A 71,888-nucleotide genomic window follows, 5' to 3' on the forward strand; every position below is an offset into this window, starting at 1 on the left:
TGCAAGGGCCATGGCTGCCCTGTGGCCATCTGATGCTGAGCCCTCAGGGAAGAAAGGCCAGGGGCTCGCAGAGGCTGGGCAGCCGGAGTGCACAGACACCGCCGGAGTTCAGTCCGGTGCTGCTCTGTCCTTCCCGCCACCTGGGGGCTTCCCTTGCGTCGAGCCCCGCCCCTCACTCCAGCCCCGCGTCTACCTCCTCCCCTCTGCACTTGTGTCCCATCCAAGCGGAAGCAGATCCCAGCTCCTTAGTTCTGCTCAGCTCCTTGTATCGGAGACAGAGTGAGGCGCCTGCGGGAGCAGCCAGAGTGGAGCTGGGTGCCCCTGGGAGACGGCGTGAGTCCCCGTCTGTCTTGCCCAGAGGGACCTGAGCAGGAGTCCAGGGCTCTCTGACTCCTGACTGAGAGGAGCATCGCGAGGAAGGGTACTTGTCTGGGATGGACCCGCAGTGCGAACAGTAAGCACGGGAATGGACTTAGTTGATCTGTCCTTGACTGGGAGTGGAAATGGCAGTGGTCCCTGAGAAACAAGTCTTCATTCAGCTGTCAATATAAATCCTCAGCTTAACAAAGTGAAGTGAGTTTGCTTGTAGAATTTTTTAAGAGAATCTGTTTCCCTAAGCAGCGAGCACCGTGTCTCCTCGATGCTGGCTGGCGTGCACCGTGCCCTGCCGCTCTCTGGGGTTAGCACGCTGATGCAGGCAGGGGCAGAGGGAGTCCCACGGGCCACGCTGGAGCAGGGAAGGCAGAGGAATGTCCAGACCTCGGTCTTCAGGTGGAAGGGCTGAGCCCCTGGGCTCCTGGGATTCGTGCACTGGCTGACGGTGAGAGCTTCAGGCAGATGGAGAAGGGAACATCAGGAGGAATTCTAGGAGTTTGGGGAAACCATGAAATTGGAGTCAAACCGTCATGGATTGAATCCCATGCAAACTGTGTGACCTTGACAAGGGCTCATCTTTATTTCCAAAAAGTTAGGCGATAGCAACTCCTTCTACAAGAGTGGATTTGCCCTTAAAAACTAACAGATGAGGAGAAAGTCAGCATGGTGCCTAGATTTGCATGTGACATAAGTAGGCAACAGCGCAGGTCAGCAGGCGGGGGGAGGGCGGGAGGGCCAGGCTGGCCATGAGTTACGTGGGCATGGGTGGATGCTCCGCACCAGTGGACTGAACTATGGAGAAGGGTCAAGGCTCCGAGTAAGAGAAAGGAAGAAAAAGCCAAGCCAAGCCGTTGTGTGCAACCATTCTGTTATTTTATGTGAATTCTCAAGGGAACACCAGAAATTGGAATTTTGTCTCATTTTATAATAGCTATAGTTGAGAAATTGAGGGTCCTACAAGCTTTCTGAAGCACACGGAGTTTGTTAGGCAGAAAGTGAGGGAAACCCAAGAGAATTCGACACCAAGTCACAGCACTGCCCGCTGCACTTGCCTGCTCCACTGCACGTGAACTGGAGGGCTTGAGTTCTTGGTGAGCTGCAGCAGGCTCACTGTTCGCTCTCTGCCTGACATGGACATTTGGACATTGAACCTTGTAGGAGAAGAATGCAAGGCCTCAACCAAATTGGGTTTCCACTCCAAGAAAATAGGCCTAAAGAGCAAAAAACGGAATGCAGTAGCCAGAGGGAAACATAATAAAGGAGCAAGAACCAAAGAAATGAGAACCAGGAGAGCAATAGAGGAAATCAAGGATGTCAAAAGCTTGTCCATTGAGGCCGGCGCCGTGGCTCACTAGGCTAATCCTCCGCCTGTGGCACTGGCACACCGGGTTCTAGTCCCGGTCGGGGCGCCGGATTCTGTCCCGGTTGCCCCTCTTCCAGGCCAGCTCTCTGCTGTGGCCAGGGAGTGCAGTGGAGGATGGCCCAAGTCCTTGGGCCCTGCACCCCATGGGAGACCAGGAGAAGCACCTGGCTCCTGCCTTCGGATCAGCGCGGTGCGCCGGCCGCGGCGGCCATTGGAGGGTGAACCAACGGCAAAAAGGAAGACCTTTCTCTCTGTCTCTCTCACTCTCCACTCTGCCTGTAAAAAAAAAAAAAAAAAAAAAAAATAAAAAAAATAAAAAAAAAGCTTGTCCATTGAATAGGCCAACGAGCCAGATGGACCTCTAGCAATACAGGTAAGGAAACAGGAAGGGGCGGAGCCTACCTGTGTCAGGAACAGCAGGGAACTGTCAACCACCTCTGCAGTCAGGAATAAGCAAATCCCATGAACAGCCGTGGGGATCTCGGGACAATGGCTGAGCCTTAGACCTTACAGCTATAAAATGTCAACACCAAACCATCCCAAGAAGACAGCTGTAAGAAATAAGTGGACATAAATGCATGACTGATTGCATAGGAAATGCACAGAGATGGGTAGATAGATTCACAGCAGGTGGATGGACAGATGGATGGACAGATGGATGGACAGGTAGAGGGATTAACTTAATGAGGTGTCTGGTGCTTTCCGCATTTGGTAACTGCCCAGTGTTTGGTGCTAACCAAGCCAAGGGGACAGAGGAAGCCAGGGAGCTCCAGGTTCCAAGGTAAGGAAAGGAAAATTAATAAAGGAAAGGAAAATTAATAAAGAATAAATTAATAAGAATAAATGAGATTTCAAACAAGGCTCAAGAGAGCCTGACTGTGAACTTGTAAGTAGGAAGTGAAAGAGGAGGGGGAACAGACACCATGACCCAGAAAGTCAGAGACTCCCCTGCCCAGGGAGCTCCCGGCACCCCTCACTGGCAGAGACCCCTGCCCAGGGAGCTCCCGGCACCCCTCACTGTCAGAGACCCCTGCCCAGGGAGCTCCCGGCACCCCTCACTGGCAGAGACCCCTGCCCAGCGAGCTCCCGGCACCCCTCACTGGCAGAGACCCCTGCCCAGCGAGCTCCCGGCACCCCTCGCTGGCAGAGACCCCTGCCCAGGGAGCTCCCGGCACCCCTAAGCAGTGAAGCCTGGGGGTCCGTTGGTGAGGAATTTCTTGGTGGGAAACGCACAGTGGGAAACACAGTGTTGGCTGGAGGAGAAGGCCCAGACACGGTGCTGCCACCTGGAACCACTCCACAGGGAGCTGGATCCCCGGATAAGGCGTCTGGGCTGCACCTTAGGAGGACACGGACACTGTAAAGTTGATGCTTGAATTTCTTTCTAGAAAGACTACTCGGGGATGCAGACTACATAACAGGCAGGAGACAGGGACACTGGTGGAAAATGCAGAGGTTCAGGTGCTGGGGTGTTTCTGTGTTGGTCGGGGTGTTGGGGTCCTTTCTGTCATGGTGCTTGGGGTGTAATGGCACCCTAGGGACAGGGCACGAGTGCTGAGCCAGTTTCTGGGCATGCAGAGAGCTGTGAGGCTGCCTGGCCTTGACCATATCAGTGCTGCTAATGCTGTTACTGAGTGATGCGAACAGGACACCCCGCGCTGATGACATTTGCCAGTGGTGGCGAGCCGGCTCATGTCCTCAGAACTCGCGACCCTGAACCTCAAAGCAACAGGGTTTATAAAGGCAAAACCACCAGGAGAGGAGGGAAATACACGGTTGCTAGGATTGGGTGGGGGGATACTTACTAGGGTCAAGCTGACCTCAGGCCTATTGGAAACTAATACCAATTACAGTCTTGACAATAGACAAATTACCGTGTCAGCTAATCCAGGTGCAGCCTATCTGCTTCAAGCTTGAGCAACCACTCGGGAATTTCCATTCTCTGCCAAGTGGGAGGCAGCGGCAGTTATTGTCCGAGTTTTAGGCCGCAGTTTCAGACCAGAGCCTCCCGCTGGAGGGTGCTTTCTCAGGATGGAGCCCTGGGTGCTCTACAATGGCGTCCCTGCTGTCAGGGGTCACTTCAGCAGAGCTCTTTAGTTTTGTGATAATGCTTCTGAGCCATTTTCCCTAGTGCACTGACGACACATGTGAAGTGCGTACGTTCAAGCTTGTGAATGCGGCCTGCCTGCCTCACTGATTTCCCTGGTGCACGTTAGCTGGGCTCCAGGCTGAAATTCAGGATTAGACCCAAGCTTCACTCTTCCAAATTAATTAACTTCAGAGGTTGAGAGACACAGAGAGATCAAGAGACAGCTAGAAAGTGATGGAGAGAAGTCCCAGCAGTGGTCTGGATTAGGCCAGGCCAAACCCAGGAGCCAAACTCAAATTCAGTTTTCCCAAACTGGTGGCAGGGATCCAACCATCTGAGACATCGCCTGCTGTCTCTCAGGATCTCCATTAGCAGGAAGCTGGAGCCAGGTGTGAAACTCGGGTACTGTGGAATGGAATAATGGAATGAGAGTGTTTTTTTTTTTTTTTAAAGATTTTTATTTATGGCCGGCGCCGCGGCTCAATAGGCTAATCCTCCGCCTTGCAGCGCCTGCACACCGGGTTCTAGTCCTGGTCGGGGCGCTGGATTCTGTCCCGGTTGCCCCCCTTCCAGGCCAGCTCTCTGCTGTGGCCAGGGAGTGCAGTGGAGGATGGCCCAAGTGCTTGGGCCCTGCACCCCATGGGAGACCAGGAGAAGCACCTGGCTCCTGGCTTCGGATCAGCGCGGTGCACCGGCCACAGTGCACCGGCCACGGCGGCCATTGGAGGGTGAACCAACGGCAAAGGAAGACCTTTCTCTCTGTCTCTCTCTCACTGTCCACTCTGCCTGTCAAAAAAAAAGATTTTTATTTATTTTACTTGAAGAGAGAGAGAGAGACAAGGAGAGACAGAGATCATCCATCCACTGGTTCACTCCTCAAATAGCCACAATGATCAAGGCTGGGCCAGGCTGAAACCAGGAGCTTCTCCCGTCTCCCAGGGGGTGCAGGGGCCCCGAGACTTGGGCCGTCTTCTGCTGCTTCCCCAGACGCGTGACCAAGGAGCTCTGTTGGAAGTGGAACAGTCCCATGTGGGCCTCGACTCAGCAGGTGACGGCTTAACCTGCTGTGCCACAGCCCTGGTTCAGCTGGCGTCTTAACCAGCATCACCAGCTAAGCACCCGCCACAGACTTCTTTTTTTAATATTTCATTTATTTGTTTGAGAGGTAGAGTTGCAGACAGTGAGAGGTAGAGACAGAGAGAAAGGTCTTCCTTTCGTCGGTTTACTCCCCAGATGGCTACAACGGCTGTAACTGTGCCAATCCGAAGCCAGGAGCCAAGTGCTTCCTCCCTGTCTCCCATGTGGGTGCAGGGACCCAAGGACTTGGGCCATCTTCTACTGCTTTCCCAGGCCATAGCAGAGAGCTGGATTGGAAGAGGAGCAGCCGGGACTAGAACCAGCACCCATATGGGATGCTGGCGCTGCAGGTGGAGGATTAACCTACTGCGCCACGGGGCCAGCCCCTACCACAGACTTCTTTCTTTGTGAACGATTAGAGCTCCCTTCCACAGAGGTGAGGTTCACAGGCCGGGGAAGCGTCTCTCAGCACTGTCTCCGTCTTGGTGCACAGGAGCCCTGGGCAACGACTTCCCATTGCCCCCACCTGCGTCTGCACTGGGTGTTCAGGGCTGCAAGTTACAGCAAGGCCCACCCGGGACCGTCCCGATCGACTTAGGTTTCTGCTCCATCTTACCTGATTGTCCTTCTTGCCATCTTCTCATTGTTAAGAAGCCTTGGCGACTGAATCTCGGTCTGCGGCATGGCTGCTTCTGCATCACAGCTGGACCAAGTGGTCAGCCCCTGGACCTGAGGCTGCAGAAAGCACAGCCACGCGGCCTTCCCCGGCCCACGCGGAACCTCTGCTCCCTGGGGCTGGAGCCGCATCCTGCAGCGCTGCGTCTTCAAGATCCTACCGTGCTTGCGTCTCCCCCACACTTCACAGATACCCTTCCTTTTTTGTTGGTGGATAAATACCTGCAGGCTTTCACACCTGTTTTCCTTTCAGGAGAATGAGAATCTAAAAAAAAATAATCGGTTTCTTTACTGACAGGTGGGTGTTTAGTAAAGTTTCATGGTAATTAAAACCATATTCTAAATATTTAAATAAGCAGCATAAAATATGAAAATAAGTTTATATTCAATAATTTGCTGCACATTATTCAAAAATATCAAATGTTTCTTTAAAGCCTTTTGTTTGATTAGAGAGTGCATGAGCTTGTGATGAGCTGACTTTGGCATTGATGAGTTTAAACGATATTGGTTTTCTATGAGACTTAGAAAAATCATAGCTAGAAGTATAAATGTTAGAATAATGTCAACCACCAACAAGGAATAGGGGTGTATAATTTTTAGATACTTATTTAAGTTTAACAATTTATTATTTTAATGTTTTTGAACTTTTATTTGACACAGAAAAATTGTGCATATTGATGGGGTATTGTTTGATGTTTTGTTGCATAGGCACTGAGCAGTGTCCACTCAGAGGAAACACACCTCCTTCCTCGAACCTGGAACCGTTCTTTTTCATGCAAACATTCCCGGGGTTTTGGAGAACTAGAGAGCACATTACCTTTCTGTATAGTCGTTTCCTGTGACCCAGAACACCGGAACTTATTCCCATCTCTCCAGAACTCAGTACCCAATAATCGACCCATAATTCATCATTTTTCACTTTCATTTCAAAATCAAGTACTTCTTTGAAAGTGTTTCTGTGGCCTTTCTACTCCAGAGAAAATTAGAAGACAAATGGGAGGGGCGTGTGTGGGGTGAGGGGACATGCACGCTTCCTGGGTGGTCACCATCACTCCGACCAAACCTGGACTTTGCAATGAGGTCAGTGCACCCACAGAGTGGCCTTGTGCTTGCTGCCCAGGTGCTGATGCGCAGAGCTGGGCAGAGTCTTCCTGGCCCGAGGCCATGGGCAGGTGCAGGCGTTCACACTGTGTGGAGTGTTTGCCTCCTTCTCTCGTGGACACATGTGACCTGGTTGTCATCTATTTTTGAAAGGCAGTAAGTGCAGATTCGATGCCTTCTCCAGGACTTCATCAGTGAGAACCCAGAGTAAAGTTTCTCTTTCTCCTATTGGCAATGTACATCAGTGCCCGTTAATTTTTAAAGCTTTTTTTTTTAAAGATTCATTTATTTATTTGAAAGTCAGAGTTACACAGAGAGAGGACAGGCAGAGAGAGAGAGAGAGAGAGAGAGAGAGGTCTTCTATCCACTGGTTCACTCCCCAATTGGCCGCAATGGCCGGAGCTGTACTGATCCAAAGCCAGGAGTCAGGTGCTTCTTCCTGGTCTCCCACATGGGTGCAGGGGCCCAAGGACTTGAACCACCTTCTGTTGCTTTCCCAGGCCACAGCAGAGAGCTGGATAGGAAGTGGAGCGGCCCGGTCTCAACCCAGCGCCCATATGGGATGCCGGCGCTTCAGGCCAGGGCGTTAACCCACTGCGTCACAGCTCCGGCCCCATCAGTGCCCGTTAAAACTGTCTTTCTCTTCACCTCTCCCTTTTGGCTCTTCCCTCAATTAATATTGCCAATCAGAGCCATTTATAGATGATGTAAACCAGAGAAACATCACCAGAAGAGACGTGTGTCATCTCACAGGGACGCTGGCAGTAATCCTTGCTGACAGTCTTGGCCACACCAGACTTGACACTGGGAACATTAGCAGGGCCAGGAGCACCTCAAAAGGAGAAGCAGGTGTGAAACCGCCTTCCCGCCTCCCGGGGTGAACGTGCCGTGCGCAGAAGGGCAGTGCACCTGCACCATTGTTCCCGAGGGAAAATAGCTTTGGAGCAAAGACTCTTGGCTTGGACAGGGACAAGAGACGCCCGCGTAATCTGAGCATAAATGGGTCCCTTTTCCTTTTATGAGGGTTTACGTGGTGTTAACTCTTTGAGGAAATGACTTTCAAGCCCTGTGGGAACATTTCACTGCTGCTGGCTTTAGGGAGCAGGGGGCAGGAGGCTGCAGCGGGTTGCCATGTTCTGGGAGCATCTAGGGGCAGGAGCCTACACACAGGGCAGACAGCACAGCCCTGGGGCTGGGGCCCTGCCCTGCTTTCCCGTGGCCGAGATCAGGCAGGGATGGTCGGCTTGGTTCTCCACCCCTTGTCCTCTTCGCTGCCCTGGCACCACCTTTGTCCATCCCAGACCCTGTCTGCCCCTCCGAGGGCCCAGTCCTGACAGCATGAAGGTGGCCCTTCCCCAAGGAGGGACCATCCCAGCACTGGCAGGAAGTCCCCGCTCCCTCTTCCTCCCTCTGCTGACGGCTGACTGCTCTGATTCCCTGTTAAGTCCTAAACAGCCAAGGGCAGTGTCTCTTGGGCAATCCAGGGCTGCCCTCATCCTCAGATCCACCTCACCCTGAGCACTCCCCAGTGAATGCCCCTGAGAGCCCCCACTGTCCCAGTCCTCTGCCAGCCCTGCCTCTTGTCCACTTCCCTTTGCTGTGGCCGGCCCAGAGCTGAGTTGGGGGAGGGGACGTGGATGGAACAACTCAGACTTGAGTTTATTCAGCCGAGCTCACTCTGCAAGGCTAACAGTGAAGTGGTAAAGGCCAGAGATGGTCTCTGTCCTGCTTCCTTAGCTGGACCTCAGCCCCTGCCTGCAGGGGAGTCTACTTGTTCCCTGGCTTCTTCGTGGATCAGGGTCCTGCCATTCCCTGGTCACACCGTGATCCAGACACGAGAGCTTTGCTCCTACAGACTCCGCACTTCCCAAGACAAACGAAAGGTGCTTCGGCTGGTCTCCCCTTGCCCCTGTGTGCTTCCTCTGGGATTTGCTTTTTGAAGGGACTTCTGTATCCCCTGGCCAATTCCTTTTATGAAACATTCATTTCCTGTATTTGAAAGTTAGAGTTACAGAGAGGAGAGAGAGAGAGAGAGAGAGAGAGAGAGAAGCAATCTTCCATCCTTTGGTTCACTCCCCAAATGGCTGCAATGACCAGGGTTAGGCCAGGCCAAACCAGGAGCCAGGAACTTCTTCCAGGTCTCCCACATCGGTGCAGAGGCCCAAGCACTTGAACCATCTTCCATTGCTTTCCCAGGTGGATTAGCAGGCATCTGGATCAGAAGTGGAACAGCCAGAACTCGAACTGGTGCCCACAGAGGATGCTGGTGCTACCGACCATGACTCAACCCGCTGCACCACAGAGCCGCCCCCATGTTCGACTCCTTGCCAGCACTTCCACTCCTCTTCGCAAGTTCTTTGAACGAGGACCTTGAGTTTCAAAAGAACTCTCCGTTGGTTGGGAGAGGTACCCTCAACACCTGCTCTGATGGACACATCTTGCACCTGTGCGCAGCGGGCCTGTGTCTGCTCAGATCAGATCAAGCTGGGCAGTGACCAGGGATACTCTGGGCTGTCTCGGCCGCTGCTGACCTAGACAGTGATAGCTAAAATGATAAATAATAAAGAATATCAGGAATTTAGGGCATCACTGTGCAGTAATATTTTCTGTGGTATTGGAAATGTATCCATGCTTTTGTATGGTAGCCACTGGCCATGTGCAGCTATGGAGTCCATGACATGGTTTAGTGAGACTAAAAAGTCCAGTTTTTAGCTATCGGATTTTAACATTATTTATTTGAAGGGCAGAGAGAGACAGACAATGACACAGTCAGAAAGTGAACTTCGACTTACTGGATCTCACCCCAAATACCTCAACAACTGGGTTGGGCCAGGCCAAAGCCAGGAGCTGGGGAATGAGTCTGTGCCTCCCACATGGGTGGCAGGGACCCAAGTACCTGAGTCGTCTCCTGTTACCTTCCAGGGTGCGTAAGGGCAGGAAGCTACAACCAGAGCCGAGACTTGATATGGGACACAGGCGTCTCAAGTGGTGTCCTCACCACTGTGCGAATTGCCTGGCCCAATTCTAGGGATTTTAGTAAGTTTATGGACCAAACTCTTCATCCCTAGAATCTGACATGCTTTTCTTAAGTGCTATTCACATACATTTTTCCATTTCCTTTTATTACAAAAATGGATTTATTTATTTGGAAGGCAGAGAGAGATTGAGAGATAGAGAGAGAGAGAGAGAGAGAGAGAGAGAGAGACCTCCTCCCTACAAGCCTGCAGCAGCCAGGGCCAAACCATGATGAAGCCTGGAGCCAGGAACTCAACCGAGGTCTCCCACATGGGTAGCAGGGAACCAAGGACCAGAGCCATCACCTACGGCCTCCTAGGGTGTGAATTAACAGGAAGCTGGAAACAGAAGCAGAGGCAGCTGGAACCCAGACCCTGACACATCGCAGCCAGGCTCTTGAGCCAATGTTTGTGATCTGTTCCATTTTCAGGCAGGTATCTGAGCTTCAGAGACATATGTTTACAGTAGTTTAGGTTTAATCCTCTCGCTGGGGAAGCAGGAGAGCAATACCAAAGTCCCATGATGCCTTGGAATGACCATTTGTCAGGAGGCGAATGCTCTAACTCGTTTCCCTGGGGAGTACCGCTGCCTTGGGTTTAGCATGTGTGCACCTGTGTGTGCAACTCTGTGTGTGTGTGTGTGTGTGTGAGAGAGAGAGAGAGAGAGAGAGAGAGAGAGATACAGAGAAAGGCAGAGAGAAAGAGAGAGACAGAGAAAGAGAGAGACAGAGGCAGAGAGAGAGAGAGAGATACAGAGAGAGCGAGGGAGATTACGGCAGCGGGAGCCTGGGGTGAGGAGCAGGCTCATTTTCTTCTCCCACGTGAGAGCCCGAGTGGAGCAGAAGGGCCTGCGCATCTTTCCCTCTGATGCTCTTGCCTTCAGAAGTCAGAAGGACACCCTCAGCTAGAAACGCTCACGACTCTTTATTCATGCTGCTCGGAAACGAGCGAAAATTGAATAAAGACACACAGGGCAGTTTCCATACTTCTGTAATTTCTCCTGAATGGCTCACAAAGTGACTATTATTCTCCTGCCATTAAACACAGGGCCATCTGGGGCATAGATATGCAAGCGAGATGAAAATGCGACTGCTCAGAACCCATTCTTCAGCTTGCACCCGCGCTGCTGTGCTGTGCAGAGGACAGAGGGATTCTGTGAACTTCACGGGCGCATCCCCGAGTCACTGTGGCTCCCACATCTGCACTGCGTGCAACCGAGGGTAATCGTGGTTATTATGTGGTGTCTTCCTCCTGAAAACACGGCCATCTGGGCTCTGTGTGGCAGGGAACCGATTAGCATTTTTGTTCAAGTGCTCCTCTCCTTTGGTAAATATATTTCACGGAAATTATTTCAGAGAAAAGATGATGATAATAACGATGATAATGCTAATAACAGGGTGATTGTGTGGGATTGCCTTGACAAAAAGGCCCCAGCAAGCACAATCCCCAGCAGGCAAGGCCAGGAGCTGAGCACCTGGGCTGGCCTCTGGAAGCTGCCCGCGCAGTGCTCTGCCCCGCAGGCTGCCTCTACGAGACAGAAGCAGGCAGCACGGGTCAGGGAAGGACCGCGGGCGCCGGGTCCAGGGGCTGGTCCAGACTCCAGCTCCATCAGCTCTTCACTGCGCATCTTTGGGAAAGCTTAAAGTGATCTTTGTAAAGAAAAAAGCGATCAAGTGTTGCCTGCGACAACTCCAGCAGCTGCTGTGTGTGCCAGCATGCGGTGCAGCCCTGGCTGCGGAGTCCCAACAAATGCTTAAGTAGCAGAAAAGAGAGACTGCGTCTAACTCTCAGCTTCAGGATTTCCAGTTTCCTTTCTTTTTTTCCTTTCCTTCAAATCAGCATCAAAAAGTGGAGGTATTTAATCATATTCAGCCATACTAGAACAAATGGGTGGATAGAATAAAAATTCATGGGTTAGCAAGGTCAAGGAACAGCAATAAGTAAAGTCGGTTGAAGGAAGGCAGAGGAACTTTGTCTGGGATGAATCAGGACGGAGGCTCTTTAATCATCTGGGGTCTCTGCCATGCTGTTTTGAGTTGGAAATGGAGTGGACAGTGAGACAGAGAGACAGAGAGAAAGGTCTTCCTTTGCCATTGGCGCATCACGTTGATCTGAAGCCAGGAGCCAGGTGCTTCTCCTGGTCTCCCATGTGGGTGCAGGGCCCAAGCACTTGGGCCATCCTCCACTGCACTCCCTGGCCACAGCAGAGAGCTGTCCTGGAAGAGGGGCAACCGGGACAGAATCCAGCCCCCTGACCGGGACTAGAACCTGGTGTGCCAGCGCCGCAGGGGGAGGATTAGCCTATTGAGCTGCGGCGCTGGCCTCACAATAGCGTTCTGGATTGCCCCCTTCAGGTCCTGGTCACCGGCGGCCCCACTGTAACCCGTGTGCTGAGTTACCCTCTTTCCTGTGGTCTGCATAGGTCCCTTTGTGTGTGCGTGGCAACAGCTCAGGTCTTGGATCCTTGGCAATCCTTGGCGACCCCTGATATTTCTGCCCCAATTTCTCTGTTTCTGCTGATACACAATCTATCACACAGAGGACACACTGGCATAGAGACAGTCCTTAACCAACTCTCCCAAGTCCAGTTGGCTTTAGCGGACATGGTGATCAAGCTGACATCAACCAGAATGTGGTAGGGTGGTCCCAGCTGTGTAGTGCACAGGAGTGATAAAGCAGGGAGGGGCTGGGGCACTTCTCTTTCCTCCAGGACACTGGGATCTTTCTTTGCCTTCTCAGAAGGTCTTCGTCCATCCCTTCCTTTAAGCCTCTGATCGCTTAGACTCAGCGTTTGCTCCAGGGAAGCACACCTCCTCGCTTCTTTTGCTTTCTCATGTCTATGTTGCCCTCTGTCTCTTCCGGTTCCCTTCATTTTTGAGTGGTCAGCACATTTGAAGGATGTCATAGCACTTGTATCTCAGGGTTCAACTATCAGCTTCAGCCACTGCTCCATGTCAGGAGGCTGAGCGAACAGGGAACCTTATTTGAATTCATATTAATCTGTGCCTTTAAGATGGTGACGCATAATGAGAAGAACAGGATGTGGAGTCACAGGAAACTGGCTTTGAGGGGCAGGCGGCATGGCACAGCCAGCTAACCCGGTGCTCAGGGCATCTGCATCTCTTACCAGAGTCTGGTTTGAGTCCTGGCTGCTCTGCACTTTCAATCCCGCTTCCTGCTAATTTGCGGGGGAGGGAGCAGAGGAAGCTCACACATTTGGATTTCGGCCACCACATGGGAGACTCAGATGGGGAGTTCCTGGCTCCTGGTCTTAGACTGGCCCAGCCACAGCTGCTGCAGGCATTGGAGAGTGGACCATTAAATAGAAGGTCCTCTCTCTGACTCTGTGTTTCAAATAAATGAATGACTAAAAGTCTCCTTTTAAATTACGGGCTTTGAATTGCTTATTGCCTGCTCTTTGAGAGCTGAGTCTGCCGTATCTGAGAGTCCTTATTCATGGTGCCTCCACGAGGAAGGTGCATCCCTGTGTGTACAGGGACTGTTCCAGTTGAATGACTCACCTGACGTGAAGGCATTTCACAGTAGGCGCTGACAATGCAGGTTTTGACGTATGCTTGTATTGGTTGAACAGTTTATAGAGTGCCGTGTGTATATGGTATAGACTGCCATGTGTATACGGTCTAGAGTGCTGTGTGTATACGGTATAGAGTGCCGTGTGTATATGGTATAGAGTGCCGTGTGTATATGGTATAGAGTGCCATGTGTATACAGTATAGAGTGCCGTGTGTATATGGTATAGAGTACCGTGTGTATATGGTACAGAGTGCCGTGTGTATATGGTACAGAGTGCCGTGTGTATACGGTATGGAGTTCTATAGTGTACGGGTGCTTCTCCATTGCACTGTGCTCAGTTCAGTGTCGTCTTCTCTCCTGTTCTCACAGGAAGTGGTTCCGCAGCTGCTGTTCCCTCTCTGGACTTGACGTCATCTGCGCTCTGTAGTGTTGCGTTGGGCTCTAGCGTCCCCTCAGTGTGCACTCTGGCGCTTGAGACGCTTGTCTGATCTCTTCTTCCTGAGACCCTGCCTCACTCTCCCGTGCCGTCATCGACTTAGACTGGTTTGTGCACATGAGAAACAGACTTTGTTTGCAGGACATGAAGTAAACAAAGGCATATTGTTTCCTAATAATATATGTGAGCCTATACTTTTACTTAATGAGAACATTTCCTTTAGAGACTATACGCCTGAATCTGTCTATTTACATAAATATTTATTTTCTTCATTGTGTAGGCACATGTCTCGGCTATTACACACTGTCTAGGATAGTATATTTTCATCTGTTTAGCAAACTAGAAAAGTAAGACTGGAATCATACATTCTTGGCACCTGTGCCAGGAAGAAGGCAATTCTTTTACTGAAGCCATGAGCTGCACTCTGGATCCCAGATCTGAGGACTGCCCGATCAGAGGCTTCCGGGAGGCTAGACCTGGGAGCGTAATGTGCACCGAGCGGGTCTCAGGACTGTCTGCCTGAAGACCAGTTTCTTGCTCTTGCCTGGAGTTGCTCTGCTGCCTGGCTCTGCCTTGTCAGGCTCTGATCAGCTGGTGGGGAGTGGGAGGTGGGGAGTGGGAGGGAGGGAGAAGCCAGACTCTGCGGCGGGGCTCCTGTGGCTGCCTCCCTTGGCAGAGTGCCTCTGTGACCCGGTTTTCACCTGATGACCTAGAGCCCCATGCTGCCTGTCCTCAGCTCTTCTGCTCCGCTGGTCTGTCACAGGCAGGCTCTTCCTGTTTCTGAGTCCTTGGTACCCCCGTCATGCTCTGTTGGGGTTCTCCTATTGCCCATGCAATCACGTTCCTGCGTTGCTGTCCTCAGCTTGCTTAGGTGAACCTTGACCAATGCAAGCGTCCTGCTTTCGAGAGGTTTGCAAGCTCTTCTCCGCGCTGTTCACAGGGCAGCAGTGCTGGGCCCCTCGCAGCAGTGGAGATCTGGTGGCCATTAGGAACTGCTTCTGTAGGCAGGATGCTCACTGCCCAGCAGGGCTAATGCCATTTGTGTGTCTGACTTCTCTACAGGACTGAAGTGGGATCTTGGTCTCATCGTCTGGTGAGGCATCTTCCTTGCTAAAGACGTCAATACATCCATGAATCAGTCAACCAGTGGGAAAAGAACACTCCATCAATGGCCAGGGATTTTGCCTATACTTCAATAGGGATGGAAAAGAACACGGCATGAGCCAATGGAGAGACAGACGAGGAAAGGACACTGGATCAGCAGCCAAGAGTTCCTGCCTGCACGTGCTGTTGATGTGTGCATGACTTTGGGAAAGTCCTTCTTGGACCTGTGACCTCGCCTGTGTGGCACAGCACTTCTAGCAGGCGAGAGCATGTCCAGTTGGTAGTGGTTTCATGTCTCCTATGATGGGAAGGAGCTGAATGAGGGCCTCGAGCATCAGTGGACAGAATGCCTTGGTTTGTTAGTGCTGCCTGCTGTGGGCACATGAGGAGCATGTCTACACATCTTCCTGTGTGGGCATGAAGGGCAGCCCTAGGTCTGATGCTGTGTCTCTGTTTCATGCCAATATTTTCAAACAGTTTCCATAAATTGCTTCACACAAAGACCCTGGAAGTCACTGACACTCCCGATTAAAGAATATGATTTTTGCTGAATTGTACAAAACGGATTTCTTTCCATTGCAATTGTCCATTTGTCCCCTGGGTCTTCCACACTAAAGAGGCAGCTTCTATGGGGAAGGGTGCTGCATCAACACTTTTAGATCTTCAGTATCCAATGCTGGTGCAACACAAGCTAAATAAGAGAATTTCTGGTTAGATGTTCTGTACATGACTCGCACAAACCAGGCTACAAGCCTAAGCATCAAAGGTAGTGATCAGTATTGAGTGGCCTTCCTGTATCAGCCAGTGGACTCCAAAGACCTGAACTGAAGAGAGTCGCTTTTGGAAAGTGGGTTGAGGATGAGTGAAACAAAAAGCAGGTGGAGCTCCACAAGAGATGCTATTAACAGCTCCTGGGGTGGCGGGGGCCTGCACTGTGCAAGGGTGGGCCGGGGTGTGTTTATGAAGAACCTTCCGTGCTCCTGTGTGTAGGGGTTGCTCCGCGGGGAGGAACCTCCCTCAGACTTCCACATTAGTGCAGGCCTCAGAAGAGGGGAGCTCTTGCTTCAGACTCCAGCTTGGCAGGGACAGAGAAGCCCTGTCGCTCCCCGTCTTTGCGGGGGAATGACACAGGACCCTGCGTTGTTCTTTTGTCTGCTCAGCCCTCCCCGGGTTTGCTGCTGGTTCTTCCCGGGTTGGCTACCGACCCTTCCACCTCCGTGGAAGGGCGGTTCCCCCTAGCCACTTTCCCCACTTCCGCGGGGGAGCGGCACACCGCCGGCAGGCTCTCTCCGGGGCTGCACAGGTGTTCCTCTTAGATGTTCCTCTTAGATGTTCCTGGTGCATGTTGTCTCTCTCCTCCTTTATAGTCCTCTTCCACCAATCCCAACTCTGCTACCCACACGCCGAGTACGCTGCTCTCCTCCAATCAGGAGCAGGTCCTACAGTTTATTGGTTGAACTGGAGGCAGCTGTGTAGAAGCTGTTTCCTCCTCTCCCAGCGCCATATTGTGGGAGAGCAGATGCATAGAATAAGTCTTAATTCCAGTAACTTAGTCTAGTCCGAGTTGCTCCCCACAAAGCCCAAGGCTAGAAAGTGGAAGGAGCTAAGTTGTACCTAAATGCGCGTCGACTCAGCACACATGGGTGATGTGACAAGGTGGGCAGAGGGCAGGAGTGGAGTCGCTGGACAGGGCTGAGCATTGGCTCAGGGCATCTCCTTTGTTTGGTTCCTTGGAGGTGCCCCTGAGCACTGAGGGTACCCATGCCCATCTCTCTTTGGCATTTATGTCAGCAGAGCAGCTGCAGCTCAGAGGCACAGCAGGTGCAAAGCCCCACAAGGACAAGGGCTTCACCTGGAGGTTACTGTCCAGGCCCTTGCCTGGATCAGTAGCATGCCTGGTGGAACTGTCTCAGTCTAGGACAGAATGCAGGGGAGCCCAGATGAGGCTCAATGGGAACAGGATCTCACTACCTCTTTCCCTGCGATTCCAGGGACTCAGCTCCCTTGCAGATTTCAGGCTGCCCTATTTGCGCTTGAGACCACTGTTTGCAAATGTCCACCATCAAAGGGCCAACCTTCCAGGTGTCCTACAAAGCCAAGGCGATGCTGGCAGGGTGGCGTTGGCACAGGGAGAGAAAGACAGGCCAGAGGAACCAAAGCCATGATAGGGGCAGGAACCTGAGGATTTCCACACACAGCTGTTTTTTGACAATCGACATGTTGGAAATAAAGTCAACTTGGTTAATAAGATCCTGATTAATTTTGAACTGGGAGAAAATATCTTTATGATTAAGGAAAGCCAAGCACTTCCAACAATTTCCAGAATAGTAAATATGGGGCAGAACTGATTAATCTTTTTAATCAAAATTGAAATTCTCTGGGGTGGGCATTTGTCTTAGAGTTTAAGACACCTGCATCTAACCTTGAAGTGCCTGGTTTCAATGCAACTCTAGGTACTGATTTCAGCTTCTTGCTAAAGCAGACCATGAGAGGCAGCAGGGATGGCTCATGTGGCTGGATTCCTGACACCCATGTGGGAGACTTGGATTGAGTTCCCAGCTCCTGGCTCTGGCCTCAGGTCATACCAGCCCATTCCAGATATTTGGAGAATGAATCAGCAGATAGGAGCTCTCTTTCTCTCTCTGTTTGTCTCCTATTTGTTTCAAATAAGTAAACAAACAAAAATTCGTGTTTTCCATTCAATAAAGAAATGGGGAAAATAATTTAAATGTCTAACAGCAGCTCTGGATTTGTTACCTGAATTATAGAAGGAACTCCTAACAAGCACATGAGAAATGAGTGATACAAAACTATTACTTTATGTTTATTTCTTCCCAGAAATATTTTATTTAAGGTATACAAACTTCATGCATTTCATAAATACAAATTTAGGAACATAGTGATCCTTCCCACCAAACCTGCCCTCCTACCCCTCTTCCTCCTCCCTCTCCTACACCCACTCCCATCTTCTACCAAAATCTATTTGCAATTAACTTTATACACACATGATTAACTGTACTTTAAGTGAGGAGTTTAACAAATAATATAAAAAAAACCCTGCTGCTCAGTGGTTGATGCAAGGGCTGTGCAAAGTCATCGCATCTGAAGTGTCAATCTGACCTCTACAGATTACCTTTTGGGTGCTCTATTAGTTACCACAGGTCAGGAAGAACGCATGGTGTTTGTCCTTTTGGGACCGGTTTATTTCACTAAGTATGTTTTACAGTTCCATCCATTTTGTTGCAAATGACAGGATTTCATATTTTTGTTGCTATGTAGTATTCCATGGTGTACTTACCCCATAATTTCTTTTTTTCTTTATTTCTTCCACATTTTTAAAATCTTGTTTAAGGAATACAGCTCATGCATTTACAGGTTTGGGAATGTGATGATTCTTCCCCCCCCACCTCCCTCCCACCAAACTCCGGCTTTCTTTTCCTCCCTCTTACTTTCCCATTCTTAATTTTTACGGAGAACAATTTTCAGGTAATTTTTATGCTCATAAGATTAACCCTACACTAAGCAGAGAGTTCACAAATTAGTATGAAAAGAAGAAGAAAAGATCAAAAACAAACAAACAAAACAAACATTGTTCCTTGATAGTCAAGGCAAGGGCTGTTCAAAATCATCACATCTCAAAGTGTCAGTTTCAATCCTGTAGACCAAATTTTAAGAAATCTGTTAACACAGATAGAGAGACCATTTCACTAAGTATATTTCACTAAGTATAATGGTTTCTAGTTGCATAAATTTTGCTGCAAATGACAGGGTTTCATCTTTTTTAACCACTGTGTTGTACTCCATAGTGTATAGATACCATAATTTATTTATCCAGTCATCAGTTGATGGACATCTGGGTTGATTCCATATCTTAGCTACTATAAATTGAGCTGAAATTAACATGGGGGTACAGATCACTTTTTTTTTTTACAGGCAGAGTGGACAGTGAGAGAGAGAGAGAGACAGAGAGAAGGGTCTTCCTTTGTCGTTGGTTCACCCTCCAATGGCTGCCGTGGCTGGCGCGCTGCGGCCAGCGCACTGCGCTGATCTGAAGGCAGGAGCCAGGTGCTTATCCTGGTCTCCCATGCGGGTGCAGGACCCAAGCACTTGGGCCATCCTCCACTGTACTTCTGGGCCACAGCAGAGAGCTGGCCTGGAAAAGGGGCAACCAAGACAGAATCCGGCACCCCGACCGGGACTAGAACCTGGTGTGCTGGCGCCACTAGGTGGAGGATTAGCCTATTGAGCCGCGGCACCAGCCAGTACAGATCACTCTTTCATATGATTATTTCATTTCCTTTGGATAAATTCCAAGAAGTGGGATGGCTGGGTCATATCCAGCTTTCTGAGATTTCTCCATACTGTCTTCCACAGTGGCTATACCAGTTTACATCCCCACCAACAGTGGATTAAGGTACCCTTCCCCCCACATCCTCACCAGCACTTGTTGGTTGAGTTCTTTGTGAGAGCCATTGTAATGGGAGTGAGGTGAAAGCTCATTGTGGTTTTGATTTTCATTTTCCTGATGGCCAGTATTGTTTCATGTGTCTATTGGCCATTTGAATTTCATTTCTTAAAAAATGTCTGTTCAGGTCCTTTGCAAGTTTCTTGACTAGATTATTTCATAGTTGTTGAATTTCTGGAGCTCTTTATAGATTCTGGAAGTTAATCCTTTGTCAGTTGAATAGTTTGCAAATATTTCCTCCTATTCTGTCAGTTGCCTCTTCACTTTGCTGAGTGTTTCTTTTGCAGTGCAAAAGCTTTGCAGTTTGATATAATCCCACTTGTTAATTTTGGCTTTGATTGCCTGTGCTTCTGGGGTCTTTTCCAAGAAGTCTTTCCCTATGCCAATGTCTTATAGTGTTTCCTCAATGTTCTCCAGTAATTTGATGGTATAATGTCATAGATTTAGGTCTTTGATCATTTTGAGTATATTTTTGAGTAAGATATAAGGTAAGGGTCTTGCTTTATGCTGCTGCATGTGGAGATCCAGTTTGCCCAGCACCATTTGTTGAAGAGAGTGTCTTGGCTCCAGAGGTTGATTTTTGCTCCTTTGTCAAGGATAAGTTGGTTGTAGATGGGTGGAGTATTTTCTGCTCCATTGGTCTACACATCTGCTTTTGTGCCAGTACCAGTCTGTTTTGATTATAACTGCCCTGTAGGATGTCTTGAGGTCTGGTGTTGTGATGCCTCCAACTTTGTTTTTGTTGTTTAAGATGGCTTTAGCTATTTGGAGTCTCTTGTGGTTCCATATGAATTTTAGCATCATTTTTTTCTAGATATGACAAGAATGTGGTTGGTATTTTGATTGGGATCGCATTGAATCTATAAATTGTTTCCAGTAATATGAACATTTTGAAGACATTGATTTTTCCAATCCATGAACATGGAAGATTTTTCCACTTTTTTATGTCGTCTTCTATTTCTTTCTTTAATGTTTTGTAATTTTCATCACCAAGATCTTTGACATCATTGGTTAAATTTATTCCAAGGTATTTAAAACTTTTTGTAGCTATTGTGAATGGGATTGATTCTAGAAGTTCTTTCTCAGCTATTGTATTGTCTGTGTATGCAAAGGCTATTGATTTTTGTGTGCTGATTTTTATATCCTGCTACTTTATCAAACTCTTTTATGAGCTCTAATTTTCTCTTCATGTAGTCTTCTGGGTTCCCAATATATAGAATCATGTCATCAGCAAATAGGAGTCGTTTTACTTCTTTCTTCCTTATTTGTATCCATTTGATTTCTTTGTCTTGCCTGATAGCTCTGGTTAAATCTTTCAGGACTATATTAAAATAACTATGCTGAGAATGGGAATTCTTCTCTGGTTCTGAATCTTAATGAGAATATCTCCAACTTTTCCCATTCAGTAGGATGCTGGCTGTGGGTTTGTTATAGACTGCTTTGAATATGTTGAGGAAATTATCTTCTATATCCAATTTTCTTAAGACTTTCATCATAAAGGGGTGTTGAATTTTGTCAAAAGCCTTCTCTGAATTTATTGAGATAATCATATGGTTTTTGGTCTTCAGCTTGTTAATGTGGTTTATCACATTTATTGGTTTTCAGATGTTGAACCATCCCTACATACTAGGAATAAATCCCACTTGGTCCAGGTGAATGATCTTTCTGCTGCATTGTTGGGTTTGATTGGCTAGTGCTTTGTTGAAGATTTTGGCATCTGTGTTCATCAGGGATATTGGTCTATAGTTTTCTTTCTCTTTCTCCGTTTCTGGCTTAGGAATTAAGGTGATGCTGGCTTCATAGAAGGAGTCTGAGAGGATTCCCTCCCTTTCAGTTGCTTTCATTAGCTTGAGAAGAATTGGAATTAATTCTTTAAATGTCTGGTAGAATTCAGCAGTGAAGGCTTCGGGACTGGGCTTTTCTTTGTTGGAAAGGTCTTTATTACTGATTCAATCTCCATATTGGTTATGGGTCTGTTTAAGTGCCCTATGTCTTCATTGACTCAATTTAGGAAGGTTATATGTGTCCAGGAATCTATCCATTTCTTCTAAGTTTCATGATTTGTCGCATATAGTTCTTTGTAGTAATTCCTGATGATTCCTTTTATTTCTGTGGTATCTTTGGAGCACTTCTTTTTCATCTCTAAGTTTGCTGATTTGGGTGTTCTCTCTCTTTTTTTGGGGGGGAGAGTTAGTTGGGCCAATGGTGTGCCAATTTTTTTTTTTCAAAAAAAACAGCTCTTCATTTCACTGATCTTTTGTACATTTTTTTGGATTCAATTTTGTTTATTTCTTCCTTAGTTTTAATTATTTATTTTCTCCTACTAGTTTGGGGTTTGGTTTGTTATTGTTTTTTCTAGGTCCTTGAGATGCATTGATAGCTCATCTATTTGGTGCCATTGAAATTTCTTGATGTAGGCACCAGTTGCTATAAACTTTCCTCTTGGCACTGCTTTTGGTATATCCCATTAGTTTTGATATGTTGCATTGTCATCTTCATTTGTTTCCAGACATTTTTTGATTTCTTCAATGACCCATGGCTCATTCAGAAGCATGTTGTTCAATCTCCATAGGTTTGCTTATGTTCTAGAGATTCCTGAGTTGCTAATTTCCAGCTCCATTCCATTGTGGTCAGAGAAGATACACGGTATGATTTTGATTTTTTTTAATTTGCTGAGACTTGCTTCATGGCCTAGCATGTGGTCAATCCTAGAGAAAGTTCCATGCACTGGTGAGAAGAACATGTGTCCTGCATCTGTAGGATAAAAAGTTCTGTAGATATCTGTTAGGTCCATTTGGTCTATAGTGTTGATTAACTCTGTTGTTTCTTTTTGCTAATTTTCTATCTGGTTGATTTGTACATTGCTGCACTTGGGATGTTGAAGTCCCCCACTATTATTGTATTGTAGTCTGTGTCTTCCTTTAGATCCATTAAAATTTCTTTTAAATAGCCATATTCCCTGTAATTAGGTGCATATACATTTATTATAGTGACATCTTCCTATTGTATTGATCCCTTAATCATTACATAGTGTTTGTACTTTTTTGTCTCTTTTAATGGTTTTTGTGTTAAAGTCCATTTTGTATGGCATTTGAATGACTGCACCTGACCTTTTTTCCCCTTAGCATGGAATATTTTTTTCCATTCTTTCACTACCAGTCTGTGTGTATCTTTGTGGATGAGGTGTGTTTCTTGTAGACAGCTAATAGTTGGGTCTGGGTTTTTTTAAGATTTTATTTATTTATTTAGAGGTAGAGTTACAGACAGTGAGAGGTAGAGACAGAGAGAAAGGTCTTCCTTCTGTTGATTCACTCCCCAGATAGCCAAAACGGCTGGAGCTGTGCCGATCTGAAGCCAGGAGTCAGGTGCTTCTTCCCGGTCTCCCACTTGGGTGCAGGGGCCCAAGGACTTGGGCCATCTCCTACTACTTTCCCAGGCCATAGCAGAGAGCTGGACTGGAAGAGGAGCAACCTGGACTAGAATAGGTGCCCATATGGGATGCCAGCACCACAGGCAGAGGATTAACCTACTGTGCCATGATGCCAGCCCCCTGGGTCTGGTTTTTAATCCATTCAGCTGGTCTGTATCTTTTAACTGGAGAGTTGAGGACATTTACATTCAAGGTGACTACTGATAAGTAATTACTTGACCCTGCCATTTTTCCATGAATATTCCTATCATTTAATTTGGATTTTCCTTGTACTTTTACTGGGAGATCTTCTGCTTTTACTTCCTTTCATAGTGATGACCATGTTTCTATGTTTCTGTGTGTAGCACATCCTTCAGCAACTTGTGTAAGGCTGGATATTTGGTGACAGATTCTTTCAATTTCTGTTTGTTATGGAAAGTCTTTATTTCACCTTCATTCATAAACAGAGCTTTGCAGGGAACAGTATTCTAAAGTTGACAATCTTTTCCTCTTAAGACTTGGACTATATCTTGCCATTGTCTTCTAGCCTGTGGGTTTCTGATGAGAAGTCAGCTGTCAGTCTAATTGGAAATCCTCTGAAAGTAATCTGGTGTTTCTCTCATGCACATTTTAGAATCTTTATGTTTTACTGTGGAGAGTTTGACGGCAGTGTATAGTTTTGAAGATCTTTTCTGGTCATATCTATTAGGCATTCTATGTACTTCCTATAGTTGAACACTCCTTTCATTATTCCAAATTAGAAAAGTTTTCTGTAATTATTTCACTAAGCTTGTCTTTTAGTCTCTCTTTCCACACCTTCAGGCATTCCTAAGACCTATATGTTGGGTTCTTTGATTGTTTCCCATATATCTTCAATGCTGTTTTTAAGCTTTTTGATTTCTCCTTCTTGTTTTTATTCAGACTCTAAAATTTCCAGAGATATGTCTTCTAGCCCAGATGTTCTTTCTTCTACTTCACCAACTCTGTTGTTAAGGCTTTCCATTGTATTTTTATTTGCTCTATTGAATTATTCATTTTTAGTATTTCATTTTGGTTTCTAAAAAGAAATCTCAATTTCATGGGAGAAATTTTCACTCATATCATTTATAGTTTTCTTTAGTACATGCCTTTGTTTCTGAGTGCTTTTGAGTAATCCTATGATTAATTTTTGAATTCCATTGCTGGCATTTTGTCAATTGATTCATCTTTACATTCTTTTTTTTTTTTTTTTTTTTTTTTGACAGGCAGAGTGGACAGTGAGAGAGAGAGACAGAGAGAAAGGTCTTCCTTTGCCGGTGGTTCACCCTCCAATGGTCGCCGCGGCCAGCGCGCTGCGGCCGGCGCACCACACTGATCCGATAGCAGGAGCCAGGTGCTTCTCCTGGTCTCCCATGGGGTGCAGGGCCCTAACACTTGGGCCATCCTCCACTGCACTCCTGGGCCACAGCAGAGAGCTGGCCTGGAAGAGGGGCAACCGGGACAGAATCCGGTTCCCCGACTGGGACTAGAACCCGGTGTGCCAGCGCCGCAGGTGGAGGATTAGCCTAGTGAGCCGCAGCGCCAGCCCATCTTTACATTCTAACATTGAAGTGTTGTTGTGTTATTTTGGTGGGAGGGCGGTCATAGTGTCTTCCTTATTATTGTTTCTTGAATATCTGCATTTATTTTTAGGCATTTGTAGAATTTTTCTCTGATGGCTTTTATCTTAGCTATGCCTCTTTGGCTTAGTGGAATATCTACACTTTCAGTGAATACCAGGAAGTGTGTGGTGGGTGTGGCCAGGGAGCTCTGGTCAGTGCTCCAGGATAGAGTGACCACTGACCAGAGGGTAACACCCAAGTTGGGTGTGGTAGCTCTCCTCTGGTTAACTGGATGGATAGGAATGATCACCTCTGTTGGTACGACCACCCCTCCTCTGCCAAGCTGAGGAATGCCCAGGTGTTAGTCCCCAGCGTGCTCAACACCCATCAACACCACCGTATGACCACACATATGATCTGCACCGCCCTTCCTGTGAGCACAGTTCCCTCTACTATGAGCTGCTGTAGGCAACCAAGGAGCTCTGAGAGTGTGCAGCAGCACTGCATGATTACCCAGAACTAGCCACACCCTGCCTCTTCTCACGCAGTCACCGTGTTTTCTCAGTCAGCTCTCAGGGCTCTCAGGGTCAAGGAGTGATGGTGAAGCCACTCCACTCCGCTAGCCCATCCTGTCTGCAGGGAGACTGAGGTGTCCCCAGAGCTGCTGTCTGTGTTCCAGCCCGGATCTTTCCAACCAGATTCAGTGTTGGTGGAGAAGGTGGGTTTTTCTCTCTGGTAAGATCTCTGGATCACAGGCACGCACAACACCTGCCAGCCTCAGCCGTGCTTCACAGTTGTGCTGGGTGCATAGGAGAGTCCCACAGCTGCCATTTCGCTTCTGTAGGGATAGCTCCCCCTCCCCTCCTGCTTCTGGGTGGGCGCATCTTGCATGGTGGACCCTCCCCGACAGGTGTTCTTGAACTGCTGCGATTGTCCCCACCAACTGGGTAGAGGGCGACCCCCATAACTGCTGGACGCATGCACACCAACTGGAGCAACCACTACCTACGTCCAAAAAAGGTGTCAGCCCTCCCACTACTGGCTGTAGGTCATCATTGTAGCGGGTGGGAAGGGCAGAGTGAGAGACACGCTGCTTCCCCCAACCCTAGGTGAACATTCGTCCCACTGTCCTGAGGGATCCAGGCTGGAATCAAAAAGGTGCAGTTCGCTAAGCTCTCCCTCCCACTGTGTCAACAGTGGCACGGGCCCGTGCAGTTCAATCTCACCTGGTTTTCCAGGGCAGGTGCCTTCTTCCCCACATCCAAGCTGCTGGTTCTTTTACTGTTTCATTGCATGTTGTTGCATGTCTGCAATTTCTGTGCAGGTCTGGGCCATTTCTATGGCTTTCGCAGGACCTCTCACTGCAATTCCACCTACAACTTTCATCCGAGAGTGCACTATCGCCATCTTTTTTTTTTTTTTTTGACAGGCAGAGTGGACAGTGAGAGAGAGAGACAGAGAGAAAGGTCTTCCTTTTGCCCTTGGTTCACCCTCCAATGGCCGCTGAGGCTGGCGTGCTGCGGCCAGCGCACCGCGCTGATCCAATGGCAGGAGCCAGGTACTTATCCTGGTCTCCCATGGGGTGCAGGGCCCAAGGACTTGGGCCATCCTCCACTGCACTCCCGGGCCACAGTAGAGAGCTGGCCTGGAAGAGGAGCAACCGGGACAGAATCCAGCGCCTGAACCGGGACTAGAACCCGGGGTGCCAGTGCCGCAGGCAGAGGATTAGCCTAGTGAGCCACAGTGCCGGCCCTATCGCCATCTTTTTAAACATTGATTTCACCCAGCTAAAATCGGACCACCCTGTCACTAGTCTGCCATCTTGGAACCCCCCCCCCCCCTTTATAATTTCTTGATCCAGTCTTTCTTTCAAAGTGAAATTCATTCAACCCACTCTGAAACATGGTGAGGAAAAGGGACGCCTACACTTCCCAGTGCCCTTGCTGGGGCAGAGGCTACCTTCACTGAAATGGATTGGGACTATGAAACCCTGAAAGTCATGGTAATGGAGAAGCAACCTATGTTCTCTCTGTTGGAATACTTACGCAGCCTTCAGATTTGAGAATTTGACTTTGCTACCTTGAAAGTGAAGGCTAGAAAAGTGGCAAATCCCCTTGACAAGCTGGTTTCCAGGAGGTGAGAATTTCACTTCCATTTGCCTGGGCCAGGTAGACCTTCGCGACATCTGTCACACTGTGACTTCCGACACCACGAGCAACACCAAAAGTAATGAGCAAGTGGGTTATTTCCCAGGGAAAACCCCGAATCCTCATACAGTTAAAAATAACTTGTACAGCATGGGAGAATCTCAAAGCAGTCAATGATTAACTAGAACGCGGATTCTGGGAAGCAACGGCAACCTGGTTGCAACATCAGCAGTTTCAGCTTTGAGTGCTGAAGAGTCGCATGGGTGTGATGACTGTGGTTGTCACTCACGCTAACACTTTCCAAACTTTCAGAAAGGAAGCTTCTGTGTCCAAATGAGCTCTTAGGTAGATCTGTCAAATACAAAGCAGATGAAAAGCGAAATTAATGTTTCCTTCATACAAATATATTTTATGAGCTCAAATTTATAACATTTTCTTATAATATCAAGCAATTACAAAATGAGATTGTTTTGGCACAGTTGAAACTGGGGTTATGGATGATAGCTCAGTGTGATTGCTGACATCTAATTTATCCTGGCACTTTGTTATGATTGTAGAAGATTAAAATATTTGATTCTTGTGGAAAAGTGGTTGCAATGATCATTTTTAACGTCTGCCTTGTATTCTTAGGACTTTCTTTATGAATCTGTTTCAATACATTAAAATACAAAGGAGAAAATTTTATGTTAAAATTAAGCCAATTGTCAGCAATACCTAATTCTCTTATAGTAAATCCACTATGTCTAACTGTTCTCATAGCCAAGTCATCAATCTAAACACTAGACATGTAGCAAAACCAATCAAGCCAGGCTGAAATGAAACCAGCAAAGAAAAATAAGTCATTTAGAGTTCCCAGACTACTTAAAGGGAGACACAGTCACCCAAAGGCATTCATACTGTCCCCTATTACTGCACAGATGATAAGAAAACGGCAAGGACATAAGTCACAGGCTTCGCCCAGTCCTGAGGAAGACACCCCCCACAGCTGCAGCAGTGCCCAGTACACTTGGACCCCAGGAAACACTCAGCCTTGGAGAGGACTCAGTCCTCTGAGGCCAGTGCAGACTTGGGGTCTCTCCCTGCAATGACAATTGTGACCCAAACTTACCCACAAACACATAGGATGCCTGCAGGAGACTTTTACATCTGTTCTCAAATTGGCCAGCTTGGTAGTACAAATCAATGTATTGGTTACCTCTGGTGTGTTAAAATTTGCTATCAGAGCCCTGTGGACTGCCAACCTAGAGATAAAAATGGGGGGCCACATTTCTTCATGACTACCTGGCACCAGTGTCCTGTATCTAGCCGAGACTGGGGAGGGGGTGCCATTTTTAACATACATAACAGCTGTACCAGCTCATGGCCATGTGCCCAGCAACCAAACAGAAGGAGATGCCTGAGTCTGGCTGGGAGAATTGACAGGGAGCTGGGTGCTCGTGACTGTGGGAGCCTTGTGTTCTGGGACTGTGTAAACTATGGCTGTTTGAGGGCGCAGGGTGTGGCTGGGTCGTTGGGCAGTCCTGGGGCACTTTTACACACTTGGGGCTCCTCGATTCCCTGGTAAGGGTCCCTGCTTCGGGATCCGTGCTCACACCGAGGACTGCGTGGATCCTTTGTGTGGTTCTTGTGGCAGTGTGGGTGAATCTGTACCCACTGGGGCTGGCGCCCAGGCATTGCTCTCTTTGGAGGAGAGGAGGTGAGCATGAGACTAAGACAACAGAGATGAACAAAATTCCCCTTTGATGAGAGAGAGAGAGAGAGAGAAAGAGAGAGAGAAGAGGAGAGATTTACTATACTCAATTTGGGAATCACCTTGGACACTGCCCTCACCTGGAGCATGGAACAGGGCTCCCTGGCCACACCCAGAACACAGTTCAGAGTATTCATTAAAGAGCAGAGGCTTCGTTAATCCCCAGAGGCATAGTCCAAAGATAAAAGTCATCACAAGGAAAAAAGTAAGGCAAAAAGCACCCCACACATGCCTAAAAATCAGCACAGAAATTCAGGAAACAAGAATAAGGAAGACAACATGGTTCCCCCAAAAGAACACATCAACACTTCAACACTAGAATCTGAAAATGAAGAGACTGAAGAAATACCAGACACGGAATTTAAAAAACTGCTTGTAGGGTTACTTAGAAGTAATCAGAAGCAAATCTAGGAACTAAAGAAATCTGTACATGACATGAAAGAAAATTTTTCTCATGAAATTGAGATTTTAAAAGGAAACCAGAATGAAATATTGGAAATGAAGAAGTCAATAGATCAAATTTAAAAAGCAGTGGAAAGCCTTAGCAACAGACTCAGTGAGACAGAAGAAAGATTATCTGAGAAGAAAAATCTCTGGAAATTTTACAGTCAGACAAAAAAAAAAAAAAAAAGAAGAAATTAGAAAACTGAAAAGCAGTGTTGGAGATCTATGGGATACTATCAAATGGCCCATCATATGGCTCTTAGGATTTCCTGAAGGTGTGGAAAGAAAGAATTGATTAGAGGGCCTTTTTAGTGAAATAATTACAGAAAGCTTCCCTAATTTGGGGAAAGAAAGGGATGTCCAAGGACAGGAAGCTCACAGAACTCCTAACAAACGTGACCAGGAAAGACCTTCACCACGACACCCTGTAGTCAAACTCTCCACAGTGAAACAGAAAGAAAAGATTCTAAAATGTGCATCATGGAAACACCAGATTACTTCCAGAGGATCTCCAATTGGACCCATGGCTGACTTCTCATCAGAGATATATTCCAGGTCTTAAGAGGAAAAGCTGTCCCAGAATACTGTCCCCTGTGACGCTCCCCTTGGGATGCCCCACATCCCATATCAGAGTGCCTGGTTCAAGTCCTTGCTCCTCTGCTTCTAGCCCAGCCTTCTCCTACTGCTCATCCAGGGGGAATGGGTGAACGCAGACGATGGGTGAAACAGCAGGGTCCACAATGTTTTATTTTTAAGCATGACTTTGTGTATGTATAATTTTGTCGCACTGTTTTGTCATAATATTATAACAGAAATTTTCTCCTATGAACCTTTAGATTTTTATAGCTCTGACTTTCCAGTAAAAAACAAGCTGTTTTATTGTAGCCACAGATGACATCTGACTTTCTTCTCCACTCTTCCCTCCTCCAAATGTCTAACTCTTTTGACAGCTTTTTTTTTTTTTTTAATTTTGTACATAAGGAATGATGACTCCTGGGAAAAGAAACCTTCAAGATTACTCAATTTAATACTATCTGAATCATGGGTTGAGAATTTCTGGGCCACATTAAGCCTTATTTTTAAAAGTAATTTATTTTTATTTTATTTGAAAGGCAGAGAGACAGACGACAGATGACATTCACCCACTGGTTCACTCCCCAAATGTGGGCTCAACCCGGGAGGCCTGTGCACTGCGGGATTGGCGTTCTTCGGCTAGAAGCACTGGAGACAAGTTTCAGTGACCACGTCCGTTTATTGATGACCATGCACACCTTTTAAAGGGCAGGCAGAAGGGGTGTGGCTAATTCAGAGCAACACTAACTCTATAGGCCAGCACTGATACTGGCACCGTTATGCTTCTCCAATCAGCTTGAAGCTAGGATAGTTTTCCAGGTGGTCCTAATGGGCCTGGGCCGCACCCGGGAGTCGTTTACCTGGTTGGCAATAACGCTGTGAACACCCCATGTTAGGAGCGGATAAATGTCACGCCCCCAAGCTTTCTCGTCCTGTTATTCTCATCACTGGTTTTAAGGACTCCTGCTGTGGTTTCTGCAGAACCCTGCCATCGCCCCGTGGGGGAATGTGACAGCTACGTCTCAGCTCATCCTTCCAAGAGCTCCCAGTTCCACCAGAGCCCTTTGCATCCAGGTATTTCTCCTACAAGTTATGACTGGGGAGGTCCTCTCTGTACCTCATAGCACGGCATCTTCTTCAGAGAGCCCTCGTGATAAGTATGTAATTCTCGGCAGGCGCTGTGGCTCACTAGGCTAATTCTCCACCTTGCAGAGCCGGCACACCAGGTTCTAGTCCCGGTCAGGGCGCCAGATTCTGTCCCCGGTTGCCCCTCTTCCAGGCCAGCTCTCTGCTGTGGCCAGGGAGTGCAGTGGAGGATGGCCCAAGTGCTTGGGCCCTGTACCCCATGGGAGACCAGGAGAAGCACCTGGCTCCTGCCTTCGGATCAGCACTATGCGCCGGCCGCAGCGGCCATTGGAGGGTGAACCAACAGCAAAAGGAAGACCTTTCTCTCTGTCTCTCTCTCTCTCACTGTCCACTCTGCCTGCCAAAAATTAAAAAAAAAAAAGATAAGTATGTAATTCTCTCCCTCTCCCTCTCCCTCTCTTTCTCCCTCTCCCTCTCTCTCTCTCTCCCTCTCTCTCTCTCTCCCTCTCCCTTTCTTTCTCCCTCTCCCTCTATGTCTCTCCCTTTCTCTCTCCCTCTCCCTCTCCCTCCCTCTCTCTCTCTCTGTCGCCTCCCTTCATAGCCACTTGCAGTGCTCAGGCACTTGCTGAGCCATCCGTGCCGTCCATGGAGATCTCGTGCCTGCAGGGGGCTGTCTCCCTGCACTATCACAACCCCCACGGGCAGCATTACAGCAGACCCAGAGACTGGCACTCAGAGAGCCCACTCGCCTCCCCAGGGCCTCATAACCGGCAGGTGAGGCCAGTCCGGATGCAAACTCAGCCCTAAGAGCAGCTTATGCACATCCCACCTCCTCTTCAGGAGACAGACCCTGGTCTCTGTGTCTGCTTTACTTGGCCTTAAACGCTCAGTGCAGTGAGGAGGAACACGATGCCCCACCAGGTGATGCTCCTGGCCAGACGCATGGTGCACGCTCGGGCCCTTGTTCCGTTTCTCACCAGCAACCGTGACGGCTGTGTGTCTTCCACGTTACAGCTGTAGGGTCCAGTGCCTGGTCTCCCTGCTCCTCCCTCCTCAAGCCTCTCCCTCCCAGGAACTTGCCTGTACCTGATTCCGGTCACCTGAGTCCGTGGCTTGTATTTGCAGGCATCTCCTCTCCCCAGTGGAGGCTGGAATGGTTTCTTGGCCTCTCAGCAGGCTTGAGCCCCTTCTCTCCCGTGACACTCATGAGCACGGAACTGGCTCAGAGCCAGAACATTCTTCTACTCTGGAGCCCCTGGGTCAAGTCCAAGCTCTGGGCTAAGACTTTGGACAGTGGCTTCCTGCCGGCTTCCCCCAGGGGGAGTTGTGGAGGAGGGAACATCTTCCAGGATCTGCCCAGAGATAGGGCCTGTCTGTTTGCCCTGTGGCTTCCGGCAGGTTCTGCCTCTTCCTGGGTCTGCGACCATGAGCTCATCAGTGACCTTCTCTGAGCCTCTGGCCCCTGGTCCCTGGCATGGGAGTGACAGTGACAACATAACCAGTGATGTTCCTGCCAACCCCAGGTGCTGAGTACCTCACAATGTGGCCCCAGCTGGAGTGGAGGCCTCTCAGAGAGATCAAGTCCACAGGAGGCCCTCGGCCCAGCTCTAGGGTGTTCTCAGAAAGGGGGCTGGCACACACAGGTGCAGAGGGAAGATGATGAGGACGGCCCTACAAGACAAGGAGTGAGGCTCCCCCTGGAGCAGACCCTTCCCCGTTGTCTCGGGAGGAGCCCACTCTCTGACTCCGTCATCATGGCTTCTCCCTGCAGAGCTGCGGGAAAATAAATGGACGCTGTCGGAGCTTTGTGACGGAGCCCTGGGCTGCTAAGGTATAGCCTCAGAGGGTTGTATGGGATTACATGAAAACCACAGTCACTCAGTGAATCCCCAAAAACACAGTGCATGCTTGTCTCTCTCATTGTATCGTCAGTGACATCATCCCCACTGACACTGAGAAGTGAAGTCATGTCTTGTCTGGAAGCCTGTGCCAAGGTCTTTGCCTGCCTCCTATCTGACCAGGGCGCCTGTGGAGTGTGTGTGTGAATCTGTATGGGTGTGTGTACCTGTGTGTGAGTGTGTGTCTGTACATTTGTTTGTGCGAATCTGTATGTGTGTGTCTGTGTGTGTTAGTGTGTGTCTGTATATTTGTGTGTGTGAATCTGTATAAGTGAGTGTCCATGTGTGTGCGTTAGTATGTCTGTACATTTGTGTGTGTGACTGTATGAGTGTGTGTATGTGAGTGTGCGTTAGTGTGTCTACCATTGTGTGTGACCCTGTATGTGTGTCTGTGAGTGTGTGTTAGTGTGTCTACAGTTGTGTGTATGAATCTGTATGAGTGTGTGTCCATCTGTGTGTGTGTTAGTGTGTGTCTGTACATTTGTGTGTGTGAATCTGTATAGGTGAGTGTCTGTGTGTGTGTTAGTGTGTCTATACATTTGTGTGTGTGACTGTATGAGTGTGTGTCTGTGAGTGTGCGTTAGTGTGTCTACAGTTGTGTGTGTGACTCTGTATGAGTGTTTGTGTGTGTTAGTGTGTCTGTACATTTGTGTGTGTGACTCTGAGTATATATCTGTGAGTGTGCGTTAGTGTGTCCACAGTTGTGTGTGTGAATCTGTATGAGTGTGTGTCTGTGTGTGTTAGTGTGTCTGTACATTTGTGTGTGTGAATCTGTATAGGTGAGTGTCTGTGTGTGTGTTAGTGTCTATACATTTGTGTGTATGACTCTGAGTGTGTGTCTGTGAGTGTGCGTTAGTGTGTCCACAGTTGTGTGTGTGAGTTGCATCTCTCCTCACCTCTTTCCCAGACACCGAGGAGCTGTGCCTGCCTCGGGACGGTCACAGGTCCCGTCTTGGCCGTCCTCGACGTGGCTGTGATGAAGGTAATGATCAGATGGCATTTTCCCACGAGACAGTGCACAGGCCCTGCCATAACGGGGCTGGGAGGCAGCATTCGGTTCTGCTCGCACTGCTCCCTTCTGTGAACAACGGTGAGGAGGGGTCTGAGGAGGCCTGGAGCCTTTCAGGACCCGGGGTGGGCTCCCACCCTGACGGCCGCAGTCCCCCATCTGCGGCAGCCCAGGCTTGCTGAACGATGCACACATCCCTTCCCGAAGAAGTTGTTTTTAATGCAGTTTAATCATCCCGCTGCCATACGATTAGCATTTTCAAGTGGATCTGAGTTAGCTGAAGCAGATGGTTGATCTTCTCTTACGGTGTTCGACTTGGACATTCTATCATTTCTGCATCTAACTCTGTCCTGGCAGTGCTCACAGAGCCGTTCCAAACGTGGCGCTCTGTGTTTTGACTTATTTAATGCAGACGTACTTTACCCGCAGTAAACATGATTACCAAAATACTTTCACTCGAGAGCTTCTGCTTTCCTCGCTGGTGTAATTAGTCACACTGCACTCGCTCTGCATTTCGGGGGAAAGGGAGAAAAAAAAAAAAAAAAAAAAACTCCGCACGCAGCATCTTGCAAATGTGCCGGTACTTCTCCCCAGCTGCTGGCGTCACTCTTCTGAGTGTCAAACTCTTGAAACAAGGGCAGAGGAGCGGAAAGTTCCCGGAGCTGTCACCTGACCACACCTTCAAAGGCAGCCCCGGTGGAAGCTGCACAGGGCTTTGAGAAGGGGAGCCTTGGAGGCTGAGACCGTTGCCCTAGCGGCTGCTCCAAGAGCCCCAACACTGGGGTGCAGGGTTCCTCCTCCTTATTTGCAGTGAGAAAAGCCCTTTGGGTAGCAACAGCGACACAAAATCACGGAATGCCTTCTGCTTTACAACGGGCTTTTCCACTTGATTTTCTCAGAAATTAGGTACAGAAGGAGCTAAGTGCTGCGGGAATCAGTGGGTGAGCGGAGTCAGCTCGGTCTGGGTTCCGACCCCTATCTTAGCCAAGACAGCTAGTTAAACGTTCCTTGCCGGGTTATAGGAGGTGCAGAGTTGACCTTTGTACAGCTGCGACAAGAGGCAACAGTGCAAGGCAGGTTTCAGGAAGGAGCACCCTGATGTTTTTCAGATCAAACAATGGCAGCTCAGAGAGTTTGCAGCCTGTGCGCATCCTGTTCTATCAAACTCATCCAGATTTCAGCCCAAGTTGTTTTTCTTTTAATCGGGCCAAAATGAGTGTGCAGTGAAATGCATGGACTTACAGCGCTTGATTTCATTTGATTTGAACCTCCGGGTCAGCGCCGGACTCCAGCCTCAGCCATCCCAAAGCTACGGCAGGTGCAGGCAGCTTCCTCTTAGAGCTCCTAAGTCCCAGCCTTAGCCCCCAGCCCCAGACTTTCAGGGCTGGCCCCCGAGTCCCACGCAGAGCAGAGGTGCCCATGGGGAACGCAGCTATCCTGGGGACACTGCATGCCTTCTGCAGGTTGTTCTCACCCACCGAGTGCTTCCCTCTGTCTAAGGAGCAAGAGTCTCCCCTGTCTGCCTACACGACAGCACACACAACACACACATGCACACACATGCCCAGACTCCCACAGGTAGACCTACACACCACACAACCCTCACAACCATCTATAAATTCAAGGGCATCTAAATCCCTTTTTGCTGGACTTGTTGTGTAGCACCTGGTTTTTATCCAAAAAATAATACATGGTTCATCAGATCAGCCTAATTTCCTTTTTTGATCCTTGTGACCTAGAAGTGACAAGACTCCTCTGGCATACTCAAAAATTGGAGAAAATGCCACTCTGTACGCAAAACAGCTTAGCAGGTTCTTGTGCCCTGAGGGTGAAGGAACAGATAGCAAAGGGAGTTAAATCATTTCCGGGGTCGCAAATCTATTAAATGTCTACATTTTAGGCCAAACCCGCCTGGCTCCAGCGTGTGCTCTCTAACCACCTGACATCACCTTTGTTCTTTTCCAGGAAACAGAAATGACATCTGTGTTCCACAGGTCCAAGTTTCATCACTGGGTGCCGGGGACCAACGTCTGCCGAGTGTCTGCACAGAGACGCCCTCACCCAGGGAGTGAGGGCTCAGCCGTAGGACACCTGCTCACTTCAAGACCTTTCTGGGAAACATAGCTTAGCTATGCAAGCTCTCAGCCCACCTCTCACAGTGCTGGGACCATTTATTTCACCAAAATGACAGCTGAAGAGTCTATGGAAGGAGAAAGACAGAGAGAGTTCATGTCATTGGGTTGTAGGCTCTGATATGGAAATAAGTCTGTGGCCTTGATCCTACTTCCAGTTCCATCTTTGATGCTGTCGCATCTCTGCCCCCTCTGGAGACCAGCAGGCCATGGCTCCACTCTGTGATAGCCTCACGGTGGGAAGTCACCCCACTCAGAGTGGAGCCCCGTCTTCCCCGGGGGAAATTCAAGCATTGGACTTACAAGCAAGAGACCGGATGGCATAACTTCTTGGAAAAGTGTATTCAATGGGGCAGAAAATGTGTGAGCTCTTGATATTTCCAGAATACTAAATAAGCTTCTCAAGACCTCCTATGCTTCCTGAGGCTGCCTGTGCTGTCAGTGAGGGGGGGTTTTGCAGCATACTCATTTCCATCATTTCCAACAGGCAAGATTACAAGAAAACCAACACACTCTGGAAGACAAAGACAAAACTCAGGTGATTTCCCAGAACTGAACACTCGGCAAAACGGTCGGGATAGCAACATTAGGGAAGGTGGGGCTTTGACGGACACATGTGGTCCTTCCAGCACTTCTGTCACAGCATGATTACTGCACTGAGTTGCGTTGGTTGGCAGCTAATATGGTCTTCTACAAAAGCAAAGCAGGGTTTCAATACTGATCCTTTTCTTAAAGAATGCTACTACCCAGTATGTGTAAATGACTGCTTTTAAGGTCATTTTGTGACTTTAAAGTCATTTCTACCCTTCATAACCCTGTTACCGTCCACTGAAGAAGTGTGCCTACCAAACACAGTGCAATCCCAGTAGTTCCCTGTAACAATAGGAAACGCTTTCTAGAAAGAACATACTGGAGGAATACCAGGTACTAACCGTGGCAGCGGCAGCACTAACACATGGATTCTCGTCATCTCACTCACTGCTTTCAGTCCCTGATACCTTGTGTCCCTTACCTGAGGGAAACCTCACCTCCTTGTCTGGGCGTTCTGCCCCTAGACCGCCTTACTAGGACAGAAGTAAGTAGTAAGTGGTAAGTAGGGCTTCTCCTGAAGCCCACATAACACACATACACATATATTTAATGGGGGGAAGAACAAGCAGAAATCAACACGGTTTGGTCCCCTCGTCTGACACAGGGAGCCAACAGGCTGGATCCAGGGCCGTGCTGTGGCCGCAGGAACTGATGTGTCCCCAAGGCTGGGCCAGGGGCTCCCCACCTGCCCCGCAAGCCCTCTTGACTTCTGTGCTGAGGGCACTATGGTAGCTGCCTGGAAGCATCTAAGGCAGCCTGGACTCTTCATTTTTTGTGTATTAATTTCATAATCTCTTTTATTGCATTGACTTTTTCTATTTCTTCAGTCAGTATCCAGGTTCAGATCTTGGCATATCTATGTCTTTCCAATAAACTTTCCTAGTAAACATCTCTGTTACTAAGCCTGTATTTCCACCTCATCATGTACTCCCCTGGATATTCTAGAAACAATAGTCTTTAATAATCATTCACTATTTAATACATTTTGTTTAGCATGGACTAAAATCAAGAAAGTGAGGTGATTTCACTTAATTTTACAGGAAGCCCGAATCAAAGAAAACTATATATGGGGCCAGTGTTGTGACCTAGCAGGTAAAGCCATCACACTCAACATCAGCATCCCTTAGGGGCACTGGTTCATGTCCTGTCTGTTCCACTTCCAATCCAGCACCCTGCCAATGGCCTGGGAAAGCAGCAGATGGTGGCCCACTCACTTGGGAAGACCTGGATGAAGCTCCTGGATCCTGGCTTTGGCCTGGCCCAGCACTGGCCACTGTGGCCACCTGGGGAATAAACTGACAGATAGAAGATCTCCCTGTGTCTCTCCTTCTGTCTGTACATATGACTTATAAAATAAATATTAAAAAAGAACACCATATCAGTATAGCAAGAACATGGCATTAGGAGCATGTTGCTGGGGTGAGAAGACTCTGCAGCGTGATGAGAGGAATTCCCACGGGTGCTTGACTCTGCCATATCAAAGCTCCAGGCAGTCACCTGCTCCCGTGAGCCGCAGGCTTGCCATTGATCAGGGGAGGTGGTAAGAACACAAAGGAGAGCTAAGAGTCTGCTTTGCTCTGCTGGCTGCAATGTCACCTCTCTCGGAGCTTGTTTCCACGCGGAAGGTGAGAAATTCACCCTCCCCCAGGGTCCGGCTGGGAGTCCATCCTCTCTGCTGGGCGCTGACTCTCCAGCATCAGTGCAGGAGCTGTTGTGACCTTCTCCTCCAAGATGCTGCCGCGGGGGACCCTGAAAGAACCCCAAACTTCCGTCTTCAGCACTGCGACACTTAATGCTCACTAGGCCAGCTTCAGAGCAGGGAGGTCTGGCTGTAGCCTCGAATTGATGAGCAACACTTTTCCCTTTAATCCTCCAACTAGTAGCAAGAACCAACACGAGCAAATCTCAGTGGCTCCCTGTGAGATGGGTGACAGTGTCTGGAAAAATCAGGCTGTAGCGATATCAGCGACTATACATGTTATTAGCAATGCAGCTCATGGACCTCTCATCATCTCATGTCCTTCAGTCTCTGGTTTCTCCTCTCCCTCGTCTAAGGGAAGCTTTACCTCCTTGTCCGGGCATTTAACCCTCTAGACTGCCTTACACACACTCACCGAGGACAGCCAAATCTTATAATGTCCATGAAAAGTCAACGGCATCATGTAATCAGAACTGCGAAGATATGCTGTCTGAATTAATACATGTCTGCATCAAAGCTGGTGTTGTTTGAGAAACCACGGATGTGTCAGGTTATAGTCCCTGTTGACTATTCACATCATTACTAGGTAATTCTACTCTTCCCATACCAACCTTTGCCCCTTTCTGTGGCTCTTTCCCACAAGAGTACACCATAATATTTTGGATATTTGAGAAAAATGCAGACCCTGCAGTGACAGTCTTATATCTCTGCTCCTCAAACTACAAAATCCTTGCAAATCTGCTCTTTGTGCTGTAGGAGCAATTCTTACCAGGACCCCCAGTCTCTGTTAAGTCCACTTTCTCAGTTAGTAGCCTACTTGGTGACAATATCTGACATTGGTAAAACTCTTTTCTTCTTAAACAGTTTTTAAATACCTGGTTCCAAGAGAGTGCATTCCCTTTCATTCCTCCCTCTCACTGTCTAGTCCAAGGGAATCCTTTCTCACCCCTGAAGTGTCACCAGCTCACTTGCAGATCTGGGGCAGCTGCATCTCTTGCTTGCCAAGATCAGCGTTTGCATCTCAGGCTGGCCCAGAAAGCCCAGGTGACGCGCATATTCCATGTGCATGTCCAGTTGGGAGCTTCTCCTCCCCACGTAGCACCGGGCGGGTCAGGATCCTGCAGGAGACTGTGAGTGCCGGTGACCACACTTCCAAGAGACAGTGATGCTGTGTGGGGCTGGAAGCAGGCCGGGGAATCTGCACTCTTCAAAAGAACCCAGAATGATCATGAAAACAACTCAGTTTAGGAAACTATATCTTGTCGGGAAAGGAAAGAAAATGGATCAAATACATTACAGTCTTGTAGTGTAAGAGGAATGCGTATGGATTAAGACATCTTTACCAAAAAAAGAAAAGTATCCTGAACGGCAAGAAAATTAGACTCAAAATGTACGAGATAGCTTTTCATTAAAAATTAAATTATGCTGAAGAAACAAGAAATACATGATTATTTAAAAACTAAATGACAGTGTCATCTTAACAAGCCCGTCAAAAGTAGGCAATCTAAAATTCCTCTTTGTTGGTAGTCCAGTATTGCCTCTCTTGTAAAGATAGTCTCCTTCAAGTATCAGGGCTACTATTTCATTTAAAGGAAATTCAGCCTCCAAGCTCCCAGTTGGGCCAGAGAAATGAGACAGTATCAAGGCTGTGACCAACCATAGAAGATTAAGCAGGGACGTTGTGAAACCGTGAGTCAGTTTGGCAGGAGTAGTCCACATTTACTTATTTTACCATCAACACGGCTGGGCATGAAATGGTGCAGTGGAAAATCACACTGTGGAGGTGGGCACGGTGACACCACTGGTCTCCAAGCCTGGCTGGCCTGCTGAGATGTGGTGTGAACGGCTGGACAGTGCCCAGCAGGGCAAGTGGGGCAGCAGCAGCAGACACAGGGGCTGCAGAGGCCGGGGTGAGCAGCATCGCAGGGGACAGTGGGAGGCACACATCCTCCCAGGAGACACGTGCTCCATACAGCCGAGGCCGTGGAGAGATGGAGAGCCTGGTGGCCATTTGTGTGTGTCCTGCAGAGCCATGTGCATGGACAAGTGGGGCATACTTCCCATGCTGGAAAGTTCCAGAACATTCTAAGAGGATATTCAGTTTCAGACCGGAGAAATGTTGCCAGGTTCTTTGGAAGGGTGAAGACCTAAGACTATCCAGACTATAGAATATTTGGAGCCCCTGAGTTTGAGGCTGGGAGGGGGGTCTTGCTGGAGAAAGGGAAGGAGGTGGGGCATTCCTAAGAGTTTAGTTTCTCCAAGGTCTCACTACCTCCCTTTTTCTTTTTCTCTTTCTTTTTCTCTTTCTTTTTCTTTTTTCTTTTTTTTTTTTTTTTTGACAGGCAGAGTGGACAGTGAGAGAGAGAGAGAGACAGAGAGAAAGGTCTTCCTTTGCCGTTGATTCACCCTCCAATGGCTGCCGTGGCCGGTGCGCTGCGGCTGGCGCACTGCGCTGATCCAATGGCAGGAGCCAGGTGCTTCTCCTGGTCTCCCATGGGGTGCAGGGCCCAAGCACTTGGGCCATCCTCCACTGCACTCCCGGGCCACAGCAGAGAGCTGGCCTGGAAGAGGGGCAACCGGGACAGAATCCAGAGCCCCGACTGGGACTAGAACCCCGTGTGCCGGCGCCGCAAGGCAGAGGATTAGCCTAGTGAGCCATGGCGCCGCCCCCCTCCCTTGATCCTCATGAAAAACCTGCGAAGTGGCTGTTTCTGTTCCCATTTGACGAATGAGAATGAGTTACTTGGGAGACGCCGAGGCAGAGTTGGACTGAGTCCCTCCAGCCCAGAGTCTGGGTTCTCCTTTACGCCGTGAGTGTTGACAGTGCCTGGCACAGCCTGCACACCTTTGTTCACACTGTGAACACCCTGCCTCTTCCATTTCCAAATCGTGTTGAGCCTTCCCTTCTATCTGGATGTGGTAGTTTGGGTAAGGTTGAGAGAAAGTAGTCGGTCCTGTCAGTTAAAGAGGAAACCGAAAATGTGTTTGGCACCACCCTAAGAAAGAGAGAAAGAAAGAAAAGAGAAACCCAAGGTCAATGCAGTTTGCACTGAGTTCTCAGTAAGATACATAGAAACGCTTCCCCACCAACAAAGACATTGCGTGGTGACAAGGCTCCGTGGAAGAGTGGGTGCCAGCGAGGCCTGGCTTGGGCGTGAGAATTCACTTTTCCCTACATCCCTCTCCAAGCATAAGGCAGGAGGCAGAGGGATGCCAACAGGACTGGCAACACGAAGACACACTAGGACCTTTACCGGAAACCACGACAGTCCTCAATCCACTTCCAGGACCTGCATGGCAATGGGAGGACGGGTGCCTTAGCCAGAAATGGGCGCCTCCGTCCACGGGGGAGCCACGTGGAGGCTGTGCTGCTTTAGGGAGAGGCAACACCTCCTGGCACATTTGCAGCCGAGCTGACGCTTGGTTCCCTGGACCCTGTTGGAAAGTCAGACAGCGGCAATGTTCCTACCACCTACGGGCGCCTGTCAGTCTGGCCAAGTCTGGGATTCGGTTTAAGGAGTTGGCTTTTCCAGACGAACTAACCTCAGCAACCCCCTGCAGCATCAGGATTTCCCAGACAGACGTGTAACAGAGGGAGAGATGAAAGAAAGGAGGGGGTGGGAGGAGGGGCAGGAAGCTGTGTGTGCAGGGCCAAAGAAATCCAGGGGTGAGAAAGGAAAGAGGGTAAGACCTTGTGTCCAGGCATGCTCAGATTTGGCAGAGAAATGGCCATTCTAGGTGACATTTTGGAATTAGATTCAAGCATTAATCAGCAAGGGATTGCTGTGAGCTGGCCACTTACAGGTATTCAATCTTTTTTTTTTTTTTTTGACAGGCAGAGTGGACAGTGAGAGTGAGAGACAGAGAGAAAGGTCTTCCTTTGCCGTTGGTTCACCCTCCAATGGCCGCCGCGGCCGGTGCACCGCGCTGATCCAATGGCAGGTGCCAGGTACTTCTCCTGGTCTCCCATGGGGTGCAGGGCCCAAGCACCTGGGCCATCCTCCACTGCACTCCCGGGCCACAGCAGAGAGCTGGCCTGGAAGAGGGGCAACTGGGACAGAATCCGGTGCCCTGACCAGGACTAGAATCCGGTGTGCCAGCGCCGCAAGGCGGAGGATTAGCCTGTTGAGCCGCGGTGCCGGTCCGGTATTCAATGTTAATGCCCCTTCCCAAGACCCAGTGAGGCTCAGGTCATTGTCTGCAAATGAGGTGATGAGACTCAGAGGCACTCTGCAACTCACGCAAGGGCACGCCGAGGGCAAGGCTTGGAGTCAGGTCTGAAATCCAGACCTGTGCTTTCCAAGTGCTGCCCGCTCTCTTCCTGGGACCCCGCAGCGGGGAACTGCCCAGCTCCAGCGGGGCCGTGGAAACTCCTCCCTCCATGGTCTACGTGCAGCACACCTGGGGCAAGTGCTCCCCCATTCCATCCCTTGGGGGCAACGGACTCCTGGAGGAAGAATTATCACCCATCCCCAGCAGGGCCTTCTGGTGGTTGCAGGTAAATCATTCTTCAGCAGGACTCCAGCACCGCCAGGGTGAAGTTCAAACCACTGCTGGTCCTGCAAGGGCTGATCCCTGCGTGGCTTCCGAACTCATCTCTGCCTCCCTGCGGGTGGAAGAGTCACCCTGGCACTTCTGCAGTCATGTTTTTCTACATTAAATGCCCTTGGACCGCCTGGTCTCCCGCCCCACGTCCCCATTAACACCCTGCTTCTGCCTTGCTAACTCCTCCATGTCACCTGCACATGAAGTGTCTCCACGCCCTGCTCTTGACTGAGCCAGTGCCCCTCCTTGGTTCTCTCGTCAAAAGCAGGGCTGCCCCTGCGGCAGTGTTAGCTCTCTGGACTGGGACTGCGGCTTATTTCTCTGTGTCCTTTGGCTGCTCTGAGTTTCCACCTAAACACACAACACAATCACCAGACATAGAATTAAACAAACCCAGCAGAAAGAACGACGGGAAGCTGGACACGCTGATGCTTAAAAAGAACCGGAGGTGGTTGTGCCGCCTTGAGGTTTGCGCACACTTGAACTTGAACCTCAGCGTGTGGGACAGGCGGGCCCAGGTTCTCAGCCCTCTTGCCTCCCTGGGCAGCGCAGGGCCAGTGCTCGCCTGGGCTGGGAGGGGCAGCAGCAGGTCTTCCCGGTGCGCCCTGGGCAGAGCCACTGAGCGCCTCCCGCCCCCACCCCAGCGCGCTTCCCGTCTGCCTACTCACATTTGGTTTGGCCTTGTTCTTGTCAGGGAAGCTATTTTCTCTCACAACATATGCTCATTTTCTTATTCTCCCCGTCCTTCTGAAACGCTCGCGTCTCTTTTGACATTTGTCAGAACGGCTCAACCTTAGGACTGTGCTTTTCAAAGTTACTCGTGGAGGGGCTCGGGGAGACCGAGACCTGCCCTGAGTTTGCTGCTCCAAACACCAGGTGAAGGATGGTGCTCGCACTGACGGCCCCTGGCTCCTCTTGAATTGGAGTGGATGCAGCTTGAATGGGCCTGGATCCGGGCCCCTTCTGCCAGCCCTCCGGAGTCAGCCCGCAGCCTCTCTGGGGCACGTCCAGGTACGGGGCTCACGTCACCCCCCACACAGGTGATATAGAGCTCCCTACTGCATGCTGGAGTAATCATCAGAAGCAGAGGAGCTCTGGACCTACACAACAATTTTGTAACGATTTATTTGAATATTTATTTGAAAGACAGAGCAGCAGAGACAAAGGTGGGGGGAGAGGGATCTTCTGTCTGCTTGCTGGCTCACTCCCCAACTGGCCACAACAGCAAAGACTGGGCCAGCCCAAAGCCAGCAGCCTGGAACTCCATCCTGGTCTCGCACAGGGGTGGCGGGAGCCTAAGCACTTGGGCCATCTTCTGCTGCCTTCCCAGGTACATGAGCAGGAACTGGATCAAAAGTGGAGCAGCTGGGACCCTAACCAGCACTCTGATAAGGGATGCTGGTTGTGCAAGTAACAGTAGAACCTTCTACACCACCACGCTCACCCCGGTAGGAGCAGGCGCTACAAAGGGGCGCTCGCTTTTTACGAGCTCACATCACCTACATTGTCCTTTGCTGAGTGCAATACAGCCTGGATCCACAACCAGGCCCACGTGGGCTCTGAAATCCACCCTTCAGAGCTGTGCACAGTCTCACCCTGACGTGATGTCACTGCTCCACATCCCCCAAGTCCCCAGGCAGTCCCTCCCACTGCGCTTACCCCAGGGAGCCTGCCAGAGGATGAAATAAAATTTCCAGGCAGCTTTGGCTGTGCTCCCTACGACGGTTCGTTCTTTCTCTACTCATAAGGGAAAGAGGCAAAGTGCCCCTCCACCTGGGTCCACTCGCTGCGCCTGGAATTAACTCCCACGCCAGCTGCTAAGGCTGCCGCCGTCTGCGGGTGAGATTTGGCTTGCTCTCCCTCTCTTCCGAGCTGCAACTGGGCCTGGTCTCATTAGAAGCCGCGTGGCCTCCGTTGCTGGCACCGTCACTGTCCCCAGAGTCGGCCAGGATGACGTCAGCCTCCTCTGGTGGCCAGCAACAGATTTCACTCTGTTTTCAAATTTGTGCTCTCTCCTTGCTGCCTTCTGATTCTGCCTCCTAGCCCGGGGGACACAGCTCCTATCTCGTTTGCAGACAGAGCTGCCTCACGTTTGGACGATGTGGTCTCACTCCTCCTTCTAATCTCCAGGTCCCTAAACCCACGTGAGTCAGGAACAGCCTTCCCAAGTAACATCTTTCTGGTTCAAGTTTTGCCTGAACACCTTGAGCAGACACTGCCGGCAGCGATGCAGGTTTTGGCAGACGCGGGAGCGCGGTGCCTTCCTACCAGATGCTTAGGAGAGTTTGAAGAGCTCGCCCAGGACGTTTTGTGTTCAAAAGGCTGATCAGCATTCCGCGGGCTTGACCCTCGCTCGGCTGTGGGCACGCAGAGGAGGCTGGGAGATAAAACTGACAGGTCTGGAAGCAAGCTGCTTTGGTCTTGCGATGGCATTTGTTGGGACTATTCCAAGAGTGTTGGCTGGGAAGGGGTCTGGCACATGCTGAATACCTGTGGGGGAGGCTCATGGCACCCTCACAGCAGGCGAGTGGGTGTGCTGGCAGTGCCTCTTCTAAGCTAGGGGGACAGGGAGACCTCGGACTAAGAGGTGTGCACCCAGTGTTGCTCGGATGTGATGTTTCAGGACAGGATGCAGCCGAGGCCTGTCTGGGCCGAGTTTGCTCTCCTCAAAAGCACTGTGTACCCTGGACTTTTTTCTGCTCATAGACGCAAAATGTGCTTACTGTAGACAACATGAAAAATACAGAAAAATGTAAGCAGACGCTCTACAGCACCTTTAACCCATTTTTTTTTTTTTTTGACAGGCAGAGTGGACAGTGAGAGAGAGAGACAGAGAGAAAGGTCTTCCTTTGCCGTTGGTTCACCCTCCAATGGCCGCCGCGGCTGGCGCACCGCGCTGATCCGATGGCAGGAGCCAGGTGCTTCTCCTGGTCTCCCATGGGGTGCAGGGCCCAAGCACTTGGGCCATCCTCCACTGCACTCCCTGGCCACAGCAGAGAGCTGGCCTGGAAGAGGGGCAACCGGGACAGAATCCGGCGCCCCTTAACCCATTTCTAAAAGCCATCATTGACATTTTGATTGTTTGCTGTGATATTTTCCTGGGTAACTTAGAGATGGATATAGGTATAGATACAAATAAATATATAGATGGATCAAAATGTATTTAAACATGCACCACTATGAGAAATTTGGAGGGTGGGCGTTGTGGGATAGCAGGTTAAGCTTCCATCGGAGGGCTGGCTCGAGTCTCTACTGCTCTGTTTCTGACAGAGGCCCCTGCTGCTGTGCCTGGGAGGCAGCAGATGGGAGCTCCAGGACCCGGGTCCCGGCCACTCAGCTGGGAGACCTGGACGGTGACCCAGCCTGGACGCTGCAGTCCTTTGTGGGAGGGAACCGGAGGATGGGAGGCCTCTCTGCCTCTCGCTCACTATCATTGTGCCTTTCAGTAAATGAATCTTGAAAAAATAAGGTTGACTTCTTTATTTTTCTATTTCACAAGTAATTCTCAGATAACTCCTTTGATTTGTTGTCCTCAGTGCCTGGAAGTGCTGGATAAGAATACTTACCTGTTTATGACACTAGGTGCACGCATCAACGTGGTTTCTGGATGTACGCCACTGTCAAAGCCATAGCAATGCGTGAGCGTGTGCATCTCATTGTCTAAACAGGCACTAATGTAACTGCTAAGGTCTTTGCTTATCTTCTTAAAAGTAAAATAGCAGCTTAATGCCCAAATCACATTATTAAAATGATTGAATATTTTTCAAATTGGTTATTCTGGGTCTGTCTTTTTTTTGGGGGGGGGGGTCATGTTCAAGTTAATTATTTATTTTTATTTTCATTATAAAAGCTTAGATATTTCTGTATTTAGAACTTTTCTGATTTTATGCATTAACACTATGTTTTCTTATGTAGATCTTCGAGTTCTTCCTTGCTGTCCTCAGAAATGAAGAGCTAAGCTCCCCATCACAGCCACCCTGGGCAGCAGTGCATAACCCCTTCTTTCCTAGCAGCCTTTGCTCACTTGGGAAGTTCCTTTTTCTTTCTGTCTTGTAGATAATTTTTTTTTCTTGGACTGCTGAAATAGCAAAGAGGGTGATTATGAACAAGGTGCAATACTCATTTCATTTCCAACTAACAACTAGCTCCAACAAGACAATGCATCCGCAATGAGTGATGTCCATGACGACCAAGGAGAGACTGCGGCTCGTCTAGGAAGTTCCTGTAGGTGTCCGTCTCAGGTGAAGACGGACGGCAACCAGGCCCTTGTCCTGGGATCTGGAATATCATCAACTTTAGAAAAAAAAAAAAGACTTGATTTTCATGGATCTCCAAATTCTTGCCTGTGATTTTGGCTTTATCCTGGTTTTTTTATTGCTCTTAATTAGTATGGAATCTTCCAAGAAATGGCATATAAAGAAAACATGTTTTCTTTTGTTTTAGTTAAGATGAACCTCCAAAGGTTTCAAGGAAAATGTCCATTAGGAAAAAATTATTCATGAATTAAAAAGTTTTGCACCCAAACATAATTTTTAACTCCATTTTCCCAGAACTTTTTGATTTTTTGAAATCTCCTTCAGTGGCTAATTTTAAGGAGACATTTAAAAAAATGTAATAACTTAAAAATCCTCAAATAAGAGATGTTTAAGGATTATGTGATCCTTCCAGCTGCTCAGTAGCTGGAATTATACGTAGTAATAACCGAGTGTCTTTCTTCAATGGTGACCAGTAATCGATGAGTAAGTGGCCCTTGAGTCAACAACCGAAATACCTTTTTCCCTCTTAATCTATGCAGACTGTAACCACTTTTCTCAGCTAAGGCTAAGTCTGAGACTTTGCACATGGCTCCTTACCCTCTTAGGAAGCCACAACGTTCTGCAAGGTGCCCTTCCTGACATAACAAAACCAGCCCCAAACTCCTTAAACTTCCCCTGTGCGCCCGTTCAATTCAATTCATCAACCACGTATTAAGCCTTTGTGAATTGCGGATGTTCACATAGACGTAAATATACATCCATCTAATGTGATGAACGTTTGTCAAAGAGATGGGAGGGGAAGATCTATGGAGGTTGGGCAGAGCGCTGTGCCTGCCTTGATTCCCACTAGGAACAAGTAGTAGGACAACAGCCTATTGTTAAATTTTCAGGAATTTTGAAATCTGTTGAACAGTCGTAACTAAATTGCTCGTCATGCTCAAAGGTGGTATGATTTACTTCTTCCCGACTTTGGACGCAGCGGCATCAGGGTGGAAGTTTGCAACTGGCCATGGTCAGAATATTTACACCACAGACATTGGCAAATGCTATGAAACAAAATTTGCTTTATTGCTTTGTTGATTGACTGGATTTAAGAAAATGGTGGAGAAACTGTTAACAATGCAGATTAAACTCACAAGTGCATATTAGGCGTGTCACTACCACATTGTGGATAGCAGAAGATCAGGGAGGAATCTCTCCAGTATCTGAGTGTGCAGCAAAGTCACTCATGCTTTTACGCGGGCTTTTACTGGGCACACCCAGTATCTGAGTGTGCAGCAGCTGGGCGAGGCTTCGTTCCGATGAAAGTCACGCAGACGAGCGGCAAACAGCTAACAACAGGTCACGCAAGAGACGTGATGATCGGTTTGATGGAAAGGAGTCAGCAAAAAGGAACACAATTTGATTTTAAAAATTCACTCGTAAAGTGCGACTGTAGGCTGGCTGCAGATAGAGGAGTCTGGCCAAAATTAGCAAAAGCATTCTGTAGCAATCAACTGACTTATAGAATCTATAATAGAGTACTATATATTTTATTATTACTTGTAAATTATATGTTCTTTGGGTAAAATGTATAATGAACAAATATGCAGTACATGTACAAAAATGAACTGATATAATTTTTGTGTGGGGGAAGCTTGCCGTTAAACTTGCAGCTGCACACAAGTGCGTGAATTCTTCAGTACAAGACAGAACCAGAGTGAATTGTGAACAAGGGAATGGAGTGCTCTGGCTACACTCTTTGGTGTCCTTGGCCACCCTCCCTGGAGCTGTGTCCTTTCCTAGTGCCTTAGGTACTAGACAAGCAGGTAGCATGTTTTTTGGACTTTGGGGGAGCACAAGGGACGCATGCAGAATGACCTCAGGTTTGCTCTGCCTAGACATTCTTTGTCTTCCATGTAAACATGAACCACACAAAAATAACATGGACTTCTTGAGAAAGAACCTGCAAAGAAGACCTATGCCCCTGAGCTCTTACTGAAAGCCCCCACGTTCTCCAGTCGGGAACATCTAATTCCCCCAGAACTGACGCCACTGGTAACCCTGTCACGAGGAGCCTCATTCTAAAACAAAGATACCGAATGAAAAAAGAAGTTCACGTTTGGTAAATAAGTCCACCCCCTGGGGCTCCAGAGACTGAACGGAAATTTCAGTGTCGCCCATGGTGCGATCCTGGGATGCTGAGTGTTTTGTCTTCATTTTGCCCATGCCTGGACAGCTTCCGGGTGCCTCTGGCCATCTCTGGGTCAGCCGGGAAGAAAAGAGGCCCCATGGGTGGGCTGAGCACTGAGCTGCGATGTTCTTGCCTGCTGAGAATATCAACAGCTAGGAAAAGCTTACTGGTATTCACACCTACTTCCATCAAATGCTCACTAAGGTCTCCCTCCTCTTCCCTGTTCTCAAAACAGCCCTGATTTTCTTCTCTAAGCCCAAAGGACACCATTTTGATTGCTCTAGGGTTTTCCATACAGAGACAAACACGTTGACTCTGTGCACACAGAGTGACTGTGAGACTCATTCGTTGTGATCACGTATGCTCAAGCTCCGGGAAAGATGGAGGCGTTCACACCGTTACATAGGAGCTAACACGACAATCAAGGCTGAATGGAAACCAACAGTTACTGACTACCCAGCTCAGCTTGGGGGCTGCTGGTCTGTTACGGCGGGACAAGAATAATTCAGTGACACTTAAAGGTAGTGGAGGAAGGTTTGTCAGAAATGAAGGAGCCTACAGCAGGCTCCAAATGGCTGCCGAGCGATGGCCCTGTCTCCGTTGCCATGGCAACTCACTTTGGTAACTCGTGTCTCCTCGGTGGAGCGAAACAAGGGGCAGAGTGTTCTTGGGAAGGTGCAATCCCCTTTCAGCAGATCTATAAGCATCACAGATGAACAGAACTTTCAACATTCCGCCATGAATATTCATGAAGTAAGTTGTTTTTTGTTGCCTGCCTAGTCAGCAGTCACAAAACACATGGTGTGTGTTGGCAGCATCTTGCCTAGGTGGAGGGCTATGGACTGAGGCAATGGCAGGAACCAGGACCTGTGAGGCTGACTGACATTTCCATCTGTAGGAAGGCTGGTAATTAACAGGGAAGAGTGTGCCTGCAGCACTGCGCCATCTGCTAGGGAAACAGCTCAATAAGAAAGGGGCTTGGAAGCAGCTCTGCAGTGGCGCGGTCTGGTTCCGACATGAGGCCGGGCATCTGTTAGCGGAGGAGATAGACGATTAGAGGACTCGACTGGGAATGAACAACACGCAAAGAGCACTCTGACCCAGTCCATAAAAGCAACTCTTCGGAAGTGGCGTCGTTTTATCTTACTTACCCAAGTCTTCTGAAAATGGGCGCGCAGGGACCGTTACGGGTCTGCTGGAAGTTCCACAATGGGTTCCAAAACGCTGTTTTGTTCCAACATGAGATTCTTGAAACCAGGATACAGCTGTCATCTTTTGACAATAGAGCTAATTTCAGAGCGAGGATATGAGGTTAAATTCCTTCTTTTGTTGTTTCCATCGGGGGAGCGGGTTGGGGGGGAGCAAAATGGTCACTTGAATGCTCTGCTATGCAAAGACAGGAGGAGAAAACGCCGTGGGAGGCCCGACAGAATGTGCGCAGGTCAGAAATCACCCCCGAAACTCGGGCCGAGGCTCTGCATTTCCGCCCTGTGCTAGTTAGTCTACATCTGGTTCCCACAGCAAATCCTGCTCTTCATGAAAAAAAAAAAAAAGATAAAGAAAGAAACCACTCGGGACCTGGGCACAGCAGTACGGGCCCGACTCCGGCCCCTGGATGGACAGAAGCTGTTTCAGACGCCGAGCCCAGGAGCAGGGGTTAGTTCACCACGGAGGTAGAGTCTGGCTGTGAGGGCAGGTTGAGCACGTTTCCACCTGACTCAAGCGGCCCCGACGCCCTTACTCAACAGGCACCTGGGCCTCTGTGGCTGTGGGAGGCATTTTTGAGAAAGTGCCAGCAAACTGAACACTTGATCATCGCCTCAGCTGATAGGCTGCCACTACTTTTAAGAATGGGAATGTGTTAGCGATCTTTCCACCGGCAGGGAGGGACCTCTTGGCTCAAACCACCTCCAGGCCATGAGAGGTTAGACCTGCGCAAGCCGTCCCCTGACCAGGGCCCCGACTCCTGCAGGGGGCCAGCAGATGGCCGGCCGTCGGAGTGTGCCTCTGCCTCTCTAAGTGTGTGTGTCACTGTTACTAAATCCGAGCCATCCAATGATATTTACTGAGACCTCATGGGACCATATGGAATTGGAGAGTGTATAGAAATAGAACTGGAATGTCTCCGAGAAAGATGGACACAGCCTCAGCTCTAGAGCTTTTGAAATTTTTTTTAGGTTTTTTTCCCTTTCGAGAAGGTTGATATTTTGCTAATCCATAGGAATGTTCGTGTATAACGGGGCCAGTGTTTAAAAAGAGGAAAAATCCCATCCTTCTTACATGAAGAAAGATAAAATTAACATTAACGGTGGAAAAAAACCAACAGAGCTTTGCCCAATTGTGCTGGTAAAGATTTCACGGTGGTCTCTCAAGAGGAGACCACCTTTTTAAAGGCCGTCCCCACATTCCCTGTGGTAACGCTCTGCCTGGGCAATTTCCAAGACCCTCCCAGGAGCCCCTGAGGGTGGGAGATAGATACACCCAATCAGCTCTCCAGGCCAGCAGGGCCCGGCTTCAACACTCTGTGTTGGTCACGTGCAATGGATTGGTAGCATCAATGCTGGTTATGCGGGTGAAACGGGTCCCCTTTCACATACAGAGAGCATAGTCAATTTGAATAACATGGTATTGCCTACAAAATCTGCTCATTTGCATGACTTCTTTTGATTTTCTTCATAATCCTGTTGATACAGGCAGAAATTAAGACCGGCATGCCCTAAGCCACATCGTCATGTATGTGGGAAGCGTAAATCAAGTCTCTAATGTAGGTCTCTTTCGTGTTAGGATTTTGCTTCTAGGCAGATACTTGCTTATCAGTGGGCGGGGAATGGAGCAGCCAATCACGTCTCCATTTCTGTTTTGTGCTCCGCTATTTTGCTGCAGCCCAGCCTCTGCCTTTCACCTCTGCCTCACCTCAACTGCGAGACTGGGAGCTGTGTTGGGTCTGCGTGGAGTGGGCTCTGTCTTCACGGTTCCGCTCACTGTCCCTGGATGGCATTCGGCATCATCACTTCACGGACCTGGATACCTGTCTGCATTCCAGGAGCTCATTCAAGGTCACTCAGGATGCACAGGTTACAAGACAAAGGACTGAGTCATTTAAAGAACCATGGGAGAGAAATGGCCACGTAGCAAGGTGTGCAGCACACGACACTAGATGTAGTTAAATTTAATGCCTTAAATGGCCATTTGGTGAGCCGACATGATTGAGGGCAGCGAGGATGGCCCAAGTCCTTGTGTTCTTGCACCCACATGGGAGACCTGGATGAAGCTCCTGGCTTTGGTCTGGCCCAGCCCTGGCCATTTTAGTCATTTAGGAGATGACCCAGTGGATGGAGAATTCTCTCTCTCTCTCACACTCTCTCTCTCTCTCTTTCTGCCTCTTCCTCTCTCTTGATCTGTAACTCTGCCTTTCAAATAATCTTTTTTTAAAAAAAAGGCTTGTTGAACATAATCTTGTTATATCTAATGGTCAATCACACATTTCCTTCATAACATATTTCTGTCACATCCCCCACTCTGAAAAGCTGTATGCTTTCAAGAAGTCATTGACCCACAGAAGTTTATCAGTGATATTATTGGTCCCAAGCTCCTCTGTTGGACAATGAGTGTGCTCTGTCACCAAGGATCAGTATGTACTCAGCTATTGTTACCAACAAAGTAGCAGTCTCATTGCCCTAAACATTTCAAACCAACAGAGATGCAGACGTTCACAAAACACTAAAAAGGTAAAAAATTACTTCAAGCAGTTTTATATCGATTGTATTAATTGCTTCCACACTAAAATGATGAATGCAATCGTTAAACCCCCTATTGTCTATCATCAACAGTGAAGGCATGGGGTGCCTCGTTTGGCAGGATGACATTTAAAAATCTAGACTTTAATTAGCAAAGGGATGTGCGTGTGTGTGTGTATGTGTGTGTAGGTGTGTGATGGATGATGGGCTTCCCAATCTCAAAGCTGGAAAACTTTCCCACACTTCCCTGGGTTTCAACAGTTTCTTTGGGTCCCTGATATAGCTGACACCCTTTCTCCTATGATGCTTGCTTGGAGTCAGAGGTGAAAAATGAGTTTTAAAAATATCTCATTTATTTATTTGAGAGGTAGAGTTACAGATAGAGAGAGCCAGAGCAGAGGGAAAGGGTCATCCACTGGTTCACTCCCCAAACGGCAGCAACAGCCGGAGCTGTGCCGATTCAAAGCCAGGAGCCAAGACTCTCTTCCAGGTCTCCCATGAAGGTTCAGGGGCCCAAGCACTTGAGCCATCTTCTACTGGTTTCCCGGGCCATAGCAGAGAGCTGGATCAGAAGAGGAGCAGCTGGAACTAGAGCCGGTGCCCATATGGGATGCCAGCACCACAGGCAGAGGCCTAGCCCACTCTGCCACAGCACCGGCCCCAAAAACATGTTTTGTTTTGGGACATGACTCGGTGCCCAAGGTGCCTCTGGGATCCTATGGAGATGACGTCAGAGACCAAACTTGTGGTTGATTCTGGTCAGAGAAAGCAATTGTCCCGGAACCTGAATAGCATTCCTCTGAGGAGCAAGACGGTTTCCGTCTCATCACAGCACAGCTCCTACAATGAAGACACCCAGAACTTGTCTCAGACACATACTCCCTCCCTGGACAGCGATGATGGGCAAGTAGCTGAAATCAGCAGAGGGGCGCCCCTTGGTCATGTTTAAACCATTGGCCATGCAGCTGTGGCAAAGAAGTAAAAGCCCCATTGTTTGCTGGAAGTGAGCCAAATCTCCCACAGGGTTAGGTAATGAAATGGCTGCTCATGTTCCTAAGAGTATGAGCAAAGTACACCTTTGGAGGTCACTGAATTGCAAGCCCTACAGCCTGAGTCCAGAGTAAATACACATTCCCTGCCTGCCCCATCCCACTGGACCCGTCCCACCAGGTTGGCACGGATGGGAGGTAATGGGTTCCGTTATTTAAGCATTTCAGCAGGTGCACAGAGTTCTCACCGGCCAGTCCTGTAGCAAAATGTAGCAGTATGTCTACAGATTCCTGGGACTGGCTTTCCCGTGAGCCCTGCAGAATCTTGCTCCAAGTGATGTTCATTGTGGATGGACAGATGGAGGTTTCTCTACAGCCAGAATCACGGGCGACTTCTGTGTCCTGCCCCCCTTCACTCTTCCGCTCTCCCTTTGTCGTATCTGTTTTTCTGCCAGCAGGTTTCCTGCAGCATTCAATCAAGGGCAATATGTCCTCAATCAACATTTTTCATTTTTTATGCAGCTGGTCGGCAACTGAACGGCTGCCAGCATCCGCCCAGAGCGTCCCCCGTTGTGGGCACGTCCACTGCCTTCCTAACGTGCTCCAAGTGCCCGGGAGGCAGCTTGACTTGGAGAGGGTCTGAGGCTGTCCACCACGCTCTGCTGCCCCAAGGTTGACAACCTCCTGGAGACTTCGCTGGAGATGAGGAGGGGCTCAGGGATCCGCGCTTGCAGGAAGGAAGCTGTGAGATGGAGAGCACTTTGCACAGGGCGGGGTGGGGGGGTGGGGGGTGGCTAGTGTGGAATTTGGGGAATGCTAAATGCATCATTCCAACAGCAGTGAAGCTGTCTGGGCTGGGTGAGACCCAGGCAGGGAGCTGGGAGACCTTCAATGCCTTGGCACTGCACCCATCTGTTTGGAGACCCTGCGTGACAGGACTGCTTCACTCTAAGGTCTTAAACTGTCACATATTCACTCTTAGAATGCACATTTTAAAGGTTTATGTATGTGTTAATTTACTTATTTGAAAGAGCGACACAGAGAGACCGAGATCTGCCAACCGCTGATTCCTCCCCACGTGGCGGCAAGTTAGATCAGAGCCAGGCTGAAGCGGGTCCCAAGAACTCCTCCTCCTCCTCCTCCTCCATCTCCTGCATGGGTGGCAGGGGTACAGGAGCTTGGGCCGTCTGGCTCTGCAGTCCCAGGGCTGTTAGCAGGGTGCTGGATCTGAAATGGAGCAGCTGGGACTCAAACCAGCACTCTGATCCCGGATACCAACATCGCTGGCCTCCATAATGTAGTTTTTAAAGGAGAATTTCAGACTGGTATGCTTCACCCCAGTGCACCCAAGTTTCTTCTTCTGCCTGGGATTATGTTGAAAGCGCAAAGCTGCCCTGAGGCAGCCGCTGGCCGAGGTGAGGCCGGGTGACTCTCCAGGTGTTCCGGGTGGACAGAGCCGTGACAGGAGCCGCTCGCTCGCGTGATTTGGACGTGTGTCTGGAGTGCTCTGAGCTGAGAGCGTGCTTAGAGCCCTCTTTTTCCTACTCCACTTGAGAACAGCAGCCCTTTGGGCAATCGATGCAGACACGAGCCAGCACCAGTGCACCTGTGTTTTCCCCGGGAAATGATCGCTCTGCAAAAGAGCCGGTGAATCTCCTAGCTACGTGGTTCCTCTGTGAGCAGTCTGTGCCCAGCACCCATCCCTGTGCTCCACCGGTGTTAGGAGAGCACCGAGCAGCCTCAGGGTGAGGCGCAGCGCTGCCGTGGGTCCAGCGGAGCCTCAGCTGGCAGCCCCCCGAATTCTGTTGCAGGAAGGGTCTTCAAAGGATCCACGGGAAACATTTATTATGACAATACACATTATGTAGATTCTGAACTTGTTTGCATTAAAAATAAACTGATTTTTAATTTCATTTTTCCCTAAAGTTTTTGAAGTAGCTTCTCCAGTCCCACTAAACACTAAGTAAATTAGAGATTTTAAAAAAAGATTTCTATCTCGTAGTCCTACTTCAGAAACTTGATAACTTTTGCTTTTACTAGGTTAGGTAACATCCTAGTAAATATTAACAAAAAAGCTAAAGAAAAACCCCACATAAATTTATCCTTAAAAGTAGCTCCTTTTAGGTTTGAGTCTACCTTTCTTACCACAGGCTGCATAACCACAGGAAAAGTAGTCTCTAACATTCTATTTTCACATTTGTAAAACATAAATTCAGTATCTGCTTCCTAAATGTATGTAGGGAATCAACATTTCAAATCAAAAGTTTCTGATACAAAACTACTAACTGTAGCTAAATTCACCACTTTTGCTTTTTCTTTTGTCTTATTCAATCAGCTGTTTGCCAAGCTCACTCGCTGGTGCTAAAATAGTAGATTTTTGTGGAAGTTTGGTTTGGGTTTTTTTTTGGTTATTGATTTTTTCTTAAAACCGCTCTGGTTCATTGTAACATGCAAATCCGAGAAAACACATTCCTAATATGGCGTCATTGTGTCTGGGTATGACATCACAGAACTACTACTTGTTAAGAATTTGACCGTAGGTCCATGATCCTCATCTGTAAAATGAAGACCATGGAAATGACCAGGTGTGGTTGACTGGATGAAAAGCGTTGAACACAAGCCACAATCTCCGCCACTTGTGAATGTTAATGCTCTTCCTTTCTCTGCAGAGTTTCAATCTATCCCCACAGATGTAGAATTCTCTTAATAGAAGTTTCAGCAAGTTAAACTCGTCACAAGTTACCGAATGCATCTGAAGTCCTTGGGAATGTATTAAAACAGACAGTGTGTAGAGCATCTCCCATCTCCTGAGGTTTTCGTGCAGCCGGAGTAAGTAGGTCACCAGCTAGAATACAACATCAGATGCTTAGTGTCAATCCAAGTCTGATTATATCCAAAAAGTTCAAAGATGCTACAACCTGTAACCTAGACAGGTGTCTTAGAACTCCCTCAGGTTAATGTCAGCTTCTTGCTTTCAAGTGGCCTTGCAACTTGATCTGTAGAACAGACTGAAATCATCTAAACTTGATGTTGATGGGCTCAGCACTGAGTCGGGGCAGAGTCTGGCTTACCGACGGTAAAACTGGACGGACCTCTGAACGCTGGATCCAGACTCTCCAGCCGTGGGTGAGGCCAGAACACCAACTGTTCTCTGGGCCCAGGGTTTTCAATGAACGTGGGTTTGAATAATAGCTGAAAGTATTATAAAGATGATTTGAAAATGATAGAAACGAAGTTATCGTTTCAGAGCTTAAATTTATCTGTTTACAGCCAGAAAGTAAAATGAGGACAGAGTTGAATGAAGGAAAATATTGGTTCATCATAAACTCTCGTAACAAGTTTATCTGTTAGACAATAAAATCAGCTGTAGCAACTGCTCTGTAACAGAAAGTATGAAAGAAATCTGAATAACTGGGACGTTTGATTTGATCTTTTTATGTGTATTTAATCTGTCTAAGTTGTCTATCAAACTATGTGTACTTTATAAAGCTGAATCAAGCACCTTACAATGTGTAGAAATGATATACGAAAAAGATAACGTATGCCTATAGAAATATAAATAAATGGAGTGAGAAATCCACCTCACTTTGTGAGGATTCTAGTATTTCCAAAATGATAAATTCAACAAAATTCCAATCGAAGTCCTCAAAGTATTTTCATGGCAACTGTGAATGTGATTACACATCTACACAGAAGAGCAAGTACCCGGAGCAGAAGGATACACCAGGCAGCTCAGCTGGTTCTGGATGTCTGTTCTCTTTGGAAGCAACCGTAACACCGGAACAGCTCCGTGATGCAAACTACACAGAACTGTCTTAGCATTGAAAACAGGAAGACAGAATTGTGAGCCACAATTCACTCACGGTCTCCTACTCTGCCTAGACAAGCAGACAGGTGCCTTTCCTCACACACAGTCCATAGGGAGCAGTGATCTCACCAAGGTGAAGAGCAGCAACGGGGCTTCCAGGTGTCAAGAGGGCAAAGCTTACCAGGCTGAGAGAGAGCCGTGGCTGGGAAACCCCAGGCACTGGAGACCCCAATATACACTCTTCTTAAGAGAAAGCTCTGTACTCCGAAGACAGAGCCATGTGTCAAATACAGAGCAAGTCAAATGGGCTACCTTAAAAATAAGAAAGTCATGCTTAATATGAATGGAAGGAAATTTAGCTGCAAGACAGAAATAAAAAAAAAACATCCTCCACATTCTTGAAAGAATATAACATAATCCAGGTTTACTACAACGTAAATACAAAGACAAAAATGCTAGGCATGCCAAAAAGAAGGGCAATGAGGCTTTGTTGATCAGGAAAAGAAATCAATACAAACTGACCCTGAAATTAAGCTTTAAGCAGCAAAGATAAAAATCTAGAACAAAAAGGAACATTTAAGCACAAGAAGAAAATAATAATAAATAAATCAAGTTTTATAAAAATGGAATAATGAAAACTAAACTAAAATTGGTTCTTTGAAAAATCTAAAATAAAATTGATAACTCTCTAACTAGAATGAACAAGAAAAAAGTAGAGCAAAAACATCTATGACAGTGTGGAAAGATGGAAATGCTATATATCAAACAGATGCTAAATATCATACAATGTTAGTTATTATTTTTTCCCAACAAGCTTGAAAGATTGTTTAAGCAGAACATTCTTTCAAAGATAACTCCATGTCCAGATGGCTTCACAGGTGAATTTTGTCAATATATTTAAAGATATAGAAAGGACAGCCTCTAACAAACGGTGCTGGAAAAATTGTATCTACACATGCAGAATTATGAAACAAGGCCCTTATCTTGTATCTTATACAAAAAACAAGTCACAATGGATCAAGGATCTAAATCTACAACCTGCTATAATCAAATTACTAAAGGAAAGTATCAAAGAAATTCTGCAAGGCATTGGCATAGGCAAAGACTTCTTGAAAAGACCCCAGAAGCACAGACAATTAAAAAAATGCAAATGAGATTAAATCAAGATAAGAAGCTTCTGCACTATAAAGGGAACACTCAACAAAGTGGAGAGAAACTGACAGAATGGGAGAAAATATTGCAAGCTATGCAACTGATAAAGGCTTTACTGGATCTATAAAGTGCTCAAGAAACTCAACAGTAACAAAACAAACAATCCAGTTAAAAACTGACAAGGGCTTTGAACAGGCATTTTGCAAAGGATGAACTACAAATGACCAATAGACACATGAAAAAATACTTAGGATCACTAGTCATCGGGGAAATGCAAATAAAGACCACGATGAGGCCCCCCCCCCCAGTAAGAATTGTCATCATCCAAAAATCAAAAATGATAAATGCTGGCAAGGATGTGGTGAGAAAGCACCCTAGTAGATTGTTGGTGGTAATGTAAACCAGTTTAACTATTATGGAAGACAGTTTGGAGATTCCTCAGAAATCTGAAAATAAATCTGCCATGTGACCCAGCCATCTCACATCTGTGAATTTACCCACATGAAATGCAGTCAACATATTAAAGAGTTGTCTGTACCCACATGTTCATTGCAGCTCAATTCACAATATCTAGGATATGGATCAACCCAGATGTCTATCAAATGATGACTGGATAAAGAAAATATGGCATAAATAAAACATGGAGTACTACTCAGCAGTAAAAAGAATGAAATCCTATCTTTTTTAAAAAATTTATTTGACAGGTAGAGTTATAGACAGTGAGAGAGAGAGAGACAGAGAGAAAGCTCTTCCTTCCATTGGTTCACTCACCAAATGGCCTCTATAGCCAGTGCTGCTCCGATCCAAAGCCAGGAGCCAGGTGCTTCTTCCTGGTCTCCTGTGTGGGTTCAGGGGCCCAAGCACTTGGGCCATCCTCCACTGCCCTCCCGGGCCACAGCAGAGAGCTGGACTGGAAGAGGACAACTGGGAATAGAATCTGGTGCCCATATGGGATGCCGGCACCGCAGGCAGAGGATTAACCAAGTGAGCCATGGTGGCGGCCCCTGAAATCCTATCTTTTGCAATAACATGGATAAATCTAGAAACCACTATGCTTAGTGAAATGAGCCAGTCTCAAAAAAGACAAATGTCATGTTTTCTCTGATATGTAGTAGTTAATACAGAATACAAAAATTGTATTGGAGTAGAACATACATCTTGAGATTTGATTGTTGTTTTTAGCCCTTGCTTATATTTCTGTGGAACTGTGGTAAAAACAAAACAAAACAAAAACTTGAAATCAGATAAGGTGAGACAGCCTCATCTCCTTCCTCCCTCCCTCCCTCCCTCCCTCCCTCCCTCCCTTCCTCCCTCCCTCCCTCCCTCCCTCCCTCCCTTCCTTCCTTCCTCCCTTCCTCCCTTCCTTCCTTCCTTCCTTCTGTCCTATCTATCTATCTATCTATCTATCTTACTATCCATCTATCTCTTTTTCTTGCCTGATTGCGCCGTCTGTAACTTGCAATATGATGTTAAACAAAGGTGATGAGTTGGCATCAGTACTTGCCATATTTACTTACGGTAAAATATATTTGGCACTTCACAATAAATGATTTTGTAAACTGTTAGTTTCCCATAGATACCATTATCAGATTGAAAGTGTTCCTTTTATTCCTAGTCTTTAAAAACCATAAATTTGTATAGAATTTTACAAATGTTTTTCTGTATCTGCTGAGTTGCTCATAAATATTTTTCCTTATCGAGTTGATGTAATGAATTGTATTTATTTGGAGCTATTAATAAGATTTACGTTCTTGGGATAAATCTCAAGTGATCTCTTGACAGAGATTTCTGGCTGTGCCTGCGAGGGTGCAGCAAGACATTTTGCCTGGAAGAGAGCACAGGGACAGGCTGTGGCGCTCAGTTTAAAGGGAAGACTGGGGCGCCTGGGTCTGGCAGGCCTGCCATGGGGCTGGGCAGGTGCACTGTGCCCCCAAGTGCTCAAAACCCCCCATTGCTCACGACCACCTGATGTCTAGTTGTCTTGAGAAAAGGTCACAATTTTAGAACATTGTGTACAGACTTTGCTTCAAGTTAAGTGTTTTTGCCAGAGTTTCACTGACCTAAGGTTGAAGTTTGGTTATAATAACACGCTTTTTGAAAAATGCATATTAATATGTTAGTAAATACTGGAAATGGTCTCAATCATACATCTTAAAATCTGCTTTTACAAAATTGTCATGTGTCCTTTTAACAGTTTCTGTTTAATTGGTTGCTCTGGGACATTTCTAGAGTTGAGTCCTGTAAGCTCCTTCTGATTCTGTTAAATTGTTCCAAGTTATGGGTGATTTCATGTGCTAATTCTTACATTTAAGGTGTTTATTTCTGGTTTATTTAAAACCAAAGAGACATAGACTTTGTGTTCTGTCGAAGTAATCTATTGTGTTCTCTACTGTCTCTGCTGAGTTCTGATTGATGAAAAGCATTGAATCTTAAAAATTTGCAATTTTGAAATATATATTTATTTAAACATATTTGGATACTTCATCATTATGATTAAATCTAAAGTTGTTAAGATCACCCTGACTAAATGGAGGGATATCATTTCACAATGTAAAGGAATTCTATTTTGACCAGATGCATTAAGTTCTCTTGGCACCTTTAATAGACTTTCTGAAAATCAAAGTTCTAAATTCTCCAGACTTTTGATATCTCCAGATGGGCCCCTAGAAATGTCAAAGGATATCTCTCATCTTGCAGAGATAATAACCAACTGGGCTATCTGGATTCAAAGAGCTGCCAAGATGTGAAATGATGCTAAACTTCAGTTATAAATATGTTTCTTTCCAGCTGCTCCAGCCTCTGGTTGAGAAGCAAGATAATTTAAAGGGGACTGCCAAAGTCTCCATCCAGCTAACGCTGAATATAACCAGGCATTGCTAGTTCAAATGTGGATCAAATGGAGGTCCAGCCAAGGGGGGAAAGTGTTCCAAAAGAGACTTAAGACCACTGGAGATGGTTATGGGGAAGAGAGTAGAGGACTGGGTTCCAGGAGCACAAGAAAGCTCTAATGTCCACAGGCTGCACAGTGAAAATCCGCAAGCCCAAAACCTTAGCACATAAATCCAGGAACTTACTTTGGAGTTTCATGGTAAGTTCTAGCATAAACATATGGGTTACATGGTAAGACTAGTTAAACCTGGCAACCCAGGCCAGTAACCCGCTGGCGACACGGTGAATATCCAGAAGCCAAAGGATGGCAGAGAAGTCTGCTACTTCTCTGAGTCAGGCTGCGCAGTAAGCACTGGTTAAACTCCGGTTAAATCTGAAAGACTAGGAAGTCAGGCTAAGCGACCAGAGAGACCTGACTCGCTGCCTCCCTTCTCCTCTTTCCTCTTCCAGAAGGGAAGTTGACTGTTCTGCAGGACTCTCCACTGTAACGTACAGGTTGATCCCCAGACCTTGTATAAGGGATGACTGACCTTTTCTGTAACAATGCCTAGCCACAGTATAGAGGACCAAACAGCATAGCCAGCAAATGAAAGATTACACCATGAGATAATGTTACGGAGAGACTGATTTTTCTGTGTGCATGGCAAACGGGCAGAACTCCACTTTTAAACCAAACTGAGGGGGAGATAGGGATTTGTACTGAAGACCTCAAATATATAGACAGGTCACCACATTTGATCATACCTAAAAGGCCGTACTTGTCATGGGCACGGTTTTAACTCACGAGCAAATACTAAGTGTCAGAATTTGCCCATGACCATAGCTTTCTAGCTCACCCTGATGATATTAAAATAAATCTTCAAAAATGAAGATTGGGTTGAGCACCCCCTTGACTGACATCATAGAGGCTGCCTCTGTGGTCTACTTTATTAGAGACCAGGAGGACCAGGAGCAAGCTAGCAGCAGGAGCGATGTACAGATAGCAGTAGGCCAATCATTGGCTACTTTACATGGTGATCTGCTGTCAAGGAGACCCAATAAGGCCAGTGCACCCCAAACGGCACCTGTTTCCCACATGAGGAGCCAGGGCACCCGGCGAGTAGCTGTTGTGATACAAACCGCCTTCTGTCAGCTCTGCCAAGAGCAAGGCCACTGGAAATAGAACTGTCCTGGGGGTCGAAGGATTCCTAGTTCAGAACCACAGACCCTGTGGCCTTGAGCTAAAAAGCCTTTGGCTCTGACCAGTCTCTGCCCAGTTCCAACTCTAACCACTGCTATTGAGGGGATGGCCTAGGGTCAGTGAAACGTAAGTTGTCTATTTGTAGCAACCTCCTATTCAGCTCTCTTCCTAGTCCAGCCATGTAGTGGGAGGCAGCAGGTGCCTCCCTTAAAGAGATTTGCTTTTATCTTGCAGTTCTCTTCCAGCACCCCATGGATCGGTCTGGGCCTCACACATACCTGGCCAGGTCTTAAAGCCCATCCAAAGATTATTAAGTGTAAATAAAGCCCTCTCTCTCCCTCCCTCCCTCTCTCTCTCTCTCTCCTTTCTCTCTCTCTCTCTCTCTCCCCACCCTGCTTTGTAACTCTGACTTTAAATAAATACATAAATCTTTAAAAAAACAAGGTTTTCCCAGGAATACAAAGTAGGGTTCATTTCTGTAAGATAATTAGTTCAATTAATCATCATAACAGAATATGAGACACAAATCATGCAATCATTTTAATAGGCACAAAAATATTTCATGAATTCCAACATCAATTCATTATAAAAATTCTTATGAAAATAGAAATATAATGGCATTTTCTCAGCTTAATAAAATGCTTCTAAAAACATGAACCATGGATATTTTTGTTCTTAATAATGATAGACTCTACATTTTCCCCTAAGATTAGAAGGCCAGCAACCATGCAATTCCAATCATTTCCATTCAGTATTGGACTTTGGAGTCTAGTCAGTGTAATAAGAAATGGAAATTTAAAGCATCCATTATAAAAAGGAAAAAAGAAAGCTGTATTTATTTTTAGCTAATATAATAATATTTATCAAAAACAGAAAACAAAAAATCCTTTGTGGAATCTGTAAGAAAGGAGCTAGTCAATTAATTTTCCAGATTACAGAAACTCGACCAATAAAAGCCCTTGTGACAATGCATGGAAATAGAAGATCAGATTATGTAAGGACAAAATGCAAGAATCAGTTATGATTGTATATATTGGGAATAAAAATTTAGATATTTAGATCCTGTCATTTTGAAAAGCAATATCATTTGTGTTATAGTGAAATGCAAAGTACTTAAGAGTAATTTTTATTCAATACATGCACATTTTATGCTTTGAAGACGATCAAATATTTCTGAAGAAATTAACTGTATATTGAATACAGATCTGTAACATAGCCATGTATCTAATACTCAATATTAACTATGAAAGTTTTTTTCACTTTGAACTACAGATTTTACACAATCTTGGTCAAATTTCTGCAGGCTATTTTCTTCAGTCATTGAAGAGCAAATCCTAAAGTTCATATGAAAATGTATAGGCCAATGCAGTGCCCACGGTTTGACCTGTGAGTTAGAGAGTCTATAAAGACCCAGATCTGTGGAAGTGAGGATGTAGAAGCGGTGGTTTCTGAAACCCTCAGGAAAGGAAGAGTTAGTCAACACATCGGGTTGGACAAATTGCTACTCCTAATAAAGACATAGGGGGAGGGAACTGAATGCCTATTTTCACACAATAATGAAACTTAACTCCAGATAAATCAAACTCTGTTTTTAATAACAAAGAAAGAAATTTAGGAATTTTCAGTAAATCTGTATGTTAATATTGCTTAGAGCCCACGGACTAAAGAAAAGCCAAATGGGTTGCCTAATGGACAAACGTCCGTTGATGGTACCAGACTCCGTTCCCTTCTTCAGCACCTCCCTGTGGGGTCGGGACTCTCCTGCTCAGGGCCATTCGCATATCTATAACATCATTCACCTGCCATACAATACGATCCATGAAAAACTTGGCCTGCTATAGATTTATCCAGTTTCATGTCCTGGCAGCAGCTGCCCTGGCGCGGTCATACCACATGATTATACAGCCGACGGTCTGCACGTTTCCCACTCACGTGAAATACAAATTGCCCAGACGAGAGAAGGAAGTTGCCCAAAACTAACAATATTAAGTATATATTAAAAATTCCTAAAACACAAATAACTTAAAAAATAACAGTCAAAAGAGATGAAAAGGAATTACACAGAAAAGAAAATGAATGTGGCTGATATCTTTATTGAACAGACAAATGCAAATTTAACAAAAATAGAATATTTTTCGATGACTTTTTATTTAAGAAAAAATCTGAAAATACTAAGGATTGGAGTGATTTTGGAGTCACATAATTTCTTAAATTACATATAAATTGGAGAACCATTTTGGCAAAGAATCTGGTATATTCCTATGACGTTAAACATTATTAGCCTTTGTTTCTGCAATTATACTCCAAGACACATACTTAGGAAAAGCTTGGAATGGAACCACAGAAGACATGTACGGGATGTTTGGATATTATTCACAATAGCAAAATGCTGTATAGAAGGCCCGGCATGGAAACTCAAAGCATGAATCAACCAATCTAAGCAACGGCTACTGGATGCCAAATGGGAAGTTTCAAAATCCTACATCCATCACAGATCCTTCTATTCTGTAAGCTAAAAACAACTGTGACTTCATCAAATATACATGGTAGCCGTATTTAGAGAAGCAACAGAATTACACGGGAAGAAAAGGAGGAAACAAGGAAGGAAGAATGGAAGGGAGGGAGGGAGGCAGGAAGAGAAGGATGGCAGAAAACTGAAGGGAGTGGGAGGGCAGGAAAGCGAAGAGAGGGGACGGAGCACCAGCCTCTGTGGGATGCGTCAATGCTTAGCTAGAGTGAGGGGTGTAGGCAAGGGGATGGGCCGAGCAGATAATTAAATCTAAGTTGTGGGTCAGGTTCTTAAGCTTTGTTATGGCTAATGGAGTATTGGTTGTATTTCAGATTATTAAAGAAACTAAAAAATGGAGTGAGTCAGCATGACTTCAGTGAAGATGTCATAAACCAATGGAAGCTATGGAAATAAAGAGAAGAGAGGGAAAACGCATGCGAGAAAATTGCTCAGTTCTCTGATACCACCATACCACTGCACAACCATTGTTTCACCCACACAATTTTTTTACAACAGATTAATTATATTGCAGTTACAAAAGTGTATGCTAACATTTTCAAGCCTCAAGTTAGAAGATTATATTCATGATTGCATATTCTTATTTATTTTTAATTTGTTTCTACTATTTTTTTTGTATTTCAAGGACAGAAAAGCATTGAGAAAGAGAAGGGGAGGGGCAGAAAGAGAGGGAGGTGGCTGCTGTCTGTTGATTCTCTTCCTGGATGCCTCCAGCATGTGGGTCTGGGCCAGAGTCAGATTCCTGAGAGGCGGGAACATGATCCAGGGCCCCACGTGGGCAGCAGGAACACAACTACTGAGTCAGGAGCTGGAAGCAGGTGTTGAACTAGGTGCTGTGATGCAGATGTGGGCACCTTAGCCAAAGTCTCAGTTGCTAGGACAGATTCCTGTATTGAGCTGTTATTATTATTATTATTAAATCTTTAATGGCAGAAAGTAGATTAGAAGCACCTGCAGGAATCCCAGTGCCAAGCATTGAAATAAGCCATTGTGTGTACTACGAATGTCCTTTCTCTCTTTAGCTTCTATTTGAACATTTAAAAAAAGCATTAAGAAGGCCGGCGCCGCGGCTCACTTGGCTAATCCTCCGCCTGTGGCACCAGCACTCCAGGTTCTAGTCCCGGTTGGGGCCCTGGATTCTGTCCCGGTTGCTCCTCTTCCAGTCCAGCTCTCTGCTGTGGCCTGGGAAGGCAGTGGAGGATGGCCCAAGTGCTTGGGCCCTGCACCCGCATGGGAGATCAGGAGGAAACACCTGGCTCCTGGCTTCAGATCAGCGCAGTGATCCATAGCAGCCATCTGGGGTGTGAACCAACGGAAGGAAGACCTTTCTCTCTGTCTCTCTCTCTCACTGTCTAACTCTACCTGTCAACAAAAAAAGCATTAAAAATACAGTTCATCTCCATATGGTTGGCGACTTTTGAAATGGGGTTAATCTTCATGCCCTCTACAAAAAAAAAAGAGAGCATTTGGCAGATAGCAATTAAAATTTGTCTTCCATCTACTTTAACTAAGCAAAGAACCTGTTTGTCCTGATCTTAAGTCGGTGAAGGGCTATGCTGACTCCTCAGACATTCTTAGCAAATCAAGTTGTGTTGAGCTATTAGGTTCTATTAAGTTGTCTCACCATTACGTGGCTCCGGTCTCTGTTCCAGTTTCTCTCCTTGCTGACTGCAAATACTCCACATCTTTCCTATAGCCTAGTGTGTCTGTGTAGCAGATACCATGCAGGTTACATGTTACGGACTGCTTTATTCCTTCAGAAGGTAAGTACTTCATGGATTTCTCAAAGCGCCTCTGACTTTGCTCAGCTCTTGGGTGGACAGTGTTAGATTCCAATCTGCATTTGCTTCCAGGGACTGTGTGCATTCTGCAGAAATTCTACAGAAAGTCCACAAGTGCAACAACCGTGGTTGCTGCTGCTGCTGCAGCCACGACAACTTGCAGACCACGTGGCTTCCATGAGAAATACGAATAATGTCTGACTCGCGGCTGAGAGAACCTCGCCTGCCATGCTGGGGAGATAGGCGGGCCGCGCGTGAGGGTGGCTACACTCCATAAACAGGCATGTGGTCCCGCTCAGGCCCGCAGGCAGATGTGGCTCCCGGCCTGTGCCCTGGGCACTGCCGCCATCAGGTCATGGAACTCCCTCTGTGGCCTGCAGTTCAGTGCTTCACTCTTCTTGGCAGGTGTTTCTGGGCACCAATGGTAACTTCCTGTTTTATTCCTTGGTAGAGCTCTCAGAGCTGCCACCTGAGGACTGTTATTGAGTTCTGTGCTAAGGTTTCAAATCCAAAAGTCGCAAGCTCATTAGAGACATATTTATTCTCAAAAAGTGCTTTTTTGGACCTAAACAGATGGTTTGGACAACACCCAGGCTAGTTTAGTCAGATCTTTTTTATAGCCAAACAATATTTTATTATCATGATGAAATTGTAGAGTACAACAAATAATGTAAATGCTATTGATCATTACTCATGAAATTTTCATTTTTATAAAATCACCAGAATTAAACTCATTTGATATCAACTGTTTTTTTTAATTTGTCTCAGTAAATATAAAAATTAATAATTTACTGAGATGTATCAAAGTGAATGAATTATACTTTTCTATTTTCTGGTTCATTGATACTAATTGTCTACTCGTTCCATCTAGCAATAGTTATTGTGTGCCCACCATGTGAAGGCTCTGTGTTACACACACTGGGGTGGTCACAAACACGAGTACTTCCCTCAACTATTAGGAGGAAAGAAGACGCATTCACACATGGCCATAAAACAGCAGAAAGTGCAGCAGGATCATCAGAGGGGTATGCGGTAATTGCTATCCGAGCACAGAGAGCAAGTAATAAATCCTCATCAAGATCTAGACCTCTATTAAGCCATAATCAGAAGAGCTTTTAATTTCTACAAGCACTTGAAGAGTCCTTAGACCTCACTTTGAATAAACCTCATCATGAAAGCGTAATATTCAAGCAAAGATGTCAACAGCAAAGTCTAGACAACACAAAGAATGGATTCCTCCAGGTAACACCATTTCCCCCTCCAATGTTTCAGCTCGACCCAACATCAAGTCATTAGTATAACCCCAATGCAAGGTGCACTTGAACGCATGCAGTGTACAGCTAGACAGGGGGAATCGTTCAAGTCAATGCTGCTGTGTCTCATTTCCCTCCTTTAGTTAGACCCAGCATCCGAGCAGAGAGGAGCTCTGGAGGTAACCACGGCGATGTTGGTCTCACCAGTAACCTGCAGGGACATCTTCTGCCACACCAAAAGAATACACAGCCGGAGGAATGAGAGGGAAATCAGCACGTGTCCTATTTAAGCACAGTTCTGATGTTCTGTTTTCTGTCCCTTAAAATGCTAAGAAGCAATTAGGTGTGCTCTTTCCAGAAAGCTGCCTTGGGGAATATGACAGGTCGCCTCCTCTGGAGCTCTGCTGGGCTGTCATCCTCTGGACCCTGTGCCCTGGGCACCTTCCCGGGCTCCCCAGCTGCACATCCCACCTCGAAGCTGAGTAGGGACATCTACCTCCAGAGCCGTTAACTCAGGTGGGGCAGTGCCAGCTCCCCCAGACCATGAATGGCCTCACTGGCAGTAACCTTGTTCAGAGCTTTGCTGCTTTCTAGTGAACTGTGGGATATGTGCATTATCAGAATGAATTTTCTCTTTTTAATTTTTTAAAACTGTGTTTGCTTTCAAAAAGATCTCTCTGAAAAACAAAATCGGAGATGAACAAAAACCGGATGTCTGTTCAGGTTCACTTCCGGCTTTCCTATCTACCATGTTTTCATTCCGAGTGCCTGTGCACTGGAGGCAACGTGCGTTTTCATGTGAGTATAACTGTATGATAAACATAAAAGGGATGGTGTTCAAATGACCGGTTTCTTTTTTTAAAATTGTATTTAAGTTATAGAAGTTTCGTGTGTTTCACATATACAGATTCAGGAATACAGTGACACTTCCCCACATTCCCTCTCTCCCACTCAAGCTCCAGCCCTTCTTCCTTCTCCCTCTCATGTTCTCACTCCTAATTTTTACGAAGATCTATTTTCAGTTTACTTAATGATTGCATAGTTGACCTTATGCTAAGTAAGCATTTTTTTTCATCCTAGAAATAAAATGAAATCATAAAATTTCTTTTTAAAAATCATCCTGAGAGGTTAACTCAGTCTTTTGTTCTCTTCCTCTCTGGTAGTATGTACTTTATTTATTTTTAGAGATCACAGGGCGATAGCTAATAAAAAGTCATTTGGGAACGTAAACTTCTGAAATGTAAGCTTTATAAAGCAGGCATTGGGGCATCCGCACGCTAGCAAGTTCAGGGGAAGAACCATGTGTGTGCATGAATCCGTGTCCTTTATAGAACAAAGTGGAGAGGGAGGGGAGGAGACTGAGTAGCGACAATGGCTCCATTTCCAGTGATTTTAAGATTTATCATTCCTAAGGGGGGGGGGTCACTTTGTATGAACTTGGCAGCTCTGTGTAGATGTTAAGAAAAAAAATTAATAAGAGTATGTCAGCAGCACAATTTATCTTCCGAATATGTGAACATTAATCTACTCCTGAGCAAATGCCCTTGGCAAGATTGTGTTATTTCAAGGGCATTGATGGTAAAAGGAAAGTGGCTTGACTTCTGTGTTTCTCAGTATTTCCTTGAAATTCTACAGCACTGCTAGGTGCTACCACTCACTTAAGCACTCGATTGCACACTAGTTCTTTTCTTTTGGTGTCTCTATAGAACTTCTGCCCCATCCCTCGCCCAGGAAATGCGTGATTATTGAGTCCTCCCCAGTAGCCTTAGCTTGTATGTGAACTTGCTCTTGGCATGGAGGACAATGACAGACACTGGCTCATCTCCCTCCTTCACACACAGGTTTCCAAACCATAGCACGTGCAAGAGAGCCCCAAGGTTGGCCACAGCTCCAGTAAGCTCTTGCTAGAAGGATTCACAAAGCTGTTATTCTTGTGATCACAGTTTGCCACCATGAAAGGAAATCGATGAAAATCAGCAAAAGGAAAAGGTGTATGAGGGGCTATCTCCAAGATACCAGGCGAGAACTTCCCGCTGTCCTCACCCCACGGACTGGTGTAGGCAGTGCCTGGTCTTCCCAGCTCTGATATGTGAAAACCCAACTAGCGTGTTGGGAAGTGGGGAGCTCATCCTCGCTTGGGAGTCCAGGGCTTTGACTGGCAGGCAGTCTTGTCGGCCTGCTGTGACTGGGACCAACCTCAGACCCTGACTCTAGCCCTGCTGGAGGTCAAGTGCACACAGCATGACCAACGCCCGGGCATTCACCATGGATCCTATTCCTAGCACACACTACCTGGCCTGGCCCAGAAACTCAAATCTGCAAAGCAGAGAGGTCTGCCAGGAGGTGGTGAAGGAGCAGCTGAAGCCCTCTGGGTTCTGCAGAGCTTGGGCAGCTCAAGCCTGAACACAACAGGTATCCGAGAGTTCCTTTTTTTAAAGATTTATTTATTTACCTGAAAATCAGAGTTATACAGAGAAGGAGAGGTAGAGAGAGAGAGAGAGGTCTTCCATCCACTGGTTCACTCCCCAATTGGCCGCAACAGCTGGAGCTACGCCAATCTGAAGCCAGGAGCCAGGAGCTTCCTCTGGGTCTCCCACATGGGTGCAGGGGCCCAAGGACTTGGGCATCTTCTACTGCTTCCCCAGGCCAGAGCAGAGAGCTGGATCAGAAGAGGAGCAGCCAGGACTTGAACCGGTGCCCACATGGGATGCCGGCATTTCAGGGGGCAGCTTTACCCACTACACCACAGTGCCTGCCCCAGAGAGGTTCATACTACTTCTGGCTTTCAAGGAAGGCACACAGACTGAAAATGTCAGTCACAAGTCCAGACACTACTTTCATTGAAATCAAAGTCATCATGCTCTTTTAATGTTGGTGTTGACCATGGTGATGTTTTTAAAACAACTTTATAAGTGAAGTAATGGCTAGAAACACAACAAAAATAGAGATTTTCGAGTATCCAATCTATCTGACGAATTGTGTGACTCAGGGAAAATTCTCAAGAATTCAAATATTCCCCTTTTCTGATCTACATAATACATCCTGCAGGGCTACTTAAAGACAGAGGAAAAAATAACACAAACAAAAACACCCTTTTCAATTATTGGAAAGCCAGGTTCTCCAAGAACTGCTAATTTTGTCTGAGGAAAAGATTCTATTTGAAAGGCAAAGTGACAGAGCAGGAGAGACGGGAGAAAGACATCTTGCATCCGTGAGTTCACTCAGCAAACGCCCACAACTGATGGTGCCAAGGCCAGCATGGAGCCAGGAGCCGGGAACTCCACACAGAGCTCCCATGTGGGTGGCAGGAACCCAAGCAGATCACCAAGACTGGAGTCCGGCACTCCAGAGAATCCAGGCTGCAGTTTATCCCACTGCACCACAACGTCTACCTCAAGGAATCACCCTTCAGAGAACAGCACTGGTAGGAAGAGAAAGACATTGAGAAAGCGAACAAATCATTTGCATTTGCAGTATTGTGTGTAGCAAAAATGTTCACATCATAATACACATAGAGAATGATCAACTTCTTACGGCACCCTGGAATAAGGTGAGCTTGCTGGTAGAACTGAACAAGACATTGTTATAGATGTCCTAGTCCCCTACCCTGTCGCATTCCACTGGGCCTACTTGAGAGTGACATCTTGGCATGCACGTGATCAGTTGTAGCTAAGGGAAGAAGAATCTCTGTGTCAGAATACTGAGAGATTTATTGGGCCTTGACTGTGTCATACGCTATGGGTCAAGACTGTCCCCCCGCATGACAACTCACTCAACTTAGCAACTTCCAATCATCCTGTCGTCTATTACAAGCCATCTGGGAGCAGGCAAAGAAGGGAGCAGAAAGAGAAAACAGAGCTATAGTTTTGACCTCGTTGAAAGGGACAGATAGAGCGATGGGTCCATGCAAAAACTGTCCTGCAAGACTAGAGGATCAGACTGTGAATGTCTTTTCTTATTTTCTAAAAAGCACTGCTGGCAATCTGTAGAAGTCTGGCTCAAGACAGTTAACTTCAGTCGGGCAAAGCTAGATTGTTTGCTGTTTTC

The 71,888-nt window shown here is 47.2% G+C and overlaps 1 long non-coding RNA gene across 2 annotated transcripts; it reads right to left on the reverse strand.

The window, feature by feature from the left end:
* Nucleotides 1-26,452: 26,452 nt before the first annotated feature.
* Nucleotides 26,453-33,322, reverse strand: LOC138848721 (uncharacterized). 2 transcript variants are annotated; one of them, XR_016229701.1, is made up of 2 exons: nucleotides 33,017-33,322; nucleotides 26,453-26,720 (listed from the first exon to the last, which is right to left on the reverse strand). It is a non-coding gene; the product is annotated as an uncharacterized LOC138848721 (long non-coding RNA). The 2 variants fall into 2 exon arrangements; XR_011386817.2 differs by lacking the exon at nucleotides 33,017-33,322 and adding an exon at nucleotides 31,309-31,624.
* Between the last annotated feature and the right edge of the window lie 38,566 nt (nucleotides 33,323-71,888).

The sequence above is a fragment of the Oryctolagus cuniculus genome, chromosome 2 (genome assembly GCF_051225735.1).
Source record: "Oryctolagus cuniculus isolate XC-2025 breed Fujian yellow rabbit chromosome 2, ASM5122573v1, whole genome shotgun sequence".
Lineage (NCBI taxonomy): Eukaryota > Metazoa > Chordata > Mammalia > Lagomorpha > Leporidae > Oryctolagus > Oryctolagus cuniculus.